Source organism: Mustela lutreola, chromosome 4 (assembly GCF_030435805.1).
Source record: "Mustela lutreola isolate mMusLut2 chromosome 4, mMusLut2.pri, whole genome shotgun sequence".
NCBI lineage: Eukaryota > Metazoa > Chordata > Mammalia > Carnivora > Mustelidae > Mustela > Mustela lutreola.
The window spans coordinates 62,963,473-63,024,420 of NC_081293.1; the positions used below are offsets into that span (position 1 = coordinate 62,963,473).

Here is a 60,948-nt window from a genome sequence, read left to right on the forward strand (position 1 = left end):
AGGCAGATAAAAGGCATTTTTGAATATTTTTAAAAGTGAAATAGCAAAAGATGTAAATCTCAGGGTTAGAGTTGCCAAAATGCATTAGGCCTTTATGTATACAGAATTTCAACAAAACAGCTCTGGAAAAAATCCTTTGGCCACAGAAGAGTGTTCTTTTCACTCCCTAGTAATCTCAATTCCCTGCTAAATCTTCAGTTATAATTTAATCTATGCAAATTACAGTGACTTTGTTCTGGTGATCAAAAAAGAGAAATAAACTGCATATTCCTTAAGTCACTCATTTCATTCTAAAAGATTATTATTTTTTTAAAGATTATTTTTTATAACTGATGTTAAATTGACTTAATTTTCACAGTTGCTTTCAATCAGATCAAATGGCTCTTTTTGGAATGTACAAAAAACTGAAAGGTATAAAAACAAACTCTTTTAAAAGTGGATAAAATGCTACCCACAACCTCATTAGATGTATTTTTCCACTCATACTATTTATTAGCATAGTGTGTCATTAGCCTTGATCAAACATGGTCCAGAAGTCAGAGACGCACTGACAAATTTTATTTTGCCATGAAATTATTCCATTAGGATTTTGTCCATCAACTGAGAAAAAGGAAGTGCTTCTATGAGATGTGGGTTAGCTGTGCATTGACCTCTGCATGAAACTTATAGTCTGGCTAATGATTTCATTACAGAATTATGGAGTCTCTTCATCATAAACTGCTTCTTATTAAAACATAATAATAATCAAATTTGTCTGAGTACAAAAGAAACAAAAGATTCAAATACTTTTATCCAGTTTGGAATATTTGTTATAAAGTGTTAATTTGACCCTCAATATCTCAGATACTCAATTACCACTTAGTTGTAGTTAATAGTAGAGGTACATATGAGGTCACCTGGGTGGCTCAGTGGGTTAGGCCTCCTCCTTTGGCTCAGTCGTGATCCCAGGGTCCTGGGATCCTGACCCCTGATCGGGCTTTCTGCTCAGCCTGGAGCCTGCTTTCTCCTCTCTCTGCCTGCCTCTCTGCCTACTTATGATCTCTGTCTGTCAAATGAATAAATTAAAAAAAAAAAGTAAAGGTACATATGCTTGAGTGGGTAGATCTTTTGGTGAACTCAAAGAAAGGGGGCCGCATTTTACATCTGGATAGTTTATTTTTGTGTTTTATATTTTGTATTTTTTTAAATATTTTTAAAAATATTTTAATTTATTTTAAATAAATAATGTAAGTAAATTTATTTTGTTTATTTAAATCTAAATATTTTTATTTAAATTCAATTAATTAACATAGAGTGTATTATTAGTTTCAGAGGTAGAGGTCCGTGATTCATCAGTTGCCTATAACACCCAGTGCTCATTCCATCACGTGCCTTCCTTAGTGTCCATCACCCAGTTGTCTCACCTCCCGCTCCTCTCCTCTCTAGCAACCCTCAGTTTGTTTCTTATGATTGAAAGTCTCTTATGGTTTGTCTCCCTCTCTTATGTTATCTTGTTTTATTTTTCCTTCTCTTCCCCTATGTTCCTCCGTTTTGTTGCTTAAATTCCACATATGAGTGAAATCATATGATAATTGTGTTTCTCTGATTGACTTATTTTGCTTAGCATCATACCCTGTAATTTCACCCACATCATTGTGAATGGCAAGATTTCATTTTTTGATAGCTGAGTAGAATTCTCTTGTGTATTTGTGTATACACACACACACACACACACACACACACACCACATCTTTATCCATTCACCTGTCAATGGACATATGGGCTCTTTTAATAGTTTGGGTATTGTAGACATTGCTACTGTAAACATTGAGGTACAGGTGCCCGTTTGAATCACTGCATTTGTATATTTGGGGTAAATACCCAGTAGTGCAATTGCTGGGTCATAGGGTAGCTCTATTTTCAACTTTTTGAGTTGCATATGAATTTCCAGAGTGGCTGCACCAGCTTGCATTTTCACCGACAGTATAAGAGGGCTCCCCTTTCTCTGCATCCTCACAAAAGCTGTCATTTCCTGACTTGTTGATTTTAGCCATTCTGACCAGTCTGAAGTGGTATCTCATTGTGGTTTTCATTTGTATTTCTCTGATGCCAAATGATGTTGAGTATTTTTTCATGTGTCTGTTGACTATTTGTATGTCTTCTTTGGAGAAATGTCTAATCATGTCTTCTGCCCATTTCTTGATTGGATTATTTATTTTTTGGCTGTTGAGATTGATAAGTTCTTTATAGATTTTAGATACTAGCCCTTAATTTGATAAGACATTTTCAAACATCTCCCATTCTGTCGGTTGTCTTTTGGTTTTGTCAACTATTTCCTTTGCTGTGCAAAAGGTTTTTTTTATCTTTATATCTGGATACTTTAGAGTCTGGTTTGGCTGACAGAAGGGAAACATGGAAGAGGCTAGAGTGAAATTCCATGGAAAGAAGAACTTGGACCCAGAAAGGAAGATGAAATTGCAGCCCTGGGGAACATGCACAGACCTTGAGAGGTCTGTGGCTGGAGGGACTCAAGCTGACTTCTGGAATGTAGAGTTCTAATGAGGATCTCTGCCCACCTGAAGGTGACTGATCCCCAAATCTAGTGTGGCTATGGCTGAAAAGAGAAGGCTTTCCATTTTTAGCTACAAGAAAACTCTCTCTAAATCTTATGCTGCTGAAACAATAGTGCATTCAAATTTTACCCAAGCAGTGCTCACCATGTAATAGGTGCCTATTAAATGCAATTGAAAAACCAACTGAGCAAAGCTAAGGGAGGTCGGCACAATTGTAGAGATCAGACTGTGCCCATTTAGGCCCAGACAAGAGCTGTCAAATACTAACTCAGTGAACACGGGCCAGTCAAAATCAGGAATACAAAGATCTTCACTGAGACAAGTCATATCTGTGCAAAGTGATTTGTCTTGCTTCTCTTGAAAGGTAACTAATTTTTTTTTTCAGCCAGCTCAGGTATTCATACATATTCTAATACATTGTACCTTCAAAAGAAAACTAGATCTGACTTGATTCTGTAGTAGCACACAAATTACTGAAGAAGAAGTTAGAATCTTATCTCAGGACTCCCAAGAACAATTTGCAAATGAACCAACCACAAAATCCACCCCAACTTTGTTGGTAACTGACTTCTGAAAATGGCATTTTTACTGGACTAGATACCATTAAAGAATCATAATAGCAACTTGGTCTTAGTGTGGTCCTAATGACAACACTGGCTTGTGGTTGCATTCTTGAATGGTCACCAATAGATAGTGACTTTCTCCTGTAACCAGATGTACCCAATTTCACGTGCTTGTAACTTATTTACCAAAAATTTATCTTACAAGAAGTAAGCCTTTGTCATCATTGGAGTTGAAATGAAAACTCAGTTTTCATGGATTTCAGGAGAGGGCATTGTTAAAGATAGTTCAATAATTTTGTGATCCAGTGCTATAACGTACTCAGTATGCACAATTCTTGCAAGCTCTAACTTTTGAGGTAGGCAGTAAATCCAAAGACATCTCATTGTTAAAGAAACTAGAAAACAGTTTCATCTCCAACTCTCTACTTATGGAAACGAAATAATCAGGAATGGGTAAAATATTCTAACTTTGTGGCAGCAAAGAAAAGCTAGGCTATTAACCTACCCATGGCATACAAATTATAGAGGGTTGGGGGGGTGGTTCTTCAAGTTAAAGTATACATTTCACAACTATATTTCATAATATGCTATAAAAATTAAATCCAGGAAGTCCAGGACTCCCCAATTATTGCTACATAATTAATATTCATGGGAAAATGAATGACATAAGAACATCAAGAAGCTTGTCTTTATATAAAACAATCTCCCTCTCCCTCCCCCCCCCCACACACAATTCCCCCTCTCTCTCTCTCTTATTGTGGTTCATAGTATAATTCAAAGAAACCTTTGGTGTCAAACAGATCTGGGTTAGAATCCCATCTCTGTCACTTCCTAGTAATACTTATCTGGACAAGTTACCTAAGCCCACTGAGCCTTAGTTTTCTCATCTAGAAAATGAAGATAATTATCATTAGAATAATACTAAAGGTTGAAAAGATGAAATGAGATTACACGTGAACATCTGTTACAAAAAGATATCCAGTGGATGCTTATGAAACTTTCTTTCTTTCCTCCTTTAAAGACAAACTAGATTACAGCACATTCCTCACTGAACACTTCCTCTATGAATCACCTACAGGTAAAGGGAGTATTATATCCTTTTAAGAATATAAAACAAGCACATTAACTTCATACATATTTACTTAATATATATGCAAACTCTATATGGCTGTCTTCCCATGGGCAGACGCTGCTGTCTTGTACAAACTTTGAGGTCTAACTCAACATAGGCTTAGTCCCAAATAGCAAATCCATTCCATTAAGCATTTGGAGACAATGCGGATTTTACTGAAGCTTTGTGAGCAGACGAGGGAGAGGGTTAGGACTGAAGGCCACATGGAAATCATCCTTAATAAACTCCTCTTTGAAACTTTGTATTTTCCCCTACAGCCCTGTTTTGATACCAATCACTGGACCTCCCTTTCCCTTAGAACCCATTCTCCAAATCACTGCTCCAAACAGTTCAAAGTGGTGTGCACTACCTCGCGAAACAAAAACTGGCATAATCAACAAGGACTATGTTCTCTGGAAGTCAGTTAAGCAACTGTCTGTGGTCATCCCAACAGTCCCCTTGAAGTAAAGTTGTCATCTCCAAATCTGAATGGCTTATCTAATGATCCGCTTATCAAAACCAAACATTTCTGGCCTAGGGGAATGCGGAGAAAAATTCTTTGCTAAGAAAAAATGGCACTTTCTCCATGCCTTTGCTCTTACCATATACAAGTCACTATAGCAAGTGCTGTGGAAGATACGAGCTTGTGTAAGACACAGTCTGTTGGAGATATAATATTGATCCTCTCTGTGAGGGGAAAGTAGGGGGTTCCTGTATATAGGGAATTTCCTATAGAATGCTGTTATGAGTAACTCACTTTTGGGAAAGAAGGTGGAAAAATCAAGGTAACCGTTTTGGGTTGGAATATAACATGCACAATATTGAGTCAAATATATCTTTGTATTGGTCAGAGACCTGGATAGAAAAGTGTTCCAAATTACTAGTACTTGCCTAGGCAATGGTAAGCGATTGATCCAACAATCTAGGTCCAATAGACCAATGAGCTAGGTAGGCAGGGAGTGCTAGAAAAAACTGAGGTGGCTACTTGCTCCACAATATAAGGAATCATGCTGTGGAAAACTTCCAGCTCTGGGTTGAGGGCTTCTAGTCTGTGGCCAGTGGGAAACCACTGTGATTCATGAAAAGGAAAGTGAAGTGATATAATTATTTTTTGTGAAGATTACTTTGAAAACTCTACAAAATAGCTTAGACGTGGAGAGAAGGTAAGGAGGGAGGTCACGTGTGATGATCTAGAGTGGGTAGTGTGGTGAAAAAGGGAAGAACACAAATGTTGAGAATCAACCTCGAGAAATTCCTCTTTGAACCTTTTTATTTTCTCCCACAGACTTTTATAGATACCTTTCCCATCAGAACTCATCCTCCAAATCTCTGAAAAACAATTTCAAGAAAATTGCTGACTGGTCAGATGTAGAGGAAGAATGCAAAAGGGAAGAGAGTCAACTCTAGCTCTGCTCTGGATTTCAAGTAACTGAGATGACAGTAATGCCATTTATAGAAATGGGGAACTGGAGAGGAGTGGCCAATCTGGGGTTAGGGGCCAAGGAAAATTAATTAGGTGAGAAACATTTAATACATGCTAATTGCTGGGCCAGGTGCCTGGGGTACAGGCACGTGACCCTTGGTCTCAAGGAGCTCACAGAGGGGAAAGACTAACATTACCTAGTTAGATGTCATTTACTACCTAACGATAGGTGTAATAAATTCTGTAGGGTTGTCAAAGAATAAAAAATATTTTGTGTTGTAGTTTCAGACTTAGAAATATTCAAGCCATCTTTTATTTTTAAATGACTACAGGGAGGAAAGAAAGGAGCAAGCAGCTCTCAGAGTTCAGAAATCATCCCACATTCACAGCAGCATTATTTGCAAAAGGCAAAAAGTGGAGGCAACAGATAGGTCCATCAGATGGGTAATGACTGATAAATGGGCAAATAAAATGTAGTACATCCATACAATAAGATATTATTCAGTCACAAAAAGGAACGGAGTACTGAATCATGCCATAACATGGATGAACTCTGAAAACATTTTCTTAAGTGAGAAAAGCTGGTCACAAAGTATCACATATTGTATGATTCCATTTATATGAAATGTCCAGAATAGGCAAATCCAACAAGTCAGAAAGCTGATTAGTGGTTGCCTAGGGCTGGGGGAGGGGGATTGCTGGAAAGATTAGGTAATGGCAGTAGAGACGTACAGGATTTCTTGACCATGGTAACTGTCACATAACTTTGAACTGAATTATATGCTTTAAATGGGTGAATTGTAATGTATGCAAATTCTATCATAAGAGAGATCTTTTAAATTTATTTTTTATTTGTTTAGTTTTTAAAGATTTTATTTACCTGAGAGAGAGAGACAGCATGAGCAGAGTTGGGGGAAGGCAGAGGGAGGGGGAGAAGCAGACTCCCCACAGAGCAGGGTACCTGATGTAGGGCTCCATTCCAGGACTGTGGGATGATAATCTGAGCCAAAGGGAGACACTTAACCAACTGAGTCACCTAGGCACCCCAAAAGAGATTTTTTCAAAAATCACCTATATGGCAAAAGAGGTGAGCCATATTTTTTAAAAACCGAAGAGAGTTCATTTTAAGTTCAGTTTTATCTAAAATGGTTAACAATAGGTATAATTCATGAACAGTCTTCTACACCAGCCATGGTTTATGCTTTTCCACAATTATCTAAACATTGAGGTTTAAATGTCAGATGGGTAATGACAAGCTCTGTCTTAAAAGAGCATAACAACTTTGCATGCTAGCAAGCAGAGCATATCATATTTGATCATTCTTAGAACCTTTATTTAGTCACTGAGTCACCTAACCAAAGCTCTTGGTTCAGTTCACTAAGTTGTAAATTCAGCTTCCTTGTAAGTATTTTACAACATGGTTTCTGAAAAACAACATATTTTTAGTCCCAATTGATGTGCTTTATGATTTCCCTTTAATTGAAACTGACTTCCTTCTTAAAGAGGGACTAATTTTTATTTTTTATTTCTTCCTTTTTCCCTCAAAAAAATATTTTAAATAATTCTTTTTCTCGGCCAGGTGCTAAGAGAGCCTACAATGGAGAGCAAATGTAGTCTGGGTGGTCAGAGACTGCTTCCATAAGGAAGTGATATTTAAATTTTGATCTGCAAAGAAGGACTGTCAGAGAGAAGGACAGCATATGCAAGGAGCCTAGGACAGAAGAGACCCTGTGTGTATTGACGGTTGCTGGTGTATGATAGGTGATAACCTACCCAAGTAACATTGTCTGGTGGGTGGTTTTATTTATTTAATTAATTTATTAACTTATTAATTCATTTAAAATATTTTATTTGTTTATTTATTTATTTGATAGGGAGGGAGAGAGCACACAAGCAGGCAGAGTGGCAGGCAGAAAGAGAGGGAGAGGGAGCAGCAGGCCCCCCCACTGAGCAGGGAGCCAGACATGGGGCTTGATCCTAGGACCCTGGGATCGTGACCTGAACTGAAGGCAGACGCTTAACCTCCTGAGCCACCAAGACACCCTTGATGGGTGATTTTAGATACTGGGTTGGAGATCAGGATGAAAAGAGAGTCTTACCTTGTCATCTAAATGAAAGTGAGCACAAAGAAAGAGAGCAGGAAGTGAGTACTCGAACGGGAGAGAGGCCTACAGTTAAAGAGCAAGGTACGGAAGAGGAGTGGAGGCATGACGACTGGGCAGGTTGGAGGGAAGTCGGGGAAGAACAAAGTGACAGGGATAGAAGTTGAGACAGCTTCAAGATGGTCATTATTGAGGGAGAATAAGATCAGAGAAGGCCTGGAATTTGTCAATAAAAGCTCAGGAGATTTAGAGTGTTTAATAATTGCTAACTCTTCCTCTCCCCCCCATTAAGAAAATAGGGGCCCCTGGGTGGCTCAATCAGTTAAGCATCTGACTCTTGATTTCAGCTCAGGTCATGATCTCGGGGTTGTGAGAGCAAGTCCCAGGTCAGGCTCCACGCTGGGCGTAGAGCCTGCTTAAGATTTTCTCTCCCTCCCTGTCCCTTCCCTGGCCTCTCTCTCCTTCTCTTTGAAAAAAGGAACACGAAAATAGCTGAGAATCAAAGACCCAACACTAGGTCTCATGCTGTTCCGACGGGACTAGCAGGATCATTTAATGACTTGACAGGCTTCTCCCTACAAAGTGGGTTTTTGTAGGGACATATGATCGAGTTGACACTGACGCAGGGGAAAATAAGTAAAAAGAAAACATATCTTCTGCAGACATATCCATAAGATGCTCAAAGAGTTATTATGGAGGACAAAATCAAGTTTTCCTTAAGCATTTTTATTAGACTCAAATGAAAACAAAGGCTAATTTAAAACCCAGGGGTGGATTTCCGCATTTATTCTCTCCTCCAGGGAGATGTAGCACTGAAATTCATTTAACATTAAAACAGAAACAGTCGAGTTACATGTTGATTCTCAATAGCTTTTTTCTGTTTTCCCTCCTTCATTTATTTCTCCTTCCATCAACAGTTATTTGCGCCTCACCCCATGTAAAGTGGAAGGCTCCATTTCTTTCAGAAACATAGACCTTTCCGTTGAGCACAGTATTACCACAAACACTAAGAGTCTTCTGATTTGGAGGAAGTGACACGAAGGTCTATATTTCAATAGCTCTTTTGCAGCGAACTAACAAGACTATAGGACGACACCAAGAAATTAGGCTTCAGAACTGATGTGGGGGTGTGGAGCAGGATGACGACAACGGAAGGAATGAAGTAGGAACCCTTTGGATGTTGGATTCCTTTCCTATCACTGCAGTTACAAATTACCACAAACTCAGTGGCTCGAAAGGAGGCCACACAACCAAAATCAGTTCACTGAGCTGAAGTCAGAGTGTGGGCAGGGATGGTTCCTTCTAGAGTCTCTGAGGAAGAATGTGTTTCTTTGCCTTTCCCAGCTTTTGGAGGATGCCTGCATTACTTGGTTCATGGCTCCTTCCTCCCAGCACTCCAGCGTCTTACTTTTGTTCTCACTTCTCCTACCTCCTCCTTTGACTTTCTTGGCTCCCTCACATGAGGACACTTGTGATTACATTTAGGGCCCATCCAGATAATGCAAGATAATCTCACCATCTCAAGATCCTTAACCTATCATCTGCAAGTCCCTCTTACCAAACGAGGTAAGACTCAGAGCTTCTGAGAATTGGAAAGTACGAGGACATCTCTTGGGGGCCATTATTTGGCTCTCATGGGTGACTTTTCAGCCCTTGATTTCCCTTCTCTGAGAATTAACTCTCCGTCCACAACAGAGATGGAAACTTGCAGGCGTGTACTCTAACTCTTGGCCAGAACTGTTTGAACCAGGGGTGGACAATTTCTTTCCAGCAGATTTATAATGAGGACACAGTTGCCAGCAGGCCAGCTGGAGTTAGCCAACTCAGCTGTGGAGAGCCCTAAAACCCAGCTGTGATTTCAGCTTTGTCTCTGGGTGGATTTTGAATGCTATGCTAACTTAACAAGTTGCCCACCAGTTATAGTAAGTTATGAACACTGAAAGGATGGAAGCCAGTTTAATCTGTATTTCAATCTCAGGGCTTATTTGTCTTGTTTGTAAAGTTCAAAGACATTTAGAAAAGTTTTGTCAACCATTAAAACCTGCCAATCGTTCCTTCCTGTCACTCATAATATCACAAATGGTTATAAAGTGAACCCAATGGGGAAATACAAAGTCAAGATTAATGTCCCACTTATTTGTATAAGTAAACTCAGTGGTTCATTTATCAGCTCCCACTAAGTTGCATTAACTGCCTCTCCAGATTATAAATCGTTCTGATTAAGCCAGAAGCATTTCAGTGGCAAGGCTAGGCACTACAATCAGGAAGATAACTCACCCCAAATGCTCTTAAGCCAACGGAGTCTGGTTCAAGAATCGAAGTTCAGATTCTTTATTATTAGTCAAACATCATTTCTCCTTCACCAAAAATATTTAATTTTCACATTGGTGAAATCACTAATTTCCTCATTTATTTTAAATCCTTCTTAAATACTTTCCCTCCCCCCACTACCTTCTATTCGCCACTATCTAAGATTTAACCAAAGACAAAAATGTCCATTGCAGAACCATACCTAGATTTTTTTTAATTTTTTTATTTTTATTTTTTGTTAAATGCCAAGAGTTTTCCTGGCTCACTGAGGCCATCTCAATGTGTGGCACAAGACAAAAAGGTGCTATGCTTCCTCTAAAGATCTTAACTGCAATGGCTGGGTCCTTAGAACCACATTCTAAATTATCCATTGTCCTTTGTAGGCATCTGCTGTGCCCCATCGTGTCAGATAACCACAGCTAACATTTTGTGGGCAAACATGGTCCCATTCATTCCATCAAGCAGTGAATAATTCATTTGGCAATTTTTACCCTGGGCAAAATATACTGACATCAGGAGGCATTAAACTGGAGTCATTCAAGAAACAAAATGGTTATTCATGCTTTCAATGTGAACCATCACATCTTGCCAGTTAAGTTAAAGAATGAATTAACTCAATTCATCAAACATATCACACGAGTCCATAACAACACAATTGCACGAGCAAGTTTTTTACTTGGAGTATTTCTACCTGAGAACGGAAATGCCAGTCATTGTGTAGAGCAAGTCTATACGGGCTGAGAGGCGTGGGGGTGGTGCTGGGGAAACACTGCTTCTTTTGAGAGCCCCTTGAAGGTAAATGGTTTCCATTTATCATTTTTGTTTCATCTTGTTCTGATCCCCCCTTTGTTATTTTACCACCCACCTGAAGCCAAAAGAAGGGTTCAAGGGTCGCTGGCTTTTCTCTACAGCGATTAACATTATGGACTTGGGTATATTTGGCATTTGTTGGCTATTGCTGGCTATGTGTCCATTATTTGCTTTTTTAAAAAAAGGATGAGAATGGTGGTTACACGTGCCTTTTGAAATTAATTTCCCAGAGCCAAAGACACAATATACGTGATTACTCCTGCAATGATGCTTCCTTCGGCCTCCAGCCCCAGCTCCAGCTCCAGATAAGAATGGTCTCCCACAGACCCCTGACCTGGCCAAAATTCTTCCCAAATGGGTCTCTGAGGAGAGTAAAAACCTCTGCAAAAGTTGGAGCAAGAAAAGGAAGGCTTCCCAACTAGACGCACACACGTCCAATGCACTTCCCCCTAGCACCCGACCCAGCCTGTCTCCTCAAGGGGGAAGGGAGAGCCTTGGCTCCATTTCCTCAGCACCTGCAGAAGGACCCTTTATCACGAGACTATATTAGCATGTTTAAGGTCTCCAACCAGACTGAAGGAATCTGGGGAAAAAGGTAAAGAGGGTGGTGACCAAATACACATCGGAAGGAAATAATAAAACTCTGGGCTGAAATGTCAAAATTGCCACTAAGATTGAGGTATTTTTCAGCATCAGGATATGCTTATTCCAGAACTCCTCCTCACCCCTCCCCACACCCCAAGTTATAGGTGTCAGGTAAAAAACAAACCCTTGTGAGTTGATATTAGATTTTCAGCACTCAATATAGTAGAGAACTAGGGTGCCTGGGTGGCTCAGTGGGTTAAAGCCTCTGCCTTTGGCTCAGGTCATGATCCTGGGATCCTGCCCTGGGATCGAGCCCTGCATCAGGCTCTCTGCTCAGCAGGGAGCTGTCTGTCAAATAAATAAATAAAAGTCAAATAAACAAACAAATAAATAAATAAATAAATAAATAAATGATTATATTAAAAAAATATATAGGAGAGAACTTGGGAATATGAGAGAGGCAGAGTTGGGGAAACGGAAGACTAGCACAGTATATGTGAGCTCATCGAATCCCACCTCTGAGTCTGCATTATTAACAGCTGCATTTTACAAAATGAGGTTCAGAGAGGTCAGAGGAGATACTCAGCTAATAAAGAACTGAACTGAGATTTGGTCCCTAGGATTTTCAAAGTCTGTGCTCTTTCAACTGCCCTATAGTGCTGGAAGATCTTGATGTAGTCTTTCTCTCTAGGGAAAAGAAGAAAGATTAAAATCCTATGTGACCTACTTAATTCAAGGCTTGTCCCAAACCTACCTTTCTAGGCACATCTTCCACTCTTTTTCTTATAAACCTTCTCTAGCCAACTGAGTCTCTCACCATGCCTTGAAACTGCCTGATATAATTCAAAATTATTTGCAGTCTAAGGAGAGATCTATCCCCAGTGAAAATAAATAAAGGAATGAATGACTAAAAATTTTTGTTTCAGAAAGTGTTAATTTTTGACATGAACCAAACAGGTTTTATCACTGTAAATCTCTGTGATTTTTCAATAAAGACAGATCAACACAGGGACCATGTGCTTTTGTGCAGGGCAATATAAGGCCATGGTTTATTTTTGAACACTTTTCAAACATTCTCACCTCACCTCTTCTGCCCCTCTATCCAGTACTAAAACAAGAGGAAAGGGGAAACAGGATGATCCATTGACTTCATTTTAGGTGGATAAAGAATTTCCATCTAAACCTTACCTACTATGAGAAGGTAGCAGAAATCAGCGGGAAAGGAATAGCTATAAATGTCTTATTGGGAAAATTGATGGAATCCGATTATTGACTGTCACTTACCTAATAGTCTTGTATCCATGTAAGTACTTGATTTTGATAAATGTACTGTGCATATATAAGAGAATGTCTTATTTCTTAGAAAATTAACCCTGGATTATGTAAGGATAAAGTGACATGATGTCTCCAACTTACCCTCAAAGGGTTCAGAAAAAAGAAGATGAGACAGAGAGCAATAAAGCCAGCGGAGGATATGTAAATAATGAATGAATCTGGGAAAGGAGTATATGGAACTTGTGGATCGTTTACACAACTTTTTTAAGCGTCAAGTTAGATCAAGTAAAATGTTTGACACAGAGCTAAGTTTCAGGATCTCCTGGGAAAAACTGACAGACTGTTATGGTGAGAAACAACTTTGGAGATCTCCCCAGCAAGCCTATTCCGTTCAGGGGTGGGGAGATTGAAGCTGAGAGTGAGACAAGAACAGAGTGTCTGTCGGACGCAAAGGACACACAGGTGCAGCACCAAGCCCACAGACTCCAGGCGAATGTCCTTCACCCAGGCTGCCCCTCTGTCCTCATAGGCTTCTTTTTGCCTAGTTTACATCTCCTCTGATTACTTTCTCTGACTTTCTCAACTTCCCTCACATCATTTTTATACCCTTCTCCAAAAGTGTATTTCATGCACAGCACACTAATTCTGCAGGATTTTAATAGATGTTATATAAAGAAGTCTGTGCCCAAAGAAGCATGGGAAATATGCGGTCAAATAAGGTAAAACAGACATCTCGAGGCCTTTAAGATGATTATGTGTGTGTTGTGGGAAATCAGGGGGTATAGCATGTAGCATTTCCAGATATATTTGGACAAGGAAAGGCTCTTTCTCACCTCTTCCCCTCGGCCCCCCACCACTCCTGTCAGAGTCTTAGGGCTACACATTCCAACACATTTTAGAAAAGCTGGTGCACAGCATCGAATGAATCAGGATGAAATGTCACATGATAGATGCCACGTGTCGTTTCTCCCATTCAGCACTGCGAAGATCCGATGCTTCCGGGACTGTCCGGACTTCTTACATAGCGTCGCTGAAGGAGGGGTGGAACAGAGGCCCGAGTCCTAATTCTGGCTCTGGCATATGCTACAACTTTGGACACATCAGCAAATCCCTTTGTGCCTGTTTCCTCATCTGTAAAAGAGGTAACATCTATCTTATGGAGTGCTCCGTGCGGGGTGGCAGATTTTATCTGCCAGAGCTCCTTGTCATCTACACAGTGCTCCTGAAACACATCAGGGAACCCACGACTGTTGCTGGGAAGGTGAGATGGTTTCTGGAAAATAAACCGAAAAAAATCCCGCTGCAGACGGTGGAAGCATACCTGACACTGCTTGCCTAGATGGTTGTTCTGCAGAAGTAGTGTGTGTGTGCAGTTCCAGACTGGCTAATGACTACCTTTGTAAAACCCTTTGCAAAACACAGAAATGGGGCACATCGCCAGCAGATGCTCGGAACTGTTTTAGATACTACTAGGGAAAGGCACGTTCTGCATTTTGGTTTGTCATTCTTGGGCAAGGAACACTGCTGTGACACCTCCAGCATTATTTTGCATGGTATTTTCACTAAAAGGTCTCAGCTCCCTAAAAGATAGCTCTTTATTTCCAGCAGGAGTTTTCACTTGTGTGCAGCCCAGTCTGACGGAGCATCACCCAGCACTTGGTCTCAACCGTGCCTGGCTCTTTGGGCTCTGCTCGCCTCCCCTCCCGCTGAAGCCACCAAGCCAGGTTCGTAGATTCCCACCATAGCCCTAAGATTTTGACCAGTGCCCCTCCCACTATGTAAGCCAGTTGCAGGGTGGTTTTAGTTGCTGTTTTGACATCCTGTGGATGCAGAACATTTGCAACCTCAGAATCTCTTAAAATAAGTTCTTTGATTGCATTCCTCTTCTCGATACTTCTTTGAGAAGGGCTTGGCCGATGCAGTCAGCCCCATTGCAGAGACAAGCAGACCCAGCGCAGAGATAAGAGGCCCAGCGCAGTAAGGATGTTCCCAGACTGAGGTCACAGGGCTGATTCCTGGTCCCGCACACGGACACCTGGTCCAGGCTGCTCCCAAATCCTGTTACAGCATCTTGCCTGCAAATCAGAGGCAGCAGCCATCGCAGGGCTGGTCTCTCATTTGAGCGAAGAAAAAAAAAAAGTGGGTCATCCGGTGTGGTAGCTCTCAGTGTCCCCCCCCCCCCCCCCGCCAACACGTCTCCCTGCCTAGGTACTTCAGTGCTAAAAACCGCACCACTAAACAATAGTCCTGCCTGATTTCTTTCTTTCTTTGATGTCCTGTTTTACCATCCTCCTAAAGTCTCCCAGGAGGCCACACTGCAAACAGACCCGAAGGAAGATGAGAGAAGAGAGCAATTGGCAAACGTCTCCTCGGGGGCTAAGAACAAGCCAGAACACTAGGGCTGGAAGGAGGGAGAGCTGTGCTGACAAGGGGAGGCAAGGGGTGGCTTGGACCCCTTGTCTCTTCTTCCCACTGGCCCAGAAAGCGAAGGTGTGGCATTGAGAAGACGGCCCAAGTGCCCCAGAGCTGAACGAATTTGGCCCAAAGCACAGCTCTAAGGTGCTGTGTCTCCAGGACCAGGGGGCGTCTGCCTGCATATGTGAATTCCAGTGGGGATGGGAGGCTTTTATTAAAATTCAGGATCCTGCGGAACCCAGAAGGCCACAAGCCAAGGAAAGGAAGTGGTGGAAACAATTAAGAAATCTAAGCAGAAACGGTCGCCGGAGAGAGGGCCACAACTGTTCTCCCGACCACATCCGATATTTGCTTCAAATTGTTATGCAGGACAGTAATTGTCTCCTGGGAGGGCAAGAGGCAAACGGGGCCGGGCTGGCCTCTAATAGGTTTCAACAGCAAAGCACCCTCATAAATAGTGCATATTGTGAAACCAGAGTTTTCTCCTTTTCCAGTAGACCTCTCCCAACCCTCCTTCTTTAATTAAAGAAACGTGGCTTCCAAGAAACAAATACCTCTTTTCATAAGGCATTAAGTATGGATTAAGGAGGAAAGAAAAAAATGAAAGAGAATTCTATATGGAAGAATTGAGTGCTCAATAAGCCATTCATGCCAAGGCTGTGACATACAGATAATTCCACATCTGTGACCAACAGAAGCACCTGAAGATGCCCCAGCGTCACCTGTCTGGCATGCGACAGGAGCAGCCTCCACCCCTCCCCAGTCTTGGCTAGACTGAAATTTGAAGGCATCGGGACTCAGTCTGGAGCGACTTTGTTCTCCTTAGTCTGGTCTCTCATGTACCCTGATCTGTTACCTGCACCAACCACCCCAGTTCTGCTCAGACTGTATTTTCTTGTGCCATCTGGTGGATTTCAAATGAATTTCCAGAAGGGGGGAAAAAAAAAAAAACACCCAGTTCCGCTTAAATGTTGACTAGTTTTCATTTCCGGACTCACCTCAGAGAATCGTGATGACACCTCTAAAGCCACAGTTTTCTTGATCTTTTCTGATTCATTTTCCTGTGCTCTTCACACATTGACTATGACTGTTTAAAAATCACTTACAGTTTTAAATCAGTAAATCGAGCCCATGATATAAAATTCAACAGGTGCCCATGGTGGAAAAAGTCTCTCCCTCTGATTGCCCAGTTCCCGTTCTAAGAGGCAACCACCCGTTACCTTATTCCAGGAATGTACGGCACATATGTATATCTTTAACAAACTTGCACGTGTTTTATACACTGATCTGTTCTGCTTTTTCCACGGACTGTATCTCAGAAAGATTTGCTCATTGGCGTGTATCACTGCCTCATGGTTTTGGACAGCTCTCGTGGTCCCTTGTTGAGTGCTGTGATGGACCCTACTTAATCAGTCCCTTTTCTATAGATATTTAAGAAGCTTTTAATTTCTGTATATTCAAAACAATACTGCAGAGAAGACTCCAATACATCTGTTATTTCTCTCCAATGAAGATACATCTCCAGGGAAGTCCAAAAAGTGGTATTTCTAGATCAAAGGACATTGGAGGCATTTTGATTGTGGATAGTCATTTTCAATTAGTCTTCAGAGGGAACAACAGTGGACACCTCCATTAGTTATGGAGGAGCGAGCCCATTTCCTGGAATCTGACCCACAGTGGTTTTTTGTTTTTTTGTTTTTTTTTTTTCATTCTGCCCACCTGACAGGTGACAACAATATCACACTGTGGGTGGTTTGTTTGTTTGTTTGTTTGTTTGGAAGCAAATTCTAAGTGAGCTTGAGTAGCATTTCATGTGCTTCTTTTCTTTCTCTTTTTCTTGGCCCCTTTTTCCATTGAGTTGTCAACTTGCTTTCTTATAGAAGGTCTTATATTAACAAAATCAGTTATATCAATTGGAAATTCTGTTCCGAACTTGTCATTTATCTTTTCTCTTCATTTCTGATGTGCTTTCCCATGAAGACAGTTCTTCGTATCACACTGTCAAATGTTAGAATCAGTCTGTCTAATTTAAATAACCTTACAAACTGTCAGTATCTTTCTTGGGATTACATTATATTTCCAGATTAATTACCAGAGAATTGTCATCTGTGCGATGTGGTCTTCTTCTCCCAGGCTATGGTATGTCTTCTATTTGTTAGTGGTCTTTTGTATCTTTCTGTGGGGCCATCCAGTTCTCACGGAAGTTCACACTCGTTTGCATTTGGGTTTTTCCCAGACTCCGCCTTCACACCTACCGCCGTCACCTAAACTCCACCGTTTCTCTCCTGGTTCACTGTGACAAATCCTCCCTTCCGGTCACCCTTCATCCACCCTCGGCCATGGCACAGTCTATTCTCAGTGCAGCAGCTAGTGACACACAAGCAGGTCCTTGAAACACAAGCAGATCATACCAGCCGCTCTGCTCAAAGCCCTGAAGGAATCCAGGGTTCACTCGGTGTCGATGCCAAAGAACTCAGAAGGGCCTACAGGGTCTTCATAACCGGCTCACCCATTTCCCCACGTTGCTGGTCCATTACCTCTCCGACCTCAGACTGTTTCTCCTGCTTGTCACCCCTGCTCTCACCTCTCCAGCCTCTGGCCCCATGCTGCCCTGTGAACATGCTGTTCCTGCTTCCTTCTAGGGCATTCTAGCTGGCTAGTCTCTCTGCCCAAAACATAGCAGGCAGCTTCTTTGACCCCTCCACGTCTGCCCAAATCTTCTCTTCTCCACAGAGCGTTTTCTGCTGCCCTTGTTTACAACTGCACCCATTCACCCGCCTTTCCCTAGAACTTCCAATGCCCCTTACTCTGCTCTATTTTTCCTGTCCTACTTATCACATTGTATTACACTGTATCATTCAATTATTTCTTATGTTTATTATTTCTAGTCTGCTTCTCCCAACTGAAATAAAAGCTCCCTAAGATCGAGGATCAGTACCTATTTGGTTACTGATTTAAATACTTAAAATTGTGCTTGGCACATAATAGGCATTTAGTAAGTATTTGTTGAATGAATGAATGAATCAATCAATCAATCAATCAGTTGATCAATCAATGGCAGGCTCCTTTTCATGGCTCGTTTTGTCTCTGGGAAATACTCATGCACTCTTGACTCTGGTCTAGGCCATTCCCAGAACAGCCTCTCTCCTTTTGGGCCCTTGGAACACTGAGCCCCAGCCATGTCCTCTGAACCCCTGATTGCTCAGGTTCTGCCTCATAGCAGCCCACTGTGTTCAACAAATGGCTTGGAGACCACCAACCTCCAAGAGGTCCCACAAAAGCTCCTCTCATCTGACTTAAGATGGAACTGTGCACCTCATCTTTCTCAGAATGATAGAAGGGGGACTCTCATTATTCCAAAGCTGGATGCTTATTCCAAAGCAAACCTTTCTCTATTCCCCATGCTCTCTCTTGACCTCTCCATTTTTTTTTTTTTTTCAAAGATTAAAGTTGGGATCAATCACCAGAAAGCTAGACTTTATTTAAAAATGTGGGACCACATCTGTTTTTTGACTTGGGACTCCAGTTTTAAACTGAAACAGAAAGAAACTTTCTTTAATACCTTGTTACATACGATTTTATAAGCAATACAGAAAAACTTACAATGAATGGGTTCATAGTGAATGCAACATCTGCATAGTGAATGCAACATCTGCAGTTTAATTTTCTCAATCAGTGTTGAACCTGTAAGAGTTATCACGTCCATACATAACAACCCAGTTCATTCATTTTAAAAATTATTGTCTTGTGATCCATTATATGCCACAATTTATATAACTACTCTTTCATTCATGAGTGTTTGAGTTGTTTTCAATTTTTTAATATTACATAACATTCTTGTATATGTCCCCTTGGGCACGTGCAAAATACTACATCCAGATATACACCTACAAGGAAATTTGTTGAGTCTGCACACTTTCAATTTTAAGAGTTATTGCAAAATTGTTCTTCAAATTACACTCCCACCAGCAAAATACTAGAATTCCCTTTTCTCTAAATAGACACTTCCTTGCCAACCTTGGTTATAGTCACAGTTCTTAATTTTTACCAATTTTATGTGTGTAAGATAGTATCTTGTTTAAAAATTGAATTTCTTTGATTACCAGTGAGAGTATCTTTTTATATTTATATTTTTATAGAAAAACTTTTTTGAGATAACTGTAGATTCATTTGCTGTTGTAAGAAATAAAGTGAAGGGATTCTTTGTACATTTTGTCATGTTCCCTGTGGTAACATTTTGCAGAGCTACAATATAACATCACATCCAGGATATTGATAGTGACATATCACTGATTTTCTTCAGATTTTCCCAGTTTTACTTGTGCTCATTTACGTTTACGTGCATGCCATTTTCTTTTTTTATTTTGGCTATTCAGATCTACTCTTCTGGGAGTTGACTATTTGTATCTTTGATGATTTTCTTTTAAGCTTTTTTTTTAGTCTTTTTTTTATTCATATGTAATATAGGTCATCATAGATGACAGTCTTTTGTCTGCCATATGCATTAAAATACAGTACCTTTGTTCCTTCTACTTTGTCAGTTTTATTTTAAATTTACTGTGCCTTTAAAAAACGTTGAGTAGTCAAATTTAATATTTTTTTCTATTTCGATTTAGCTTTTACTATTTTGCCTAGAGAGATCATTCCCTATCCTGAGATTCTAAAATATTCTCTAATACCTTCTAATAGTTTTTAGGTTTTTTTTTTTTTCATATTATGGTTTTTTTATCCACTGGGAGATTGTTTTTATGCATAATGTAGGTGGTGATCTAATTTTACGTTTTCTATATGAAAACCAATTTTTCATATGAAAGGTTATTTATTAATTCACCTCCCTCTCTGATTTATCTCATTTTTCCCCCTCCTCTATTATGAAACTGGGGCCCACATCTGCTTGGCTTTATTCCTAGACTCTCTATTCTGTTCTGGTGATCTATTTTTCTACCCATGTACTAATACCAACCTACTCTACCTTAATTACTACAGCTTTATAACTAATCTGGATATGAGGTAGCACAAGTCTGCATTTTCTCTTCTTATTTGAAAATAGTTTAAGCTGTTGACTATGTTTTGGTATTTTCTGACTTCCTTATGAAAAGTACAACTTTTTAAGTTTCCTAAAAAATCCAATTCACGGTTTATTGACACAGAATTGAACTTAGAGACAACAAATTTTCTACTGAGTACTACTTTTAGCTACATTTTAAAATGTAATACTATTGTTTTAACTGGGTACTAAATAGTTTTTAATTTCTATACTTGTCCTCTTTAACACTTGAGTTTTTTAGAAGCATGTCTACCCCCTAAATATGACAGCTGCTGTTGTTTATAACTGTCTTTTATTGTTTTTTTTTTCTAATTTAATTATTTCTTTGTGGTTAGATAACATAGACCATATGAATATAGTCTTTGGAATTTGTTGAGACTATTCTCATGACCTAGTATGTGATTAATTTTTATAAACATTCAATGGGTGCTTTAAAAGAATGCATTCTTGGTCTATTGTGTACAAGGTTCTGTATCTTCCATTAGATCGAGCTTTTAAGTTAGGTTGTGCAAATCCTTTACACGTTTACTAGTTTTCCTTTGTCTACTTGATCTGTAGAGTTCTGAGAGAAATATATTAGAATCTTCTGCTATGATTCTGGATTAGCCTCTCTTTGTGGTTCTCTTAAATTTTGTTTTATGTTGTTTGAGCCTGGCTCATTAGGAGGACGTAGGCTCATGATTTATACATCTTGCTGGTTGATTGCTAAATTACTCCCTCACTTTCAAAGGTCCACATTCCCCAGAAAGTATTTGTTTGTTCCTGAATCACATAAATCACAAAATATTTCAAATTGCTGGTGTCAGTTTGCAGCTGATCCACTTCTCATTTGGGCCACACTGTGCAGCACCCTCCAAGTGGAGCTGCCATAGCAATGGATTTATATAACTCGTGCAAAACTACATCATATAAAGAAGATAAACATGTTTAGATGTTCATTGACCATTTAACCCTTAAACATTGGAACAACTCCAAATTTATTTTTATCGTTTATTTGAAACACTATTTATTGATACCAGTGATTCTTCTGAAATATGCCAGGAAATACAACTCATTTAAAATAAATGTTTTCTTTCACTATCCCCAGTCCATTTTGGTCTCATCAGCCTAAAAACTCACTACCCTCCAAATGACCAGTGCTTCTTGAAATGTTTATCCTCCTGCACAAAGAGGCAAACTCTACCCATCTGTCAAGACTTGGTTCTGGACACTCGGTGTCCAGAGTGTTCTATGTAAGAACGCTCCGAAGACAAATTGTTTCAGAATCAAATTCAAGTTTCACACTTAATTGCTGTGGGACTATAGAGAGGTTAAGAAATAGGACTATATCCTCTTTGTGTCTGTTTTTACATCGATTAAATGGGGCTAATGCTTGTCTCAGAGATTTGTTTGGAGGATTAAGGATAGTTAATTTAAAGAAAAATGGGATCCTTCTAGAACTTAGTTATTTCCTTGGTTTCCTTCCTGGAATATTTTACCTGGAGAACCCAGTAAATCCCAGTAAATCCATCTCTGGGCTCATATTGGCAAGAACCACCACATTTTGTACAAAGTTGGTTTCCATCTTTGCAGACTAGTGAATTCTGTCTCTTTTAGAAGTCTGAGAAAACTCCATGAAGGCAGGGAATGTTCCCTTCTGATAGAGCTCAGAAGAACACTGAGTCTACAGGAGAGGACATAGAAAATATTTGTTGATAAAAAATGTGCCTAAATAATTCTTCTTCTCTTGTTCAACTTTATTAATTTTTTTTTATTTAATCATGTGAGAGAGAGAGAGAGCATCAGCAGCAGGGAAGTACAGAGGCAGAAGGAGAAGCAGATTCCCTGCTGAGCAGGGAACTGGATGAGGGACTGGATCCCAGGACCCTGGGATCACGACCTGAGCTGAAGGCAGACACTAAGCCTCCCAAGTGCCCTTCTCTTGCTTAACTTTTGGTGGAGATTATAACTAGCAGAGGAAATAACCTAAATAGAAAAATGAAAAAAAAAAAAATCCTAGGTAATCAGACCTTTTTCCACAGCTGGATTCCTGTCCCCAATTCTCACAAACAAGGAGAGAAATAAACAAATAGGATGAAAAACAAACAAACAAATATTTGTCCGTAGCTTCCGATACTAAATTTCCTAGGAAAATAGTTAAATTTCTTATTCACTAAGTTTGAATTTGCAGGTGAGAATTTGAATGCTTTCTTTCCTTTGGGAGAGTTCCTATTATAGCAGGCATGCGTTTCCTAAATACAAAGAAAGGCAATGTGAGCATGTGGAACTGTGAGCTGCCTCTCTGTATCACCTCTCTATCCTTAGAGATTAGCAGATGGCCTGAAACAAAGGAAGATTCCAGGGGATGTTGCCAATGAATAAGTAAATGAATGAATAAAGTAGCGATGCCTAAACCACTCTATAAGCCCAGAGCCAATGTCTACCCCCATGCAGGTTCTGAGGTCTACCCTCAGTGCTGCCTAATCTAGGTATGCAATTTGCAGGCAGTAGCCTACCCCCAGGGAAGCTCCAGCAGAGAAAGCAGTTGCTCTGAGATATACTTAACCTCTGTCAACAGAGCAATGGGTTGCCTACAACCTCTGTAGCTGGGTCCCTTGGAAGTCTGAACTAGACCAGAATTGGCCATGACAAAATGTGAGCAGCAAAGAATCACATTCCGAGTATTCTGCCCCCTTCTCTTTCCATGGTTCTGGGTCCTTCCTCTACTTCCCATCTCTGGCTTCCAGGGCACTAACCCCTACACCCATCTAAGAAATATTGTTGTACCTCCCCGCCACCCTGCAAAAAAAAAAAAAAAAAAAAAAAAGAGTAAAGAGAAGGGAAAATGTTCACGCATTAAAGGCAGGAAGATAGTCTACAATAGCCAAACTATGGAAAGAACCTAGATGTCCATCAACAGATGAATGGATCAAGAAGATGTGGTATATATACACAATGGAATACTATGCAGCCATCAAAAGAAATGAAATCTTGCCATTTGCGACAACATGGATGGAACTAGAGCATATCATGCTTAGCAAAATAAGTCAAGCAGAGAAAGACAACTATCATATGATCTCCCTGATATGAGGAAGTGGTGATGCAACATGGGGGCTTAAGTGGGTAGAAGAAGAATCAATGAAACAAGATGGAATTGGGAGGGAGACAAACCATAAGTGACTCTTAATCTCACAAAACAAACTGAGGGTTGCTGGGGGGAGGGGGTTTGGGAGAAGGGGGTGGGATTATGGACATTGGGGAGGTTATGTGCTTTGGTGAGTGCTGTGAAGTGTGTAAACCTGGTGATTCACAGACCTGTACCCCTGGGGATAAAAATATATGTTTATAAAAAATAAAAAAAAATTAAAAAAAAAGAAAAGAAAAAAAATAAAGACAGGAAGATAGGTTGGGAGGTCAGGGGTCAGGAAGGGGCTGGAGGGGAACAGTGAAGAACAAAGGATATCAACATCAATTTTATTCAGAAAATGTGAGAAACTACATGCTGGGCACTGATAATCCATTATCTCATTTAATCCCCCCAGTAAAGCTATGGGATCAGTATTATTTGCTCAGTGAGGCTGATTAATGTGCAGGAGCTAATACAGCTAGGAACGGGACACAGACCTCAAATTCAGGTGTGTCTGATTCCAAAGCCAAAGTCTCCATGACATTATGCCAAATAAACTGATTGATTAATTTTCCAAATGGTGTTAGAGAGCTGTCTAGTATTAGCTTAACATATAAAGGTGTCATAAAATCTGGTGACACAGATATATTATTTTTTTTTACAGATTGAACCCACTTGGCTACTTTTCTGGGGCATGTTAAAGAAACAAGTTTATTCGATGCAAATCAGAGACACAAATAAGGCAACAGATCACATGCGCATGTACAGGGATTGATGGAAACACTGCATTCACAAATCTCGTTTCTTGTAATCTTGCACAGTGCGTTGAGATATATATTTTTAACAGGGAACAACGCAATGAGTACATTATGCAAAATCATTGAACATGTCGTGTCTTTTTATGACATTTACCCATTTATCTTCTATAATTACCTATGTTTCCAGACTTTTTGCCCATCCTGTAAAATCCAGAAATCAAAGGGTAACCTGAGCCCAAAGGAATAATTGCATAATGATTTTTAGACAGTGTGAGAGAGAAGTAGGATAGATATTTTTGGAGTAGCAAGGACTCCTAAAATCACACTGCATAAGAGATTTTCTGTTCTTCCCCCATGCAGGATGGGATTCATTCCGGGCCCACTTTTCACCTGATGCAAATGGTCTGACTCTATTGCCACCTCATGCTGTATCTTCAAACTTATCTTCAGGAAAAAGACCTTAGAAATCAGTGATTGCATTAGCAAAAGTCCTGGGATCCAAGCCTAGGAGAGAATGGCCATCCTTGTCCTCTCGTTAGTGGTCGGTCTGGAATCATTTAGGGCGCTGTGCTCAGAACCTCCCCCCTCCACCATCATTCCTCCATTCAAGCGACCTATACAGCAAACAATGGCAAAGGCAAGTGAAAATAAGAATGAAGGAGTTAATTAAGCTGTGGCCCTCAGCACCAGTCTGTAACATCGATCTTATGGAATCTCAATAAATGCTTACAACTCATCACTACTAAGAATCTAATTAGACATTTATTGCTTATGTAATTCTGAATTAATGGCACAGCAACAAGATTTATATCTCACATATTTGTTACACCTCAGCACTCTCCACTTTAATAATCAATTGATATTTAGTTAACATATATTAACTATCCTATTAAAACTAAATTAAATGCTATTCTGATTTGATTTTATTAAATAAATGCTGGTAACACTAATGAGGTGCAGGCAATTTAAACCATGAGAGAACAGCCAAATCCAGCCTCTCTGTTAAGGGAAGCAATTTCAGAGTAAAAAAAAAAAAAAATGAGCAAATGTGTTCCTCAACTTGAGAATTTCATAAATACTGCACAACTCTGTCAGGATGGATTCCTGACCAACATCTCAAAAGAGATGGAGAAAACTTACATTAGATGCTTTTATTCTAATCGGGCTGTGCTAAATATGGCTTAGGGAAAGCTACTTCCCCTTTGACCTCTGTTATAAGGTTGCTGATTTTGATAAGAGCAAGATAGTGTTACCTCATGAGAGGAATCAGTGTAGCCCACAACTTCTCCGGTAAGAGTACTTTTGAAACAAGCTCAACTGGACTTCCTTATGCAATTGATTATTTTTCTTTGCACAAGATACTAGATTTTGTTCTACCCAGGAAACAGCACTGAACAAATAAGTTACATGTAAATATTCATTCATTTAATAATAAATGAGCACCTGCTATGTCCCAAACTAAATAGAGTATGATCTTATTTTATAGGATTAGATATTCTGAAGTTTCTTCTACTCACTGGGACTGGTTCTATGAATAATATAAAGCATGGAGACAGGCTTGTGCCCTTAAGAAATCTGCATCATTAGGCAGAAAAGTCACAGCTGTGTGAAAATTACCTGAAACTCGTGCATTGGAAGCCTGAACCCACTCTGTTTTGGCTCAAGTGTCTTGTAAAGCACCCAGCATGTAAAACATACCTAATTAATCCTTGCTGAGCAAATAAAAGCTTTTCAGACACCATGAACATGTGATTTTCTTGATCTAAGGCCTCATGCAAAACCATACCATCTGAAGTTCATTCTTCCAAAACTGCAGAATTCTAGTCATAAAAACCAAGAGCAAAGGTTGAACGTTAAAAGTGGGATCTAGGTGCCAGCAGCAACAGTAAAAAATGTGGATTCAGCCATGGGTCTTGGCCAACAATTGTGCTGGCAGCCCTTCACTTATGCGCTGCCAAATGATGATTGATGCATAGAGGTTATTTTTTCACAACTGAGAATTCATACTGTTCCAACAAAACCTGGACCTGGGCACTTAAGCTGAGCAGGCAGCTCAGGAAGGGAATCATCCACCTGGTTTGCACGGGATGCTCTCTGTGTTTACCTGTTTTCCTGATGTCATTATTGGTAGCACCAACTTTCCCTCTCAAGAGTGTGCTGATCCACATGATAAATTGTATAATCACCAGGAGTAGAGGCTAAAGCCTACTCAACCAGAAACCTGAGGTAGGACTTCTGGTTAAGGAGGGAGAAGGCACACACTTTTACCTCACTTTTGTAAGTGTGTTCTTTTCATGTGGTTAACGTTTTTAGTACTTCCATTTTATAGGATATAACTATAATTAACTCTTGTGCTTTGTCTACCTGTTGACTCTAAAATTAAGAGTAAGTAATAATGGGTAAGTAACATTACCGATTATTAAATATTCTCATTTTCCTCTCTGTGGGAAGAATATATATCCCTGTCTATTGAAGTCAGAAGGAAGTCATATTACTCGCTTTGCCCAATGTGGGTGGAAGTGATAAGTGATATTTCCAGGCAGAAGTTTAGAGTAATAACATATGTATCACTGTCTCTTCTCCTTGTTCTCTGAGATCATGAATGTTTCAGCTAGTGGCTGTCCAACAGTCTTGGTCCCAGGGTGAAAGTGACATAAAGCAAAATGACAGCCACCCCACAATGAACATGTAATGAAAACAAGAAAGAGAACTTTGTTATCGTAAGCTATGATATTTTGGAGCCATCTGTTACCTCAGGATAACCTTGCCCATCCTGACTGATAGAAATGTTGTTAATGGACATAAAGTGTTGTAAACAACAGCAGCAACAACACAAACTGAAATAAGTTGCATTGACTCTAGGGCTCATTAGTGGAAAGCAAGGAAATTGCTATTGGAGATGAAAAGATGAAGAACCATATCCTTTAAAAACTTGTAGCTTTAGAAGAAGATGTGAGCAAACAATATTTTAGAAGCTTTAGTTGGCTGTTATTAGATGCATTTGACCAAAAAAAAAAAAAAAAAAAGATGAGCTCAAAAAGAATTGGTCAGTCTGGAAAGAGGGAAAAAGAGAGACAGAAAATCCAGAAACTTGGGGATTTTTATAGTTTTGAAGATACAACTGATTATCATTTTTACTCAATAAAGCATAGGAAAAAATATCTTTGAATAAAAAATTCCTACTAAAACTTAGCCTTATGTCAAGGACCAAATTAAAGGGTTTCTGTATGTCATTTGCTGAAACTTCTTAACTTATTAAGATAGCATTTAGTAAATGCTTTGAATCACGTAAAATGGCTCAAAAAGAGATTAACAATGCATCTTCTAGAGAAATCAGATAGAGACAAGATACAAGCAATTAAACATCTACAGACACATATTTCAAAACAGAATAGGAACTCTTTGACAAGAATCAAATGGGTAAGTTAAAAGTCAAAAGCATTGTGCGACCAGGAGAACCCACTAGTCTAGATTAAAAGAGATCGTTCAGGACTTAAAACAATGCTTTCCTTTCCCCCATCCTTCCTGCTTGAGCTTGAGGTGGGGACTAACACTTCAGCCTCCAAGAAGCCATGTTCTACAATTCTCTGTGTGACATAGAAAAAGAAAACAGCAGAAAGAAAGACTTCCCAAATGTTAGAGCCAAGGACTAAGGAGAAAGATGTTTAGGAGATATTCCCAGGAAATGGAATCAAGGTCTAATCTAGGCATACTCTCCTCTCCCAGATAACATCGGTCCAAGGGGAATTTAGAATTTGTAGAGACTGGTGACATCTGTGTGTCTCCCATTCTTCACCTTTCCAAATAGGAGTATATATTACAGTCTCCTTGTTCTTATTCCACCACAGCATATAGGTTATATGAGAGACATAGCTTCTCCATTTGTCCCTGCAGCTTGGATCAAAAAGAGCTACGTCCAGACCTGATACAGAGAGTACCTCATATCACCTAGAAATACTGGTCTTTACCTTAGAAGTTAAGTTAAGATCAAGTCCTGTTTGGGACTTATAGGTGTCTCTCTTGGAGATGAAGTGAATATGTTCAGCGTGTGGAAAAAGGAGGTTACTGAGTAACTGAATACTAGAAAGGTGGACTATAGGAGTTTGTACTGCGATTCACCAAATATTTTTACTTCATCCCTGTGGTGCCTCTCCCTGTGGGAAGATTTTACACACCCCTTATGTTAAACTAAGGAGTGATGTTGACCAATAAGATGTGGATTAAAGTGATGAATTCCTAGGCCGAGTATCAAGAAACATGGATCACAAACAAACTGAGGGTTGCTGGGGGGAGGGAGGTTGGGAGAAGGGGGTGGGATTATGGACATTGGGGAGGGTATGTGCTTTGGTGAGTGCTGTGAAGTGTGTAAACCTGGTGATTCACAGACCTGTACCCCTGGGGATAAAAATATATGTTTATAAAAAATTAAAAATTAAAAATTAAAAAAAAAATAAAGAAACATGGATCACAAATCTCTTTTCTCTCGGCCATGAGACTGACAATGTTCCAGACATATTAAAATGGAGGTGACATACATCTGAGCCTCAGCTGACCTGCGATGGACATTTAAGGTGAGCAAGAAAAAAACTTTTATTGCTGGAAACAGCTGAGACTTGGGGTCATTGGCAGTATAACCTAGCTTGTTCTATCATGCCCATAAACAACATTAACAATATTGAGATTATGTAAAGATTATTCACCATAATCCCAAGTAATGTGATTGGACCTATAAAGAAGAACATGTATTCCCACATACCTAAGAGAGAAAGCTCTAAGTACTCAATGACACACAAAATGCTACATTTGTTTGCTTCGTGTTTGAACTATGACTTTTCTTATACAGCATTTGGTTTTTCCTGGACTTTCTAGTTGTCTTTATTTTTTGCCCTGGAAAATTTTGGGATCTTTGTTTTATCCTTGGTGTTCAGAAATTTCATCAGGATGGGTTTAAATGTGGATCTCTTTTCATTTATTCTGTCTAACACTGTCTTTCTGACTACAGCTTCCTTCTCTCCACTACCTCATCTCAAAAACCTACCACAGACTTGCATTCATTATTTAGCTCTCCACATTACGTTCCCACTTGCAGTTTTCTTAGAATTACCCTAGGATCTATATCTTCCATTAGACTATGAGGTACCTCAGTATAGGGACTGAGTCTTTCTCCATTTTCAACACCTCACATAGCATGGTAACTAGGGCAGAGAATAAACTTAATAGCAAGATACTACATTTTTTTTAACTTCCTATATGCTTCCTGTGACAAGAATACTTAATCATAAAACGGCAAATTAGATTTTGAGAGACAAGTATCTTCAGCTTTCAGTAATGAATGATGAACAATGTCTACTAATATCCACAAAGCAGAATAGGAAACATAATTTAATTCCAATGTATAGATGCTCCAATAGCATGAAGCAGTATACCATGTTTCTGTGCTTTCTAAAATCCAGCCATGCTGAAATAGTATTCATATGAGGGCTGCTTCAACTATAGAAATAATTATGAACTATCTGACTTAAACATTCCAGCCTTTCTTCAGAGCTTCCAAGGAGGAGGAATTAGAGGAGTCTGTATTTGGACTTCCTAGCACAAGATCTTAGGTGATCTTACCGGCTTCTTTGACATCTGCCAGAACAATATCTTTCTCTAGATCTAACTTCAGTTAGGGCTTGATGGAGTGAGTGAAAAGTGTATGCTGGAATTTCAAAGCTTTAAGAAAACTTCTCATCCCTCCAAAATATCTATCTACTTGTTGGCTGATCCCCCAAATTAAGTCTTTAATCTTCAGCATAGAAAGTTTAAAAAAAAAAAAAACTTTTAAAAACCTGGAAAGAAATGTGACATAAACTTCCAATTGTGGCATACTTGCCTCTCAAACCAGAATCTGTGGAAACTATGGAATTTAGATGGTTGTGAGGAATGTGGTTTGAAACCAGTACAAAGCTCAAGGCTATATCACCTAGAGATATTTGTAGAAAACAACTAAAATATGGCACCAGTCAGTGATACGTAAAAGGTAGAGGAATTTGAGGTCCTTTCCTAAGAGATTTTTCTCCTGAGTGCAAATAAAGTATAATGGACACTGATCTTTGAAGCATAGGGACCCTCTCCTCACCCCCACAGAAAATAGACATGGAACAGGTAACCAAATGTTCTTCAATGTGTCTCTTTACCACTTCTCAGAGGGCAAACCCCGACTTGGCTACCTCCTTGTAGTATCCTAAAACTCTTAGATGCAGGAGCTTCAATAAGATCCATGTGAGTTTTAAGAGGAGCTCCATAAATACAAATTGAATAGAAGTTTTAGGCAGCCAAGAATCTGCTAGCTTTCTGGAAGATTCCAGTCCAGCCCCCACACTACCCAGATGCCTGCACCTGATTGGCTTTTTGGATAATTGATCACAGCTGGTGGCTTAATTGGGCCTGTCACAGGAAGGCCAGCTCCTTTTAGATACAAGGTTCCATCCTGCACAGTGCCCTCGGGGCCAGTGAACTCACTGAGAGGAAATGTGACTCCCACTTCTCCAGTTAAAGAACTTGGGGCATTTCCTAGATGGAGCTCTATGCCAGGAATCTGGTCTTAGCTTGGTGGGCTTGAGAGAAGAATGGGAGGTCCCTCCTTTCTACCCTGAGTCTTCTAGTGTCTCTCTAGTTTTGTATGATTTGCTTTTTAAGATTGCACGAGGTGAGAGTGGTTTTCTTTAATATCAGTTCATGACAGGGAAGCCTGAATTAGTGGAAGTCCCAGTTATATGCCATTCTTAGTTTCTGTTTATTAGATTCAAGTCATCCCATTAGCAAATGGGATGGCCCCAAACCCATTCGATTGACCCCTTTGTGAAGAGGGAAGAGATGATAGTAAACTCTTAGTCTTTTACAACTTAGACAGGGAAAAAGAAGCTGGCCATGGAGCAAGACTACATCTTGGTAGAGTGGACCTGAGGACTTCATGAAGGGAAGAAGGCCAGTGGTGGAACTCATCCTCATCAGGATATAGACTAACAGGCATTGTCTAAAGGGACACTTTATTTGAGGTTGAGAAAGCAGATAAGGAGGGTTGGCAGTGAGAATAGCTAATAAAAAACTGGTTAAGTTGGCAGGGCAGAACATAAAGAAATTAAGGGTGACAAGACCAGGTGAACCGGTGTTATGGTGCTATGAACTCTATAGGATGGAACTGTGTCCTCTTCTCCCTTGATGTTACGTGAATTTAGGGGGAAATATGTTCCATTTTGAACTTGAGATTCCCACAGGATAGGCAAATAAAGACTATCATGAAGAAGTTGAATATACTCCATTCCTGTCTCTCCTCTTCTCCCCCACCACACATACATACACACAGCAAAGAGCATAATTTTCCATGACAAATTAACTGAGTCTGTAGAAACATAAGACCAAAAAAATTTATGTGAATAATTAAATAACCAAATTGAAATTTTTTCAACAACTCCAACAAGAGTTGAAAGGCAAACTAATTACAGTAGAGACGTTTGTTGCCAAAACACTGCCCCTTTTCCAGGCTAACAGAACCTTAATTTTGTGAACTCTGATTCAAGTGGTCATGTCCTTCAAAGAAGAATGACTTCAACCAATGATCACAGGATTCTCATTCTACACCCCAATGATTACATGATATAATGTACACATGATATAATTCTGGCCAATGATACAGGAGAAAACTTCTGAGGCCTTCTAGAAAAGTTTTTTGCTTTTCTTTAAAAAAAGAGCTGTGGTGGGGGTATTCCCTTGCCTGACTCTCTAAATTTTGTAATGTCTGTATGTGTTTCCTTGAACAGTGATACACATTTTGTGACCCTGAGGAGACAAGACTGAGGACAAAAGTCAACATGCTTCTCCCTCAGATGTTCATGTTCCAAAGATAGAGTGAACCTGATTTTTGATGCTGTCAGTGAGCCACTGAATTACGAACCTCCCTCAGGACTTCCCATTATAAGAGATGATGAATGTCCTTATTTTGTAAGCTTTTTTGCTTGGTTTTCTTGCTACTTGTAGCCAGAAAGCATCCTAAATGATACGCTAATAAATGCATACTGGGACAGTTGATGGGTGACTTGATAATAAATCCAACACTTCTTACTATTTGTCAGGCATGGTTCTAAGAGTTTTAGTCAATTTAATCCTTGTAACAACTATAAGCAGGGGGAACTATTGTTTTCATTTCCCAGATGAAGAACTTTGTAACAGTGAGGTTAAATCACTTGTTCAATGTCATAGGCCTAACTAGTGCTAGAACTAATATTACAAAGATAGGCACAGTTTGGACCCCAAATCAGAACTCCAATAACCAGGAAGTTAGAATACCTCTCAGATTAACCAACAGGAGTTGGGTTACTCCTATTCAAACCCCATTACTGAGAATCATTATGAATAGCAAAGGAGAAGTCAGACTAACAAAGTTTTCACTTCCTTTTCAGTGAAATTCTTTCCACTTGCTCTGTGCGACATCACCAGGTTCCTCACTATCTTCTGGTTCTGCCCCCCAGGCAAAATCTTCACTCAAGTCCTGCTTCATACTAATGGTATAAATGATTAAGTAACAGGAGTGTTTAGATATTAATCACAATCAGAGCGTTCAACCCAGCTTGAATTTTATGTATCAGTGTGCCTGAACTTAGCTGGTAAACAGTTCATTAAAATAAGATTTATCGAGAGCTGAAATTACACAAAAGGAAGCAATATCCCTTCCCCCAAAGGCTTATGGTCATTGAGAGGAAACAGGAAATGAAACTAGGAATGATCATGAAACCAAGGATGTAAGTTATAGATAATGATGGTTGCCTCTTGGAAAGGCACTTGGGGGAGTGAGGGTGGAGTGCTGTAGGGAAGCAGCTGAGGAGGACTGTTTCCACTCCAAGTCTGTTTTATGCTGTTCTGTACTCTTGGAATTTTTCCCCATATGCATGTACTACCTATTCAAAAATAATTAGAAAAGTTTAAAACTCAATAAAATGTGACAAATCCATGTAGAGGTATAAGCAAAATGCTTTGAGAGTACAAGGAAGTAAAAAAGACAGGGACAAGGTATTAGTTTGCTAGGGCTGCTATAACAAAGTACCATGCATTAGGTAGCTTAAACAACAGAAATTTATTGTCTCAAAATTCTGGAGGTCAGCAGTCCAAGATCAGCATGTTCAGAGGTCTATGCTCGCTCTGAAAAAGTAGAGAAAGAGCTATTCTAGGTCTCTCTCCTAGCTTCTGGTGACCTCAGGCATTCCTTTGTTTATATACAGACCTCTTCTCTCTGTGCATGTCTGCCCTTGTGTCCGAATTCCCGCTTCTTATAAGTACACCAGTCATACTGGATTTGGGCCCACTCGTTCGATCTCATTTTAATTTCATTATCTCTATAAAGACCCTGTCTCCCAAAAAGGTCACATTCTGAAGTCCTGGGGGTTAGGACTTCAACATGTGAATTTAAGGGTTGGTGGAGCACAATTCAACCCCTCACAGGATGTGTAGGAATGCTTTCTGAAGAAGATGTATTCCTTCAATACTGTATAGTCAGGAAACCATTCTGAGGCTTCTTGTCTTAGAACACTCAATTTTTTCAAGTCCTGATAATAAGCAACCCCTTGACATTTCGATACAGTGGGATGAGACCACACAGACTGGGCTTTGAGGCGCACAGCTTGGAAAGTGGTAAGTGTAATACGTGACAGGCACATATTGAATCAGGGAGTCTGGTATCTAAGCGACAGGCAGCTTATGATGCTGTGTGCCCCAGTTCTGGCTCACTTCCTCCATGTAGCTACAAAATCAGAAAAGGCATATTGTTGAAGCTCGAACGCTTAGAGGCAATCTCCACTCTAATGCTACTGATATTGCAGTTGTGGAAACATAAGGAGTCCCTGGTGGCTGATTCAACATGCACCAATTTCTAGAATTTTATTTTATAATCAAATAACGTATCCCACTGAAGACAGCATTGCCTTGTGCAGAGACGAGATCATTTCAAAATCATGTTCAAGTTACGTTTATAATAAAAATTCAAGTTAAAGGAATGTTTTCTTTCTGGTTGACATTAAGAGTGTGACTTAAAGGTTGGAATGTTAAAGAATACAAGAAGTTAGAGAATAATCATAAAGACTGTTATATATCCATGCCAGATTATAGGCAAGTGTGGGTATACAATGGGTAGCCAAGATATTGCAATAGTGAGCCATATGGTCAGAAATTAATATGAATAAAGGAAATTTGAATTTTTAAAGTTAATGAGTATTGTGAGTAGCATTAAAATTAATAAGTGAATTAAAATTTATTATACATATTAAAATTAATATATGTTATATACATTAAAAATAATAAGTATTCTGAACATGGATACCAGTAAAAATAAGAAAATACAAATCAATTAAAAATCCATTAATATGTTTCTTAATAAATTGATCTGTCACAGAACATAGTAAAGTGGAATTTCAAGTCAGCTTGGGAAAAATAGGCTATTTGATTCCTATGTTGGTATATGTTAACATAATATAGTAACATAAACTGTTTGAAAGTTAAAGAAATTATACATGAAAAATATGAGTCCATTAAGGAGTCGAACTATGGATAAGAGTATACAAACACTTAAAACTTTCCACATTAATAAATTATAAAAATTAAAATCCAGAGAATGAACTGGGAAAAAATATTTACAAGACATAAGAAAATAGCACATTTTAACAGAAAAATGCTTAAAGTAAATGAAGGACAATGTAAAAAAAAAATACTACGTATACTAATTAGCAAATGAAAAAAATTTAACTGCAACACTGATTAAGAAAATGCAAGCAAGGTAACTTTTTATACATAATGAATTGAGTAAGCATGGCGGACCCAACATTGGTTGTAACACAGAAGGTATTTACAAACTGGTGCAACATTTCTGTGGGCCAATTTGGCAAGGATATCTTGAAATATCCTAAGTTTATCCAGAAAGAAAAGATCACAGATATCTGCAGTAGCAGATGTTGTCAGCACCCATCTATATCCCTCTGGGTACACAAGCTGGTTTCCAGTGGCCAGCACTGGCACACTCTGCCTGGGATATTTTTTGGGTAAGGAAGTGTGCCAGATCACACTGGAGGCTGGCAAGAAGTTCCAAGAAGTTAACACGCCTGGAAGGAGTTCTCAACTAATTATACACAGAAGTTGAGGATTCCTCAGCCTCAGGGGGGACAACAGTGAGGGGAGTTCAATATAGACCCGCAAAGGTCATGGTGGAAATGAGCCTCAGCTGCCCATTGTGGCAACCTGCTCATTAATACCCCGTTTTGACTTTCTTCCCTTCCCTTCTCACTCCCCTTACTGATTCTGCTTCCCTTTCTGGATCACTCCCAAATAAGCAACCAATGCTCACTTCCTTATTTCCATGTCACCAAAGATATATGCAAACATTTATTGAAAAGGATATTCATCACAGTGTCATTCACATTACTGGAAAATTGAACATATCACATATTAATAATAATAATAATATTATATACTATGATACAGTATATACCCACCAAAGTATGATAGAAGGGGGCGTGGGAAGGGGAAAATAGGCAGAGCACAGAGGATTTTTAGGATAGTGAAAATACTCTGCATGATACCATAATGATGGATAATGTTATTATACATTTGTCCAAACCCATGGAACGTGCAACACCAACAGTGAACCCTAAGGTCAACTGTGAACTTTGAGTGATGACGATGGTGAGCCAACATAGGGTCATCAAGTGTAACAAACGCACCACTCTGGTGGGGGATGTGAATAATTGGGGAGGTTTACTCGTGTGGGGGCATTACATGGGAAATCTCTGTAACTTCCCCTCAATTTTGCTATGAACTTTAAATTTCTCTAACAAATATAGTGTTAATAAAAACATATGATCTAAGAATATTTACTGTCTGGAGAAGGAAAGCAGTATCATGGAATGTTAAATAGCAGGTTCTGGAATGAGACCTCATTTCAGGTTCTGATTCCAACAACTACTTGCTTCATGACTTCAAGCAGCACTTAACCCCTTCAGTGTCTGCTCCCTCATATGAAAAATGAGTGACACTAGCATCTCCTAGGGTCATTATGAAGATGACATCTTAGCCCTATGCCTGGCACACAGTAACAATAATCATCACTGTCACCACTGATACTAAAATACATTAATATATTATAAAGTGTAAAATATGGGGGTGCCTTGGGTGGCTCAGTCAGTTAAGTGTCCGACTCTTGATTTCAGCTTAGGTCATGATCTCAGGATCCTGCGATGGAACTCTGGGTCAGGCTCTGTGCTCAGTGGAGAGTCGGCTTGTCCCTCTCCCTCCTCTTTGATGCTTTCCCTGTTCATGGGTACTGTCTCTAAAATCAATCAATCAATCTTCAAAAGTTTAAAATAGGAGTTTAGGGATGCTTGGGTGGCTCAGTGGGTTAAAGCCTCTGCCTTCGGCTCAGGTCATGATCCCAGAGTCCTGGAATCGAGCCCCGCATCGGGCTTTCTGCTCAGCGGGGAGCCTGCTTCCTCCTCTCTCTCTCTCTGCCTGCCTCTGCCTACTTGTGATCTCTGTCTGTCAAATAAATAAATAAAATCTTTAAAAATAAATAAATAAAATAAGATATGAGTTGATAAAACAATATGTTCTATCATTTTAACACATAGGCACATGAAATATACATATAAAAATCTTCACACCCACTTATTTTTACAGAATAGAAAAAATGGGAAATAATATACAAAAAAATATTGCCCACGCATGTTGTGTGATAAGATGATGGATTTTTTCTATGTGCTTTTCTATATGTTTCTTATTTTTATGATTATTATTTTTTATATTCAAATGGCCAAAGTTAGAATGAATTTTATTAACAATTTTAAAGTGTGTCAAAAAGTTAGGTTAGCCAATGGGGCACCTGGGTGGCTCAGTGGGTTAAGCCTCTGCCTTTGGCTCAAGTCACAATCTCAAGGTCCTGGAATCAAGTCCCGCATCAGGCTCTCTGCTCGGCAGGGAGCCCACTTCCTCCTCTCTCTCTCTCTGCTTGCCTCTCTGCCTGCTTGTGATCTCTCTCTGTCAAATAAACAAATAAAATCTTTAAAAAAAAAAAAAACAAAGGCAGGTTAGCCAAATTTCAACACATAAAAACATAGCTTTTAGCCTATGGTTAGGCAATCCTTAACGATGAGTTCAGGGAAGAATACCAGTATTTGACCAACTCAATAACTCAATCTTTTTGAGAACTGAGGGTGTATTCAGTCAGGAACCACTGCAGTTCTGACACTAGGTTTACATTCTGGAGGACGGGTCTCTGTGTCAACAAAATGGAGTGTACTGTCACAGAGCCATGAAAACACAGACATTGCCCCAGGGTTGAACACCAAGACTCCAGAAACTGAGTGACATGGCTAGGACAGATAGTTGATCATTTAGGAACCTGCAGTGTTCAAGCATCAAGCAAGCAAAGAAGCTTACAGCATGATTCATAGCACCAAAATGAGTGAATTGCTTCCGAAAGAGTGATTTCATTTTCTCAAATAGTTCTGTACTTCTTCAGAATTTCTGATCCCATGAAGTTCAGACTAGGTCATGGTGGAAAATAAGTCCAGCTTCTCTTTGAGGCCTGCTAGGTTGATTCTCCTAGGACGTTCATGAATCCCCAGGGATCTTAGATTGGAGTTTGGTAAATACCTTCAACAACTTTCTGCCACTCAGTCATCTAACCAGTCAAAATAATCAAACATTCATGGTCAACTTCCACTCCTTCCAAATGACCCATAAATTGTCAAAGGTCAAAGAAAATCCATAATCTTGGTCACTTTCTGCATTGACTCGTGCAATGAATTAATTTGCCACTATTACCATCTAAATTCTGTTGAATCATAAAAGAGAAGAAAACACTAAACTTCTCATTGGATTTGGAAAATAAAACATAAAACCTATTTCCTTTTCATCATAGGTGCCCTACCTGTGGCCAGCGATTTCTACTTTTTCATTTTCTATTTAAAGCAAATTTCTTAGATTATTTTACTTGCAGCAAATGGTTAATATATGCTCAATTGAATACAGAATTTTTTTTTTTCTTGTGGAAAGCCTCAACCAGGCTAGACCTCTGTCAGTTTGCCACTAGGGTAACATGTTGAATGCCTCGGGCTAGGTGGGCAAGAGCTTGAGAAAAGACTGGAGATTAAGAAAGCAGAGTAGAGTATATAGTGAGTGTGAGGAGGAGGCTGGGGCAGAAGACTGACACTGTGCTGAACATGTCACCAAAGAGATTATGGGACCTGACAATTAACAAGTGCTCTTCTGACTTCAGCTGTCAGGTGTCTACTAGGAGGGGCCATAAAGTAGTGATCCTGCTCCTCACCAGCTCTAAAATTATGGTTTTTCAGCAGGATATGACCAATTTGGAGTTTGCAGAAGAAAGCAGGGGAAAAAAATGAATGCATCTGTCAAACACCAGTGAAACAGAGGAGGGAGAAAGCAGACTAAAATGAATCAATTCCACTGCTTCTAGGTGCAGGCTCTTTTGGAGGCATTGCCATAAGGTCATGTTGCCAAACCCAGGAGACAGATCAACACCCATTACTTCACCAGCTTTTTCTTGACCTGCTGTGAGTTTGGCTGTGTACAAGGAGCTTGGGATGCCACTGTGGGCAGATAAAAAACTCTCACCCGCATGGAGTTTATATTCCAGCAGTAGAGACAGATTACACAAATTGTGATTTCATCACGATGCTCATAGGGGTTGTGAAGAAGCAGGTTAGAGTGCTTTGAGTGGGAGATCATGTAATGAGGCCTTGTAGAATATGGGGGTCATGTCAGGAAAGTTGCCCTTTTTTTAGACAATCATGTTTGCAATGAGATAGTCAGCATGAGTAAGCATCGCCTAGGCAGGCAGCTGAAATGATGTGTATGAGGACCCAAAACAGAAAAGAACACAGTAAGTCCAAAGGACATTGTAATCCTTATGCTACAGAAGAGGCCTGGATGTCTACTTATCTCTGAGGTGACTTGTCTCAAGTCTAGCTGTTGGGGGTGATGTTTAATATCAGGGCTATTTGAGTTTGGAGATTTTTAATTTTTCCTGATAAAGTGTCCCTGGTTTCTCTTTGGGAAGACTTCATCTACTTCTTCGAGTCAGGGTTTTGAAGTGGCCCCCAAATGTACACAGTTTGAGTCTCCCACCTGTTGGAAGAAGAGCTGATGACACAAATGCATCGTGGAAAGAGTTGTCTGAGGCTGAGCAAGGTCGTCTTCCAGGAATCCCACAGCAGGAAGAACTGGTAAAGTGTTAGACAGAGAGCTTTATTTTTCTTGTGCCTGCAAAGATAGGTCGAGGAAGTATTCCTGCATCTTATAAAGCTCGAAGGAACACTGGGCATTATTGTTTACATTGTGCGAAAGATCTCCATTCTGACTTATTTACGGTCTTGGAAGTTTCTAGTTACTGCTTAACGACACTTCTAACCAACTCTCAACGTGCCAAGTTGATTATAGTTATTATTAAGCTGAAGGTTAGGAAATTGCTCGTAAGAAACCTGCATCCTGTCATGAACCAAAGCTGTACGTATTTGTCCCAGTTCTTTCTCTGAGTGCAGATAAACACTTCCCCATGTCAGGGGGTTGTTCAACATTTCAATGGCCTGGTGGGATGCTCTTTTGAGCCCAGAGGGCAATTACTAAAACTTAAGGTAAGTGGGGAAGCAAACAGAAGACGTGATTGCCAGTCCAAACAACTGAGGTCCAGGGGACGGCTTAAGTTGTGCGTTAAGTATAATCTTTCAGCTTTGACAAGAAGGTGAGGTGACCAGTAATTAGCCATTCAAGGCGAACCCTGAGCAGCGTGACTGGGGTGGGAAGTAGGCGGCTGCCCGGCCCACAGTTTTTTGATTTGAGAGCTTTGCAGGCAGGAACTCATCTTGAGCCTAATAAAATGATTTGCTGGAGTGAAGTTGTTTGTTGATTTGTTTTTGAATATGTGCATTTTTACTCTCCCCCCACCCCCCCACCCCTATATTGGCAGAGATGGAAAAGGGTACTAGCTCTACCTAAACAATCTACAATGAGGCCTTGGAAAGACAAAAACTGGTATGGCTCATCATTTATGGCCTCCTGCATATCCTCCCCAAGCTGGCAGAGACAGATCTCTGGTAGCTGTCAGGGAATCCTTCCCATCAGCAAGGCATTCAACAAATACTTAAAATAGGTGTAAATCTCAGTCTATAAATTCATGTGTTCAAGAAACAAGAATATTTTAGATTTCCTTACATCAAATTAAATTTGGATTCTGAGTAACCAGCCCACCAAGCTGGCAGGAAATTTAACCCAGCCATGCTGGGACTGCTCCCACGCCCCACACACTGAGATTCTACAAAAGTCTGGGCTTACGCAGGGTAGAAGCGTTGGGAAGACTCCTCCAGTATTTGTCATCCGTCTACACTGGCTAGTGTTGAGATCGCAATTCTCACCAGTGTACATGGCCCAGCCAGGTTCCACCTCTGCTGATTCCGGGGGCCACATGGAGGGTGAGACTCTCTGGGGAAGTGAGGAGACCTGCTCCAGGGGTCTAACCTACTTCTGGGCACACACAACCCTCCCCTCTGAGTGGAGCCCCACAACTCACCATAGCCACAAGGCTGTCCTTCCTCCCCAGCCTTCTTAACTCATCCTTTTAAAAACAGGCTTTCTGGGGTGCCTGGGTGGCTCAGTGGGTTAAGCCTCAACCTTTGGCTCAGGTCATGGTCTCAGGGTCCTGGGATCGAGCCCACATCGGGCTCTCTGCTCAGCAGGGAGCCTGCTTCCTCCTCTCTGCCTACTTGTGATCTCTCTCTCTGTGTCAAATAAATAAATAAAATCTTAGGAAAAAAAAAAAAAAGCAGGCTTTCTCCTTTCTTGCCTTAAGCAAGAAATAACAAGCCTGACTACATGTTTGAAATGAAGAGAAAGTGAAAAACATAAGAAAAGCAAACACGATTGAATTCACCAGTCAGCTCTGTGTGTGTGTGTCTGTGTGTGTGTGTGTGTAGGCGGGTGGGTGGGCAAGCGTGGGTGTCTCGTGGGTGTGGGTGTGTAGGAGGGGAGGTGGGGGCTGTGAGGTGAGGATCTCACAGATTCAAAATCCCGGTTTTATATTGATTGGTGGCAGCAGTCCAACCCTGTGCAAAATATACACTGGAGTTTGAAAACCGCTGAGTTAAATCAAAAGAAGTATTAGGTAGAAGCCAGACGTGAACAGTGGAAAGAACACCCAGAGGCAGAGTCCCAAGTCCTTGAAGGAGAATGATAGAGACGTGAGCCGGATGTGAGACTGTGATCAATAAGCTGCATGTTGAAAGCCCAGGGACACAAGATCCTGCCCTTGTGCCTTCCGAGACTTTGGGGTTGACAGATCAAGAGCCACAGGTGTGGAATATGTGCTTTCCTCTTCCACCTCTGCCCTAGGATAACCCCTAGACTCAGTATAATGTATTTGTACTGTGGGTGTAACCACTCCCCCTCCATGGAAAAAGGCAGCCATGATGGTTCTGGTACAAATTTTGTAGGAGCAAAAACGCTCTTCCCAATCTGTGGGAAGAGCTCCCCAAATGAGTGGAAGCAGCCTCCATTGGAGACTACCCCCACTATACAGTCACAGCGCCTCCTAGCCCAGAGAGTCCCAGTAGTACCCAATCCCCAAACAATCATGGGGCTGGCTCCACTTCTGGGAAACCTGCCAGCTCCCCAACCTGGAAAGTGTACTTTTGCTTTAATTAACTGCTTTGAGTTTGCTACTTCCAGGTGTCTTTATTTGAGCATGGATACCTCATAAATTTTCTCATGGGGAATCCGAGGACTGAGACCTCCATTCACACAACACAGACTCTCCCACCAGTAACAGAAGGAACAAGAAGAAAGTCTATTTTCAGATGTCTAACTAAAACTCCTAGTAGTAAAAAGAAGATGGTGGAGAATACAAAAGATTCAAAATGCCAGACTTACACCATTCTGAATTAATATAGCCTTAATACATGTTGATGGGTTTGCTTATTAAAAGAATTTAGATTTTTTTTTGCAGGGATTCAATTCTAATTTAATTTTTTGTAAGTTTTCCCCCTTTTCTTTTGTGTTCTGTAGTTTTACTATGTATGGGTTATTATTTTCTCCTAATCCTATTAAGAGTACTTGTAGACACTGTTCAATCCCAGGATTGCCTTTCTTCAACTCTGGAAAATTTTACAGTCAGCTGTTAATTTAATCAGGACCGATGTGACTTTATTTCAATAAGTTATCCTTGTTGAGCAGCTACATCTGAGGCATGGTATTTACTGGAATGGGATAGGGTCGGCGGGGACGAGTATTTGCATGCCAAAGGAGAAGATCCCTGAGTGGAACTGTGCTACAGAACCAGAAAGATATTTGGTCCTTGTTCCTGGTTCCTGGTCTACAGAGTTCCTAAAACCCTTGGGGTTTCCTAAGGAATTTGAGTGTCTTTTGTTATTCATATAAGCCCTTTCAGCACACTTCAGTTTATGCTAGTGAGGTGACTGAAGGTGGGGCCCCTAGATAGCTTCAAGATGAGGCTGGTCACCAGAAAGACCAAATGATTAGAGGGCTGGAAAGTAAATGCAAGAACTCTGAAAACGGATGAGCTTCCAGGTTGGTAAAGACATGGGGGAGCTGGAAAGTTTAGCATACCTGAAGAGGGCCTGGAAGCTCCCCCCATCTCTTCCATCTTGCCCCTCCCCCCATATCTTCCATCTTGCTATACCTTTTAGAATAAACCAGTAAACATAAGTAATGTTTCCCTCAATTATAGCGAATTATCATACCTGAAGAGAGGGCCATAGGAACCCTGATTTATAGCTGGTCCGTCAAGGGTACAGGTGCCAAGCTCCACTTGAGGTTATCATCTGAGGTGAGGGCGGCCTTGCAGGACTGAGCCCTTCTCCTAGAAGTCAGAATTGGGTTAAATTTGTAAGCCACCCAGTCAGTCTTTGCCAAGAATTAAAGGTTTGGTGTGAGGAAATGCCTACATATGTGGTGACCAAGAGTGAAGGGTTCTGAGTTGAGGGTCATTAGCAAATGAGAGCAGTGGAGTTTTCCCTCACAGGAATACCAGAAGGAAGACCAAGGCAGGGCATCACAGCCAAGTCCTTCTCTGAAGAGGTGGATGCGATTTGCTTGTCTCCATTGTAAAAATATTCAAAGGTCTTCTTTCTTCAGACAGGATCTTACTCAAGAGTCCAACACATGAAGCAGTGGCATTCCTCTTTCTCTTCAGCCTGCTGAGCCCTCAGATTCCAGAAACACCCCTGGAGCAATGACAGACTGAGCTAACTCTGCCAGCTCTTCCACTGCTGGTTTTGTGGCCCGTGAGTGATGGAATATCCTGTGGAGGCTAACAAAACTGACTTTTAACGAATCTGGTCTTCCATTGTGGAAAAGTATATTTGTCTCTGAGGCCTACCTCTATCATAGTTCCAGAGCACCAATTCTAGAGGACTCTGTTAGTTATGCAGATGTGACTGTGTCATTGGAGGAAAGCTTGGGTCTCTCTTTGGGCTGGAGGAGGTGGTTGGTTCTAAACTTAGAGGCACAGGAAGACCTTTGGATGACAGAGAAGATTTGCAGGCAATGACTTGAATTGTTTGACTATGAATTTTTAATATGAAATAGAATTTTGGTAGACATACCCTCAGTTCATCACAAGTTCTACCATTCCCAACTGCCTTACACATGGCTGGATTCACGTATTTACGGTACCTGCCTGATCTGTTTGGCATCTGTGTTCATGGACCCCAGGGCCTACGTGGGAAGTTGGCACTCCCTCTGGATTTATCTAAATCAATGAGGCAGAGAATCCTCCCCACACATTCCATATTCTCCTTTGACCAGTATTCTCTACTTTGTACTCCCCTCTCTGACCCCCACCATCAAAACTAATCTCTATTATCCCCATTAGCCTTATTTATACCTCTCTTAGAGTGTAATACAATCACTATCATATTACCATTTTGTATATATGTACTATTACTCATTAAACCCTATTTCCCCAGACACCTGGACAATGCCATGTCTTCATCAAATGCCCAATAATTATTCTTTGGCTTGTTCTCAGTTTTAATTAGCTCTACCCACCACAGTGTCTAGAACAGAACCATTGTCATAACTTCTAATGCCATTATACCTACCTCTACGGATATGGCCTCTTGCAAGTGTTTTGGGGGCATAGGGAAGAGGACAAGACCAGGGGCAGATCACTCATTTGAGGTGATACTTGTCTGAAAGAAACATAATGTAGAAAAAAAAGAAAAGTGTAGAATACGATGGATTCTCATTTTTAAAAGAGAAATGAGCTCCCGCCTTGCTGCTGAAAGAGTGAGAGGAACGAGAATGAGTGCTTCCGTAGGGAAAGCAATTGTTTGCTATACCCCTCCAGTCTTGTATGGGCTCTGATGGGTTGCTGGTTATTATAACAGCACAAGCCAATCCCTCTACCCAGATGATGGTCCTACCCGACCTCCCAGACCAGTTTGGAACAGCAGACAAGGTTCAACAGTGCTTCTCCAGCTATGAAGTAGGAAGAAGGGTATCACCACCGTGAATGGAGCTAGTGTGTAGAACGAGTAGATAGATCATAGAAAAACCACAAGTAGTGCTATGCTACATTCATTTAAATAAAGAAAGCCGACATATTTTCCAAGGCCGGAAACAGAAATGGCATTAATGTGCTGTTAATTATCATCAGGAGTATATCTCTTTGACTTTTTATTCAGTTGAAATTTTTGTTATCACATATTAAAAATTATATACTTCTTTGCATTTCCCTAAATATTTTAATTGGTATATTTTAGTCTGGATGTGTGTACATTCTCTGTTACCACCCATCTGGGTGTAATTTTCCATAGTCTCCCCTGACGATCTGCATTTTCTCCTTCAAGTCCCTCCTCTAAACCCACTTCTGTGGATCTTGCCTTCACATTATGCCATTAAAAGCTCCAGCTGGAAGGAAGTGCCTCTGAATGGAGTCCAAGAGAAGAAACAAAGAAAATGGAAACCAGATGCCATTTAAGTCATCCCCGTGTGAGTCATCATTCTCTCCTGGAAAGTGTCTATCCAAATGATGTGCATCTCTTCTATCTGAAGCCCACCAGAGAGCCTTCCTCTTACTCTCTGTGTGTTTTAGCCATCCTCGGTAGACCTAGAGATTCTGAATATCATTGGCATACAGTAAATATATACATAGTCCTACTAATAGATATTTGCTGGATTTTAGATCCCACATAAGACAGCTGTTTCCTTCCTGGGTCACTCACCCGCTCTAATTGGGGGTTCCTTGCTACCCTTCCTCACCAACCGCCCTCAGGACTTGAAGTAAAAGCTCTAGTTTGAAAAGGCATGGCTTAGAATTGCTCAGGATTAAAAACTAGCAAACAAACGATGACAACACTTTAACCTCCAGAGGTTAGAATCAATTGATTTTCATGCGTACCATTTCCTGCTTTTCAATGCCAACTCCATTTAATCCCTGCGTAATAGATCATACCATCCCTAAAGTTGAAATCTGAATCATTCATTCATTTGGATAGCAAAACAAGCAAGCCAAAACCCTGTTAATTTTATTTAAAAGAAAAAAAAAAGGAGTAAAAAGAAATTCCCATTTTCCCAGGGTGACTCTGACAACTTTTTTTTTTAATTTTTTTTTATTTTTATAAACATATATTTTTATCCCCAGGGGTGACAAACAACTTTTGAGACTCTTTGAGAACAGTATCTGATCAAGCCAGTGGCAAAATAGGCAAGATCCAATTTTGTTTTAAAAATTCTATCTACAATATTACGTGTGTGTGTGTGTGTTCAAGACTGAGCACATGCATTTTTCTATATTCTCAAAATTCTGCTGAAGAGTCAGCAAAATAAACAAATGGATAACCAGAGATAAAAAGGGGACAGTCAGCTGAGATTTGAGAATTTTCTGTAAGATGGAAAGGAAGTGAATGGAACTGATGGCCAAAGCAGAAGAGAGGAAGCAGTGTCCCAGGTTTACTCAAGAGAAGGTTGTAAAACGGATAGAGATATTCTTTCTGAAGAAGCCTTGGGGGAATCTCCACACTGGGCATTAACACAGTCCCAGCTCTGAATTGGAAAAGGAGCCCAAAAGGTTGTGCAGAGACCAGCTGTATCATCTGGCCTTTCTCATTCTTCTTCGCCTTTCTATGCATGCAAATAGGCTGCCAGGAGAAGACTCGGAGACTTCACTTGCTCCCTGGGTTCTCCCCTATGAAGAAAATAAGATTGCTACCTAGACAGAACTAAGGCCTTTCGTATGGGTATTTGGTGTTCCACAGGGAAGTTCTTTGGTTTTGGTGTTTTGGTGGGATAAAGAACACCATCTGCATGATTCCCTAATACCCTAATATCCTAAAGGGAAGTTTGTCCATTGACATGACCACCCTGTACACAGGTGGTCTCCACCTTTAGAGAGATATGCTGATTGAGGAAACGTGCTTAGCCAGTGGCAGAGAACTTCACTACCTACACCAAGCCACCTTTGTTAATCACATAGTCTTTCTCCTTTCTAAATAGACACAAGTATCTTATATGATCAAGGTGATTCAAGTGGGCGGTGTGGACTGAAGGAGAACTCATGAGTATGAGGTCTGGGGATACAATCTAGAACCAAAGTCTCAAGAAACAGAGTTTAAAATATTGTTTAAAGTCATAATCATGTGGTCAGCCATCTCCCAATCATCTCCTCTCTGTGTGGCCAGTAGAACTTTGATCTTTCACAGGGGGTAAACATACCTCTTCCACTCTTGGGCTACATGTTTTGGGTGAATCTGAATGCAAACTCTATCTCCAGGATGGACTGTGGACCTAAGATCTAGGCCAAATTGTATGACCCAGGCCCTTGGCCACAGTTACTGGTTTTGAAATGACCTGCTTATAAATATTCCCTCCCTCCTTCTCACTTCTATGGGAAGAGTATTCTTCCCCATTCTGTTGATTTTGGGTGCAGTCATGGGACTTTGTTTAGCTAATGGGATATACTTATGTGGCTGCTCCTGGGCCTCTGTCATCTCAAGGCCCAGGAAAAACTTGAGAGGCACGTGGAGCATCCCTGAGCTATCCCAGCCCTGAGGTGTGAGGGGTCCCAACCAAGATCAGCAGGGTCACTCAGCCAAGCCCAACCTAGACCAGCTGACCTCAGCCAACCCACAGATACATGATTGCTGTACACCACAGAGACTCTGTGTGTGTGTGTGTGTGTGTGCACTCAGCATTACAGTGGCCACAGTTAAACAGCACAACAGTAAAGGCTTAGGCATTCTTTCCCGCTAGTCTAGACTCTACGAGGATCTGAAGTTACAGCTCCTGCAGCTGTGGCCACCATGAAGGATTTAAGAATGAAGCTTCCAGACCAAGGAGAGCTGAGCTGTACTCAAGTCCGGCTCCCAGTGTTTGAGCTCTGAATGCAGCCTCCCGAATGGCAGTGCTGCCTCTAATCTTGGAATTTATATGAGCCATAAAATCCCTTTTTATTACTCAAATCAGGTTTATTGGGATCTTTTTTCCCACTTGCAATCAGAAGAATCCTAACTGATATGAAAACTAAAATAACCAATGCAAGTTAGATGGAGAAAAAGATGTGGGGGAGGGGCCCACAAATGAATTGCCCATCTTGCATGGTGCAGTCAATCCAATGTCTCAATCAAGAGATACAAATAGAGGCATGTTTTCTGGACTTAAAAGCAAGGGAAGGGACTAGCATCAGAAACAAACAAAGGCAGTTTATCCACCATTGCTGGTCAGAAAGTATCACAAAGGGATGAGGTGTCCATTTTTTTAAATCTTCTATCGATCTGTGCAGCCCAATGAATGCTACTAGCCATGGTGGCTATTCAAATTTAAATTAATTAAAATGAAGTGAAATGTTAAATCCAGCTCATCATTCACAATAGCACAATTTCTAGGGCTTAACACCACAGGTATCTATCTGGTGGCTTCTTATTGGACAGGGTAAGTGTAGACTATTTTCATCATCACAGAAAGTTCAGCTGGACAACACTAGGGTAGTGTCACATGTCACTATGTAAAGTCAATCAATCAAACAACAGAAGTTTAAATACCATATGACTCATAATTGTACCATAGAGCTTTAAGAGTATAATTCCTGGATATAAACCAGGCGCAAATCCCAGCTCTGACACTCGCAAATTACAGAACCTTGGGCAAGTTACTGATCTTTCTGTATGTTAACTCCCTTACTTGTAAATGGCAAAATACTCACAGACCAACTTTACAGTGTTGTTGTGAGTATTAAATAAGCTAAAATATAATGAACTATTATATATGTTGTGCTTATTTTTTAAGATTTTATGTATTTATTTGAGAGAGAGAGAGCACAAGCCAGGGGAGCAGCAAAAGCAGAGAGAGAAGCAGGCTTCTCACTGAGCGTGAGTCCAACTTGGAGGCTCAATCCCAGGACTCCAGCATCATGACCTGAGCCGAAGGCAGATGTTTAACCAACTGAGCCACCCAGGTGCCCATACATTGTGCTTCTAAGAGTGCCTAGCATTTGGTGAGCACTCACCAATGAATGCACTTGTATTTGTTATCCTCTTGTAAGTTAGATTTTATCTTCCCAAATGTGCATCTTTTATATAAACTATATTCATATATATGAGATTTAGATATCAGTATTTATATATAATATGTAATATTTTGTATTTTGTATGTGGCATATGTACCTATATCCTATCTCAGCTCCAGGTCATGGGATATAAATGCTTTCATTTTCTTCTTCATACATTTCTGTATTTTCCAAATATTTATACCGATCACATATTGTCTCTAGCATCAGAAAAAAAAAAGGTTTTATTTTTAAAGATACCAACATATTTTGAGATGAATAACATGCTTCATCTGGATCATTTGCTTTTGCTGATTTGGTCCACAGGGGCCCATTATATAACCTCTATCATTAGTCAATCAGGGCTCGGTGACCTCTTCCCTGGATGATTACAAAATCATCCTGGCTGGTCCCCTCCCCCTGGCCAGCTCCACGCCAGCTTCCCTGTCTCTCCCCACCCACCACACTGACCACACCCCCCCTGCTTCAAACGTGTCAGTGCTTACCCATCCTTTACAAGTGCCCGGTCCAGGACCTGACCCGCTGGAGCCTTCCCATTCTGATCTGGCCTGCCTTTCCAGTCTCCTTCTACCCCCAATGGCATCAAGTCCCTCCCCATGGGCAATAAGGGGGACCATTCTTCTGCACCTTTCCCATCTAGGAAAGTTCCATTTATTCTGCCAAGACCCAGCTAACGCCAGCCTTCTGGGAAGGTTTTCCAGCCTCCCAGGGCAGTGTCAGAGCTCCCACGTCAATGGGCCCCTCTGACTCACAGCCAGGTCTACTGAGCAGCAACCTTAGCTTACCTTCTCGGTTCACCTTCATTATGGGCTCCTCGAGGGGGTGGCATCTTTGTCCTCCAGTGTGGCAGCCCAGAGAGTGGGTCCAAACTGTACTCAGTCAACAGCTCTTACACAGATACATTCAGGAAGAAATCATTTTTAAAAAATAACTTCTGTTGTCTTACCAAAACAATAAGAGTCCATGGTAGGAAAATTAGGAAAATTTAGGGTCCATCAAAGGCAGAGAATGTAAAGCACGCATAATGCCGCCTCTCAGTAACACTTAACCCCTTGGTAAATTCCGTAGGCTACTCTAGAGGTTCTCAAACTTCCTGAGTTCGTGGCACTCTTAGGGTACCAGTAATTTTTTTTCTGGTACTTTAAACCCATAGAAATTATGTTTATTATGCAGTTTGGTCCCAACAACCCAATTGTAGCAGTTCACACAGTGTCCAGGAGGGTCACTGTGATTCTCTTGAAATTTTGAAATACCCTGTGAGGTCCATGTGAATTCCCTACAGTGGCCTAGGGTGCCTTGGCACCCAGTTTAAGAACCACTGGTCTACATTTTCCAAAAGGATCTTTTAAAGCAAAATACGCTGTTATATTATACAAGCTGTTTTGTTAGCGTGTCATTTCTAGTTAATAACAAGTAAAAAATAATTTCCCTCTTGGTAGTGCTTATCTAACAATATCTAATATTTGATGAACACCTAAATTGTTTCTTATGAGGGAGATATAACACTATAGCATTATCTTCATGAAGACACTGCGGCACTGAGAATTTAAGAAACTTGTCTCATGTCCCACAGCTAGTAAGTAGGCCAACCAGGTTGTTAACCCAAGACATCAAGTCCTAGAATCCCTACTCTTAACTACCTTCCTCTAAGGCCTTTTAGCATTCACAGCCTCATTTCAGGCTGTGAAATGTGCCATCCAAGATGGAATGATATTCCATATTCTATTATAATCTGTATACTTATAACTTATTTTACCAAATCCCAAATATTAGACATTTAAATTATTTCCAGTTTTTTACTGTTCTCAAGAACCATGAAATGCACAATCATTCTCTGCATGCTTTTTGTCTATTTCCTTGGGGAAAAATCTCTTGGAGTAGCGTTGTTTTGTCAAACGGTAACATATGCAAACTTCAAGGTGTTTGGTATATATTATCAAATTATTCTACCAGAGAAGTTGGATAAATATCTATTCCATTCACTTTTTCCTCACCTTCACTGAATATTTTCATTATTTAAAAAGAAAAGAAAAAAGCATTACCAATAAATTAAGGGGAAAAGTTGTAGCGTATTGTTATGTTAATTTGCACTGCTTGATGTCTAAGGAGGTTGAGTGTTTTTATCTTAAAAACCAGAATTTATTTTTTACTTTAGAAGAGGCAAAGCCTTAGAAACAAGATGGCAGCTGAAACATGGTTGGGAAAGCCCCTCATGGGCTCTGTGTAGGTTTCATTCACATTAACTTCAAACTACTCCACAACCCATGTCCCATGTTGCTGGGCCAGGGGAAGTGATGCTTGCTGGAACACGTGGTCTACATTACCCAACACGTCATTATTTCTGCATTCTAGTTTGCCTGAGGCAGGAAAACATACTCTCCTCGTAGAAACACTGCCACGACAAAGAATGGGTTTATGGAACGGTAGACAATGGGAGACAAGGATTTAGGGGATCTTGGGCCCAGTCCTGCTGTGACCACAGCAGAATCATTTATCATCTGTTAGTTTCAACTCATCTACTAAAATGACTGTTACTTTCAAACTTTTGACAGAAATAGTTCAAAGATACCAGAATGTGAAATTCATTCCCAGGGTTAGTACCTGGGATGTATTGACCCAAAAAGCTTCCTTGCAGATGTAAGGTTTCTCTCTTCTTTAAAATTCAGGCCCAGGGCACCTGGGTGGTTCATTCAGTTAAGCGTCTGGCTCTTGATTTCGGTTTGGGTCACGATCACAGGGATGTGAGATGGAGCCTTGCACCGGTTTCCAGGCTGGATGTGGAGCCTGCTTAAGATTCTCTCTCCCTCGATCCCTGCCCCCCCCAAAAAAAAATTCAGGCCCAAACTGCCTTCTCCTCCATAAGATCTTGGTGTTTTTAATAGATAAACATGCTTTGCTTATTTGTTCTCTTTGTCTGTTGTTTTTGTCTGTTGTCTGTTGTTTTTTCTCACGATATGGGGAGATGTGCCATAATTTCATATGTAGCTTCAAGGACCCCAACACAATGCCATGTACTCCACTTTGAGAATTTTTTCCAAGACTCCTTCAACCTTCGTCAGTATAAGTCTAGAGAACAAGATCTGCTTTTTTTTTTTTTTTTTTAAGATTTTATTTATTTACTTGACAGACAGAGATCACAAGTAGGCAGAGAGGCAAGCAGGGCAGGGGGTGGAAGCAGGCTCCCAGCTGAGCAGAGAGCCTGATGTGGGGCTCGATCCTAGGACCCTGAGATCATGATCTGAGCCAAAGGCAGAGGCACCCAGGTGCCCAAGATCTGCTTTGTAGTTAACAGAGAAATGCAAGTTCATTATTCCGAGTGACGGTTAATTTTCCTAGAAGGATCAGCGTGTTTCCTCCCCCACAAGTTTCTTGGTTCCTGACACAGAACTGATCCTTCTGGTCAGCCTAGACCATAACTGACCATCACTGAATAGTTAAGTCCATATGCTAAAATCACTACTACCATTAATATTCCCACCTTCATCCTGAAAGCAACACACAGCTTTCTCATATAACTTCCTCCTTTCTACTCTGAATCTGTTTCATGATGGGAGTAATACGATGCAGTAGGGAGAAACGCCATTCTTGGCATAGAGATATCAAAGCTGACATCTTAGATCTTGGACAAATCACAACTTCCCTGAAACTCAGTTTCTGGACTAATAATATAGACCTGACAGGTGTGTGGTGAGGAACAGATAAACCTTGAGGCGAGGGGCAGGTAGGATTTTTATTTTTAAAAACCCATCCTTAATCCATAGTGAAGAACAGATTACTTAAGCATGACAATCCTTCAGTTTGGAATGTGGGTCGTTGGGAATTTTGTTCCAGCTCTAAGAAGACAGAAGGCTCAGCTGGGTGCTGCTGCTGATCTGCCTAGACAGGTTCTCACCAGACACAGGTGAAACGGCTCTCAGAAACAATGATGGGCATTGTTGAGCTGGGTGGGGCAAGATAGGGAACGTCGGTAACCACCCGTGAACCTTAGCCAAGCCCCTGTGCGGCAAGCAAAGCTGTTTCTCCTGTGATTCCATTTTCTGATTAAGAAGTCATGTTAAGCTCTAAGATTTTTTTTTTTTAATTTTTTTTTTTTTTTTAGATTTTTATTTTTATTTATTTGACAGAGAGAGATCACAAAACTCCTGAGGCATCGAAGCCTTTAAGCGGTCCAGGGGCAGGCAGCAGATGCCTCAGCTGGCCACAGGGAGCCAAGGCGAGAGCCCTGCCCCAACTTTCACGATTCTGCAGCCACCAGCACTCACCCTCACCCTCCACCGAGCCAGTTGTGTTAGGGAGGAGTAGAAGCCAAGCTTCATCTCACTGCCAAGCCATGAAGACCCTGGAGGCTAAATGAGACAGACTAGCAACTGGCAGCTCAAATTGAGTAACTCGAGGGAGGAGGCAAGCACGAACGGGGACCATAAGCAAAATAACGCCAATAGCGGTTGGCCGAAAGAGAGCATCAAGACCCACACCGAACAGGTGGGAAGTAAGAAGGGCGCAGGAAGAAGCAATGGCCGCCCCTCCCTCGATCTCCCGTGTATGGGAGCGCTCCCCGTGTCGCCTGCCCAATCGGCAGCTACTGCTTCTCTGGTACTTCCTGTAGTGCCAGAAGCGTCACTTGGCACAAGGATGGAAGAGCTGGACGGTCTCAACGCTGAGCAGTGAGCTGCTCTCCTCAGTCAGAGAAAACAATGAGCGAATGTCCAGATGTGATGAGTTTCCCCTTGTTCCCGAAATAAGGGTTTGTTTTAGAAAAGACCCTTGTCTCAACTACATGCAATGAATGGAGGGAAATGATCTTTGTATCATGAGAGCGTGTACGTGTCTTAAGGTAGAACGAGGCACACATATTCATCTTATTTACCAAGAACGGTATCTAAGTCACCCTTATTGCAACTAGTTTCCCCAGATTGGTTTCTTGCCGTCTTTAGTTACCTGCGTGTGCTGTGTCAGCTGGTCCTCTGTTACTGGGTTTGTGTTGGTTCATTTATTTCTTTGTTGAGGTGTTTGGGTTTTGTTGTTTTGTTTCTTTGTTTTTCCTTCTCCTGACTTCATTTAGAGAGATGCAGAATGGCAGAGTCGTGGTTAAGAGGACAGCCTCTGTGGAGAGGCCAACAGCAGTCACACACCCAGCTCTACCCTGCAGGGCATAATTTGCCATTTTCATTTACAAAATGAAAGTGCAGGGCTCTTTGTGCACAAATGAGCAAGAATTTCAAGACAGTGAGGCCCCTGGGTGGCGCAGTTGGTTAAGCGTCTGACTTGATCTTAGGGTTTTGAGATCGAGCCCTGTGTCAGGCTCTGTGCTCTGTGTGGAGCCTGCTTAAGATTCTCTCTCTGCCCCTCCCCTGGCCTCTCTCTCTCCCCATCTCTGAAAAAAAAGAAAGAAAAAAGAAAGGAAGGAAGGAAGGAAGGAAGGAAGAAAGAAAGAATGAATGAATTTCAAGACAGTGACCTCCAAACATTAAACCAAATATGGAGCTCTTATGACCACAGGGCCAGTGTGACTCCTCCTGTCACATGTCTATGAAGCCAGCCCTGCAGTCCCACGCTAACTGTGGGACTTGGGAATGTCACCCTCACATCCTCAATCTTCTTACCTTTAAATTGGAGACAATAACAGTATTTAGGTTACAAGAGTTATGGAATGATTGAATCAGATGATATTTGTAAAGTGCTTTGTACAGTGCCCAGCATATGGCAAGTGTTAAACATTATCAGCTGTTGCTACTGACCATAATTGCTGGTATCATAATGGGCTTCAGAACCTCCATTAAAACAATGAGATACCACTACATGCCTATTACAATGGCCATAGTCTGGAGCACAGACAACAGCAAATACTCACAAGAATGTGAAGCAATGGGAACTCCTGTTCCTGGCTGGTGGCAACGCAGAAAGGTACAGACACTTTGGAAGACAGTTTGGTGGTTTCCTGCAAAACTAAACGTTCTCTTACCACACAACCCAGCAGAGCCAACAATCACACTCCTCATATTTACCCAAAGGAGCTGAAAATTTATATTTACCCAAAAACCTGCACATGGACATTTACGGCTTTATTCATAGTTGTCAAAATTTGGAAGTGGCCAAGATGTCCTTCAGTAGGGGAACGGGTAAATAAATCGCGCTACATCCAAACAATGGAATATTACTCAATGCTGCTCGAGCCACAAAAGAGAAATGGTGGAAATTTAAATGCATATTACAAAGTGAAAGAAACCAGTCTGAAAGGCTGTGTGCTGCATGACAGCAACAATATGCCATTCTGGAAAAGCCAAAACTATGGAGACCGTAAAAAGATCAGTGGTTGCCAGGGGTTACAGGAGAAAGGGAAGAATGCATAGGTGGAACACAGAACACTTTTAGGGCAGTGGAAATACTCTACGTGATACCACAACGATGAATTCTTTCATTCTACATTTGTTCAAATCCATAGAATGTACAAGACCAAAATCGAACCCGGAGGTTAACTGTGGATTCTGGATGCCAAAGACTTGTTAGTGTAGGTTCATCAGTTGTAACAAATGTATCAGTCACTCTGATAGGGGATCTTGATAAGAGGGGGTACGAGAAGAATAAATGAAAGAAGATGGGATTGGGAGGGAGACAAACCATAAGTGACTCTTAATCTCACAAAACAAACTGAGGGTTGCTGGGGGGAGGGGGTTTGGGAGAAGGGGGTGGGGTTATGGACATTGGGGAGGGTATGTGCTTTGGTGAGTGCTGTGAAGTGTGTAAACCTGGTGATTCACAGACCTGTACCCCTGGGGATAAAAATATATGTTTATAAAAAATAAAAAATTATATTAAAAAAAAAAAGAGGGGGCTATGCATGGATGAGGACAGGAAGTGTCTGAGCTACCTCTGTACCTTCCTTTCAATTTGGTGCAAACCTAAAACTGCTCTTAAAAAACAAAACAAAGTCTGGTTAAAAAATAAAGCACCTCAATATCCAAACAAAACGAGGAATCAGGGCAACCATCACGTAATGGGAGACATTCACCACTACACTCTTTTCTCTGCTTTTCTTTGAATTATCTGAACAAGAAAGCTTTAACATAAATTACGCAAATAATTACTTTTATCATTCCCATTCACTTTGGCCATGAGCTGATCTGATCAGATAAAATTTAATATGAAGCTGTAAAAATATAAAGGTCAGATGTTCTACATAAAAAGAATCAGGTTAAGACACAAAAGAGTTGAGGAGCTAAGAAAATCTGGAGATTGGAAGAGCACATTTCAGGGGACAGTGCAAGGGGAAAAGGTGCTAGTGACAATTTGGGGATGACCGCCATTTACGGTCACTTTGGACAGACCTCAGAAATAAAAGCCTAAATAAAAATTCTGTCCTTTCAAAGAAAAGTTGGAGGTTGAGGAGGAAACTGTTTTAATTAAACTTTTGTATTATGAAATATTCCAATGGTACGTAAAAGTCTATGATGAATTAAAGCACTAATAATGGACTTACCTCATAGTTTGAGCAAATCTTGTCTTTATATATTTGCTTCAGATTTCAAGATTTTTTACTGTAAATTAGAAAACACAAAAATGAATGAGTACTTTAATACAAGAGGAACACACTCGTAACCACTGTTCAGGTAAAGAGCAGAACTTGGGCACCGACCCATGGATGGCCTCCATGGACGCTTTTCCATCCACAAGCCCTTCCCTTCCCCCGAAAGCAACACTTTTCTAGAACTCATCAAAGAGAAACTTTTTATTTTGATTTGAGACAAAGAGAGAAAGAGAAAGAAATCCTACCATAGAATACCAAAATAACACAACTGATAAATAGTATCATATGTATGAACCCAAATCCAAAAAAAAAAAAAAAAATAGAAATTTCTCTTGGGCAATAAAATGTTTCCTTTACTCCCCCTCGGATGATGGAGAGCCTTCTTCTCCCTGGCCTTCTCTCACATATGGACTCAACATTTTCCAGATTGGACCCATTTTGGCATTTTGTAACCGATTCTACCTCTAACAGTGAAAACATACTGCCTCTGTTTCTGTAATTATTTAGCTAAACCCACAAAAACTGGGTAATGTTCAAAGTTAGAAAAAATAATTACCAAATGTGTTAGGGTCCTGCTTCTGAGGATCCTTACTTCTATCAACAACTGTACTTCCAACATCAAGGTGAACACATGTCATGTCTTGCTTCTATTTTTAGGTTAAAGAGTCCGTGTTGAATCAAGTTGCTAATGCCTGTTCAAAACTGTCCCTTATCCCCACAGTGGATGGATCCACAGCCAAAACCTAGGTAAGGCCAGTGCTTTCAATTTACCAGATGCACACAGTCCCTGCAAAAGACATGTAGTGCTGCCCTTAAAATTAAAGAGGACAGTTATATATATATATACACACACACGCACACGTATGTATTAGTCAGGACTAGATGCAAGTAAAAGAAAAACAACTTAAAATAGTTTAGACTAATATGAGAATTTATAGGCTCATGTAACCAAACTGCCAAAAAAAAGGGTACAAATGACTACAATACTTTCAAAATTATTTTTGTCTCTTAGCTCTGCCTCCACATTGATATGTCAGCTTTCTTATCTCCAGCTGGCTTTCAGAATCTGAAGCTAGAGTCATAATTGCCCCACTCTGGGCTCACATCTTTGAGCCTCACCTTCCAAAAGTGAAGGAAGCTTTCTCTCCACTCCTCCACTCCTGATGAAAATAAATCTTGAATGTATATATTTGCAAAAAGAAAAAAGAAAGAAAGAAAAGAAAAAGAAAAACTCTGCAAATGTACAATTAAGATATGTGCATTTTATTGTATGTGACTTTTATGTCAAAAGGAAAACCCACTGTGAGCAAATATCAAACCCTTCTTGAATGCATTCTAAAATTCTCACAAAGTGTACAAATGTCTGCAATCTACTCTGAAATGCACGAAAACCAATTTGAATTAATAGCTGGATAGAAGGGTGGGTAGATAGATAGATGATAAAACTAATGTAGTAAGATGTTAAATGATAGAGCTGAGGTGGTGGGTGTTCACTATAGAATTCTTTTAGAATTTGTCTGAGAATTCTCATGGTAACGTGTTGGGTATGGGGAGTTAAATCCTGAGGAAGGACTCCGGTTGGACCAGCTTGGGTGCCCCTCCCAGCCCCGACCTGAAGTGAGGTGTGAGACGCTGGGTCATCTTACCTCCCATTAAACCCTTCCACTGTGGCCCACAAGGCAGTGTGACACGCGAGGAGCAGAGACACTTGACGGAGCAGAGAGTGGAAGCATGAGAACTTGTGAAGAAAAGTCGTTTCCCCACAGAAAGGACTGGGGTGCAGCCAGGGCCACGGGGTCATGTTGTAAGGAGGCAGCCACCCCAGTTTGATCCCCTGATGGTTTTAGAACAACGGGACAGATGATGGTCGTTGCACTATGACTGCACATCTCCTTGCCATTCACAGATCAAAATGAATGACAGAAGACCTGACTTTTCTTAGGTGGTGACTTTAAAACGCATGCCGCAAGGAGTAGGAAAAAATAACAGAAGATACCAAAGAGTAAAAGTGCCCAGCGTTTCAGAGCAAAGACATACTTGTCTAAGGAAGAACGAGCTTTCAGCCATTTGCTAGACATTAGTCTCAGGCTATATCGGTTTATGTCATTGAGCAAGTCACTCCTCTAAAGCCAGTTCTGCCTTAAAAAAAAAGCTACGACCTTTAAACAAGGGGTTCTCAATCGGCAGTCTACAGGTATATTGGTTTGGTTAGATTAGGTGTGAGGAAAAGAAAGGTTAGCCTTTTCCCCCCAGCCAAAGGAGGGCTTAAGGAGGTGCTCTTCGGGGTAAAATTATTCATTAATCTATGTTTTTATGCTAAGTTATGAAAAAGCCTAAATTTCTCCTTAACCCCTCTCTCCTGCTATCCAACTTTCGGAGATTGGATTTTATCAGGAATTTTAATAGTCAGCGTTAGGAGGTAATACACCCTTGCCTAGAAAATTCAAAACACATTTGCATAGTTTTTAATTGACAGGAACATGAGATCAAGTTTGCTAAATGAAGCCGTGTGTCCTCAGGTTGGCTGAGAATGGACCCACGTAAGCCAAGGCCGTCTCGGCATGTTGTCTTTGCTGTGTGATTTAGGAGTGCCCTCCACACTCCCTCTTCCCTTCACTGTCACCTCCCACACGCCAAAGCAGTCTCTTGGGCTGCTTATGTCAGTCCAGGCCAGAGCCGGGGAAGAGGAGTTCCAGATCCAGCCAGGCCTTCCACCCAGGCTGGTGCGGAAGGCCAGAACTGTCCAACATGACCAGTAACTAGGGAGTCAGCTGCACTGGCTTGTTCGCATGGATCGCCCATCCCCCAGAGTCTGTAGCCTTTAATTTCTACAATTTCTCCAGCAGCAGTCCATAAATTTCATTATGATTTTGAAAATCCCTGGAAGCTCTATATCTGAAACTGTTGCTATGTTTCCTTCTACCGAGTCCTCCAAAGTTATAAGTATAAATTTAAATAGCAGGAATGGTAACAGTGTTAGCTACCACTTACAGAGAACCTAGACACCAGGCACTATGCCTCTCCCCTTACATACAATGGCTCATTTAATCTCCCCAGTCGCCCAATGATGTGGTTTCCATTCTACAGATAGAAAAATGGAGGCATGTAAAAATTACGCTGCTTGGCCCAAGTCATGTGCCAAGGAAATGGCGGAACTATGATTCAAAGCCAGGGACGTGTTTTTAACTACTGTGCTATGACATTAAAGCCATCCAAAAAATTGAAAAGGTAAGTCTTGCCCAAGCTTCCACGGAAGCAAAGATTAGAAACCTGAATTTGTTACTCAGAATTCTGGGTTCTTTTCTTGTAGGGAACACATAGAATGGTGAGACTTGCAAGGAATTTCTCATAAAGAAGGGACAGAGGCGAGAGCCACACCAGAGTGTACTAACGTGGGTTTTCAATTCTTCACTGACAGAATTCGGCTAAAGGTCACAAATAGTGTCCATGTGAATGGCAATTGTCTAAAAAAGACCAAGGGATTTGGGCCAAGCTGTTCAACCAAAATTTACGAAGGAGTGGGGTAGCGGTAGGTCGGCACGACAAGATGCCGGGTCTCTTTGTTCCATCTCGTTATTTACCCAGACGGTGACCCTACCATGGAGTGACGGGAGCCAGTAGAGAAAGGGAATAATAAAATTAGCAAAACAGACTGCAGCCCTCTAGTTTGAATCGGGGGTTCTCTACTAAAAACTTTACATGTCTGATTCTTTTCTGCAGGAAAAATTTCCAGCATACACAAAAGTAGAGAAACTGGTATGATGAGCCCCATGTCCCATCACCCCCACTTAAACGAGCATCACTATTTTGCCATTCTGGCTTCATGGATTTCTTTAAAAGTTGAAATTATAAGACCCTGCCCCAGGAGGGTTTTATGGTGGCATTCGGGAATGTATCTTTTTCCAAACTCTCCAGGTGATTCAAGGAACTGCCAGGTTGGAATAGCCGAAACTCTTGGTCCTGGGACTGGGGCCTGCACCTGCCTAAAGAAAAGAAGAAGTCCCCCCCTCTCCCACCCAGTGCCCATGGCATGGTGCTCCATGACTCAGAGAAGAGACCTGAACAGCAGAGGTTTATCTGTCAGGGACTAGGCAGGAAAGAAGTCATTCCAGATGGTTTGAATGAAGAAGCCGTAATGATAGGACAGAGGTGAGAGCAGGGATAAGAAAACGTTAAGGAGGTCATGGGGCCCAGAGGCCAACAAGGACCGGAGGCCGTCGTCAGCCCTAGTGCACAGGGTCCAGAGGAGGACCCAGAGTCCCTAGAGTCTAGTGAGAAATGGAATCCTCACTAGAGGTAGGGGCCGCTTGGCAGGAGCTGTGATTTGGAGTAACCAGGAACAGCTCCTGCTAAAGGCACTGCAGAAGCACAGGGTTTGAAAGATCTACACTGATCTCACTCTCTTCCCATCCCCTTATCCGGGCCAGGCCTGTCATTGGCCAAAGGAAACCGCGAGTGAGCAGCAAGGCAGGGGATGGGGGTGGGGCAGTTTCCTGGGCCAGGAGCTGGCAGAAGAAGGCAGAGAACACATCCAGGGATGAGAGCAAGGTGGAAAATGGGAGCAGAGAATAATCCGTTAGGAGAACAATCAATCACTCCTTCCGAATTCTGAGGTAGGAGAAAACAGTCGACTCTTCTTCCCGGAGTGAGCTGGATGTTTCTCAGCCCTGGAAGAAACCAAGTCAGAGAGCAAAGGGACGGTCTCATCCTTGGTAATATCAACCACAAACCCTTGTCCTGGGCGGCACGGTGG

The 60,948-nt window shown here is 40.9% G+C and overlaps 1 long non-coding RNA gene across 2 annotated transcripts; it reads right to left on the reverse strand.

Moving 5' to 3' along the window:
• Window positions 1–32,413: 32,413 nt before the first annotated feature.
• LOC131828920 (uncharacterized) lies at window positions 32,414–46,945 on the reverse strand. 2 transcript variants are annotated; one of them, XR_009352608.1, is made up of 3 exons: window positions 42,846–46,945; window positions 39,223–39,317; window positions 32,414–37,107 (listed from the first exon to the last, which is right to left on the reverse strand). It is a non-coding gene; the product is annotated as an uncharacterized LOC131828920 (long non-coding RNA). The 2 variants fall into 2 exon arrangements; XR_009352609.1 differs by having other exon boundaries at window positions 39,223–39,357.
• Between the last annotated feature and the right edge of the window lie 14,003 nt (window positions 46,946–60,948).